Below are 72,089 nucleotides of genomic sequence, written 5' to 3' on the forward strand. Positions count from 1 at the left end.
TGTCCGTCTATTCAAGAGGCACTGAAATGAAGGAAGATCCCTGGTGTAAACTCGGTGGCCATCTTGGACTTAGTGAATACATTCACAGCGCTGTACCAAAGCCATTGCTAACTACCAATCAACTGTTGTTCATAAACGAAAAGGGAATTAGTATGCTGCTGGATATTGTGAAATGTATACATGTAAATATACATATCGAGTCATCCTAACCGAACCCTAGCACATACTAAGGTGTTAGAGAATTCCAAGGAATTTCATCATTTAGACCTTCCTTATGGGTCTTACCCCTTCTTTCAACCTCGCCCTATGCTACTCTATGTGCCTTTTTTAGGCCGCGGCCAGGGCAGAGGAAGAGGAAGAAGGAGAGGCAGAGGCAGACGGGTCCATTGGAACAGAGAAGAACCACAAATGGTCACTTTGGCAAGAACCCCCCACCGAGGACTTAGTGGTCAATCTATCCGATAGACGACTTTCAGTATATGAATCAACAGCCTTGAACAAAGGCCTGGGTTTTGTTCCGACACCGCCTGAGGATCCTTTCCGCCTTAACTGTGAACTCGCCCAGTTCTTTAGGAAAATACGCCTTCACTTTTTCTTTCTGGACCGTCCGGTGACATCTGGAAGTGATGACACTGGTCTAAGAAAACCTTCCACCTTTGTTCCTCCATCACACTCTGTTACTATTGAGGTTCTGACATTCGAGAAAGCTGTGATGGCGGATCTTGACTCTATCCGCCCCAAGAGACCATTTATGAATTTACCCTCCACAGAGAGAAAGGCCCTGAAAGATCTATCTTTGTATCAATCTATAATAATCAAGCCAGCTGATAAGGGAGGCGCTATTGTAATTATGAACACCTCAGACTATAGGCAGGAGTGCTTACGGCTTCTGAGCGACACGATTCACTATGCCCCTCTCGCCTGTGATCCTACTGACGATCTGCAAACAACAATCAGGAGTATGATTGAAGAAGCCCGGAGTAATTCATGGATCTACCCTAAGGAAGCAGAGATCCTCGACACGACACACCCTTGGATTCCGTATTTCTACTGCCTGCCCAAGATACATAAAGGGACCCTTCCACCTCCCGGGAGTCCCATTGTATCAGGCATTGGCTCAGTGTTAGAACCTCTCTCTGTTTTCTGTGATTTCTTTCTCCAACCCTTGGTGAAAGAATCAAGTACATTCCTCAAGGACACTACACATGTTTTGAATCTGATTGAGAATATCAATTCAAACACCGAAGTACAAGCCCTCATCACGCTTGATATGGAGGCCTTATATACCAATATTCCACAGGAGGCTACTCTACAAGTGTTGGAATCTGCCCTCCTTGCAAGTTCATGGTCATCTCCCACTCCGGTCCACTTCGTGATGCAATGTGCAACATTAGCTATGAAAAGGAATTTCTTCCAATTTGAAGATTCCTTATTCCATCAGATCCAAGGGACATCTATGGGTAGCACGTTTGCACCTAGTTTGGCCTGTTTGTATATGTATAACTTTGAGAGACTATTTATATTACAAACATCCAATCCTTTTCACGACAACATTACTCTGTGGAGGAGATACATTGATGATATCCTCATTATTTGGAATGGTCCATACGAGGAAATAGACAATTTTACTAACTGGGTCAACACCTTAGACCCATTTTTGAGATTCACTGCCCACTCTTCTTCGACACAAGTCTCTTTCCTGGACCTTGTGATTAAGATAGACAATGGCAAACTCACCACTAACACCTTTCACAAAAGTACTGACCGCAACAGTTTGCTTCTGTATGACAGCCATCATCCTAAAGCCTTGCGGGACAACTTACCCTTTGGTCAATTTCTAAGGTTACGTCATAACTGTAGTTCAATCCAAACTTTTGACATTCAATCTCTTGATCTCAAACAGAAACTCATTAATCAACGTTATCCCAAAAAGATCATTAACCCTGCCTACAAAAGAGCTCGAAATAACCACAGAGATGCTCTATTGGCACCTGTGCCTAGAGAATCTGAAAATCGACTGACATGTGTTTCCACGTATACTCCACTGTCCAACTCTATTAGGAAACTCATTAACAAATGGTGGAATATCCTACAGAGTGGCGGGACTCGGATTCCAAGACCCTTGTTCGCTTTCAAAAGATCTGCCAATATACGAGACCTAATCATCTATACCCGCCCTCGCCCATCTAGTGACTCACGTAAACAAACCACTCTGTGGAACTTGCCCCCGGTCAAAGGACATCATCCGTGTGGTTCTTGTAACATCTGTCCTCTCACTAAACACATAGACAGTATAGACCTTGATCACTTCGGGACGTGGTATTTGAATAAGCACACTAATTGTAACACACGCCAATGTATTTACTTGATCTCCTGTCCGTGTGACTTGAAATATGTTGGGATGACAACTCGCCCGGTAAAACAACGTATCAAGGAACACCGGAGCAACATTAGATGCTCTCGCATCACTACGAAGCTTAGCTCACATTTTCTAGAAGCCAAACATGGCCCTGATGACATGTGGTGGATTGTTTTACAGGTACCGAGACACGACAGTAACGATTTCAATTTTTTATTTAAAATTGAACAAAGATGGGTCTTTCAACTTAAGACCCATAAGGAAGGTCTAAATGATGAAATTCCTTGGAATTCTCTAACACCTTAGTATGTGCTAGGGTTCGGTTAGGATGACTCGATATGTATATTTACATGTATACATTTCACACTATCCAGCACCATACTAATTCCCTTTTCGTTTCTGAACAACAATTGATTGGTAGTTAGCATGACTAACATGAATATTTTTTGGATGTATGCTTTTTTATTTGAACCCAGTTTTGCCGACATTGTTCTAGATACAACCACTTCCAGCAAGATGGCTACCACTATAACACTATTGGTCCTCTGTGCCCCCTTCACCAGTTTTCATTACATGTATACAAACTTTCCATTTTGTTATAATAAATATTATAGCATATATAATCCTTTTTTCCTGATTGACCATGTTCCCAACAGCACATCTCAATATTATTATTTTGCCCTGATTGACCATGTTTCCACTGGCTCCAAATACTTAGCAATGGCTTTGGTACAGCGCTGTGAATGTATTCACTAAGTCCAAGATGGCCACCGAGTTTACACAAAGGACCTTCCTTCATTTCAGTGCCTCTTGAATAGACGGACATAGACGCTTCCGTCTATTCTAAGATGGTCGACGGACCTGAAACAGGGTCCTTTCTTTATTTCGATGATCCAGAGCAATCGGTCAGTTGCTTCCGGTGGAAGACGCGAATTGGAGCGTCCTCCAAACCACATTCAAACCACCTGAGAACACTTCTCCGGTGTCTACAGGTGCGCGATGCAGGGTAGGTGTTCCCGCTATACCAAGGATCAAACAAGTAAGCACGGGGCTGCGGGAGCTTAGTTTCCGCCCCCTTATTTTTCTTTAATCATACGGCAGCATTTTCCCCAAGTCTCGACTACTGGCTAGGGACTTTAATGCTTTTGGCAATTGGCCTGTTCATTGTACATGTATATTTTCACCATTACCTTGTATCTTTTCTGTCTGGAGAGTATCCTCCGCTAGACACAGAGACCTGAGCATCTCCCTGGATCCCAATATCTGTATTTTAGGTTGAGACTATATCCATTTAGGAATTAGACTTTCCTCAAGACACAGTTTATGATGGCTAAGACTGACTATCATACATTATTCATCCAACTATTTGAATTAAGTGACCATCTCTATTTGATGTTTCGGGCACCTCTCACATGACCTATTACTTTGTACAATTTTTTTGATGTGCAAATATTTGTTATATTGTTTTTATACTTAGCACTACCTCCTTGGTTGATGCGAGCGCAGACCTAGGAAGCTCAATCTCTAATACTGGATGGTAAGCCTTGAGTCATTTTTATATATGACACGTTGGGGGTGTTTTTCACTGTGATTGCATCTTGTTCAATGCCTGTTCACACGCTGGCACTAATTGTTACCTGTTTTTCGATTTAATGCAGGGCGACTGATTGACCAACTAACTTTGACAACATTTTTCTTCCATTTGTAAGTGACATTCCAGCACTTAACAATTCTTGTTGAATAGGAGAAGTAGTTTTCTGGGTCCTGAAGAAGCGTCACGGGATCATTTAGTGACCAAGTAAAGACGCAAAACATGTTGACCATTAGACAGGATTAGGCATACTACCCTTCCTTCGCCATAGAGTGTAGCAGGACATTATTCCCACCAACACTCCCTATATTCATTTTTAATCTTGGCCTGAACCTTGTTTCTGATTCATTAAAGTGATGGTTTAGGTTCAGAGCTAATTTTATTTCACTCTTACTCTCCTTCACTCACTCACCCTTCTCTTCTTTTTCAGTCAGTTCTCGTTTCAGACCTCCATTTGGCGATTGGCCTACGGTTAAGTACCACCCTGATTTCTGGGTGGTCCGCCACACATTGCAGCACCGGTCTGACGAGGAGATAGCCCAATGATGAAATCTGTCACCCTATTGGGTGCTTGAGGGCTCTCCTGAAATCAAGCACAACTTTGCCCTTATTTTCCTATATAATTAATAGGTTCCTTGTCCCTTTGGAACAGTGCACTTTTTTCTATATAACAAGTTAATTTGGGAGACCGTGCACTGGACCAGCAATCTCCCTGTCCCTATTTTGTATTTAGGAGTCCTTTAGGCAGCCAGGCAGCTCTTCTTGTCAGGGTGCAGGTTCTGGTTCAGGTTTCTTCTCCAGCAAGTGTCTGAGGTGGTAGGGCAGAGGCCCTGTTTTATATCCAAATGTGCCTTTGAGGTGGGGGAGACTTCAAAGAGTGGCTTAGAAGTGCACCAGGTCCCCTTTCAGTTCAATCCTGTCTGCCAGGGTCACAGTAGGGGGTGTGGCAGTCCTCTATGTGATAGTAGGCCCTCCACCCTCCCAGCCCAGGAGACCCATTCAAAATGCAGATGTATGCAAGTGAGGATGAGTACCCTGTGTTTGGGGTGTGTCTGAGTGAATGCACAAGGAGCTGTCAACTAAACCCAGCCAGACGTGGATTGTAAGGCACAGAAAGATTGAAGTGCAAAGAAATGCTCACTTTCTAAAAGTGGCATTTCTAGAATACTAAATATGACCTTCCTACTCCTTTTAGATCAGCAGCTACCACTTCAACAATGTATGAGGGCAGCCCCAATGTTAGCCTATGAAGGGAGCAGGCCTCACAGTAGTGTAAAAACGAATTTAGGAGTTTTACACTACCAGGACATGTAACCTACACATGTACATGTCCTGCCTTTTACCCACACAGCACCCTGCTCTAGGGGTTACCTAGGGCACACATTAGGGGTGACCTATATGTAGAAAAAGGGGAGTTTTAGGCTTGGCAAGTACTTTTAAATGCCAAGTCGAGGTGACAGTGAAACTGCACACACAGGCCTTGCAATGGCAGGCCTGAGACAAGGTAAAGGGGCTACTAAAGTGGGTGGCACAACCAGTGCTGCAGGCCCACTAGTATCATTTAATCTACAGGCCCTGGGCACATATAGTGCACTCTACTAGGGACTTACTAGTAAATCAAATAGACCAATTTGGTGTGATCCAAGGTTACCATGTTTAAAGGGAGAGAGCATATGCACTTTAGCACTGGTTAGCAGTGGTAAAGTGCGCAGAGTCTAAAAGCCAGCAAAAACAGTGTCCAAAAAGTGGAGGGAGGCAGGCAAAAAGTTAGGGGTGACCACCCTAAGGCTGTCAGGTCTAACATGTGTCCCCCCCAGCTGAAAGTGGGGAGAGCTACCCAACCTCCTGGGAGCTCTCATCGCTAAGGCGGAAGTATCTGTAGAGACCATCAGCATTGGCGTGGTCAACCCCTGGGCGATGCTCCACCGTAAAGTCCATCCCCTGTAAGGAAATGGACCACCTCAAGAGCTTTGGATTTTCACCCCTCATCTGCATGAGCCATCTGAGGGGTCTGTGGTCTGTCTGAACCGGGAAGTGAGTCCCAAGCAGGTATGGTCTCAGCTTCTTCAGTGCCCAGACCACAGCAAAAGTTTCTCTTTCAATAGCACTCCACCTCTGTTCCCGTGGTAATAGTCTTCTGCTAATAAAGACTACTGGTTGGTCTAGGCCCTCCTCGTTTAGCTGTGCTAGGACCGCCCCTATGCCATGCTCTGAAGCATCTGTCTGCACAATAAATTCCTTGGAGTAGTCAGGGGCCTTGAGCACAGAGGCCGTGCACATGGCTTCCTTCAGGGAGTCAAAGGCTTTCTGACAAGCCTCTGTCCAATTCACTAACCTAGATTGTTTCTTGGAAGTGAGTTCTGTCAAGGGTGACACAATGGTACCATAGCCCTTGACGAATCTGCGGTAGTATCCGGTGAGGACTAAAAGGGCTCTCGCCTCAGTCTGTGTTCTAGGTGGTTGCCAGGCCTTGATAGTTTCAATCTTGGCCTGGAGTGGCTGCACCTTGCCACCACCTACTAGGTGTCCCAAGTACACCACGGAACCCTGCCCAATCTGGCACTTACTAGCCTTGATGGTCAGGCATGCCTGTTGCAGATCCTGAAGTACCTCCTTGAGGTGGAGCTGGTGTTCCTCCCAGCTGGAACTGTAGACAGCTATTTCGTCCAGGTAGGCTGCACAGTAGGCATCTTTCCCAGCTAGGACCCCGTTAACCAACCGTTGGAAGGTAGCGGGGGCATTTTTCAACCCAAATGGCATCACCCGGAACTGGTAATGGCCATCATGTGTGGAAAATGCTGATCTCTCTTTAGCCCCCTCAGTCAGGGCGATCAGCCAGTACCATGAAGTAAGATCAAACGTACTCAGGAACTTGGCAGCGCCCAGTCTGTCAACGAGCTCATCAGTTCGGGGGATGGGGTGAGCATCAGTCCGTGGAACTGAGTTGAGAGCCCGGTAGTCCACACAGAACCTGAGTTCTGGCTTCACACCTGGGGCAGTAGCCTTAGGAACCAACACCACAGGGCTGGCCCAGGGACTACTGGACTTCTCAATAACCCCTAAAGCCAACATCTTGGAGATCTCCTCCTTGATACTGCCCTTCACCTTATCCGATAACTTGTAAATTTTGTTCTTCACAGGGGGGCTGTCACCTGTGTCAATGTCATGAACACAGAGGTGGGTCAGTCCAGGAGTAAGGGAGAACAGGGGGGAGAACTGCTCCAACAGCTCATAGCAGTCTCCTCTCTGGTTTAGAGTCAGGGAGTCAGAGAGAATGACACCTCCCACTGACCCATCACCTTCTTGGGCAGAGAGGAGGTCGGGGAGAGGTTCACTCTCCTCTTCCATGCCTTCATCTGTGACCAGAAGCATGTTGACTTCAGACCTCTCAAAATGAGGCTTCAGTCGGTTGACATGGAGCACCCTTAGGGGGTTCCTAGGGGATTGGAGGTCCACTAGGTAAGTGGCCTCCCCTTTCCGCTCCTTCACTTCAAATGGGCCAGACCAGCGGTCCTGGAGAGCTCTAGGCTCTACTGGCTCCATTACCCACACTTTGTCTCCAGGTTGAAACTCTACCAGGGTGGCCTTCTGGTCGTACCAGCTTTCATTACCTCTTGACTGGCCTCAAGGTTACTTTTGGCCTCTTTCCAGAAGCGGTTCATCTGGTTGCTGAGGGCCAGCATGTAGCTGACCACATCCTAAGGGGGTGCCTTTGGAGCTTTCCCCAACCCCTCCTTGGCAATGCTTAAGGGTCCCCTGACAGGGTACCCATAGAGGAGCTCAAAGGGACTGAACCCTACCCCCTTCTGGGGTACCTCCTTAAGCAAAGAGAAGGCATGGTAAGAGGACGTCCCACTCACGCCTCAGGGCCTCAGGGAGGCCAAAGATCATGCCTTTCAAGGTCTTGTTGAATCTCTCCACAAGACCATTAGATTGGGGGTGATAGGGTGTGGTGAGCTTGTAGGTTACACCACACGCATCCCACATAGACTTAATGTATGCAGACATGAAGTTAGTGCCTCTGTCAGACACTATCTCCTTTGGGAATCCCACATGGGTAAATATCCCCATCAGAGTTCTGGTCACCACCAGTGCAGTTACGGTCCTCAGAGGGATTGCCTCTGGGTAACGGGTGGCATGGTGCACGAAAACCAGGATGAACCTGTTGCCTAGGGCAGTTTTGGGGTCCGATGGACCAACAATGTCGATGCCCATCCTTTCAAAGGGGGTGCCAACGTCAGGAATTGGAATCAGGGGGGCCTTAACCCTTTTTCCTGTTTTACCACTGGCCTGGCAGGTGGGACAGGATCTACAGAACGTATCTGAGTTTGTCCTCATTCTGGGCCAATAGAAGTGGGTGACAAGCCTGGCAAAGGTCTTGTCTTGCCCCAAATGTCCTGCCAGGGGAATGTCATGAGCCAGTCCCAGTAGGAAGGTTCGGTAACACTGGGGTACCACCAGCGCACGCACTGCCCCAATGGCCGGAACCTTAGGCTCACTGTAGAGGAGATAATTCTCCCAATATATGTGGTGCTCGCCAGAGGCTTCACCTGCTGCCTCATGCCCTCTAGAGTGGGACATTCTTTCTGCGCCTTGCAAAATTCCTCCCTGGTAGGCCCACCCTCAACTTGCCAGCCAGCAAGCTCAGGTAGGTCACCTAGGGCGGCTATGTCTTCACCAGTTGGCTCGGGGGCTTCCTCCTCAGGAACCCTGTCAACCACTACAGGAACTTCTGGGACCGGTTTCCCACGCCCCTTACCCCTCCTCTTGGCAGTTGTCTGGGCCATTGTTCCAGGCTCCAGACACCCTTGACTTCCCTCTGGGTCAGCCATGGACTGTGTGGTCATGCAGACCTACTCAGGCAATCCTAACATTTCCAAGTGAGACCTTAGTTCTACCTCCTTCCAGGTAGTGTGCTTAAGGTCGTTGCCTAAAAGACAATCTACAGGCATGGCAGGACTTACAACTACTTTTAGAGTACCAGAGACCCCCCCACTCAAAGGGAACCAGAGCTACTGGTAGGTGGCTCTCACGATTGTCGGCGACTATGATCTGGTGGAATGTATTTGGGATGACCTGCTCTGCTGACACCAGCTGACCCTTGACAGTAGTCATGCTGGCTCCTGTGTCCCGCAGGGCCTCCACCATTTGCCCATTGATGGTGACCCACTGTCTATACTTGGAAGTATTGGCAGGCATGTGGGCTTTTGGCACCATCTCTGTATTCCCCAGGGACACTAGGGTTACCTCTATCTGCTCCCCAAAACTGACTGGGACAATCTCCTCCACGAGCGCTACGCTAGCCAACCCAGGTGTCTGCCCTCTTTTGGGGGGCTGTGCCCTCTTGGGACACTTGGAGTCGCCCTCAGAGTGCCCATACTTGTTGCACTCTGCACAATGGGGAATATACCTCCCTGTCTTATGGTCAGTAAAACCTTTCTTTTGAGAATCAGACCGGGACTGGTTACCACTACTCCCTTGGGAACTATTTTGGGGGCCTTTTGAGAACTCCTTGTTTTTAAGTTTTTCTCCCCCCTCTTTCTTCTGATGGGAACCCTGACCACCTTTGTGGATGTCCCCCCCCCAGATACCATTTTGGACACTCTGGTACTAGTCCAGAGGTCCGCCTCCTCAGCAAGCTTCCTGGGATCAGTCAGTTTACTGTCTACTAGGTGCTGGTGCAACTCTGTAAAACAAATACTTAGCATATGCTCTCCTAGAATCAAATTATACAATCCTGTGTAATCATCTACTTTGCAGCCCCGCACCCATCCATTCAGTGCCTTACTGGAAAAGTCAAAGAAATCTACCCATGATTGTGTGGATAGTTTGGTGCTGTCCCTAAACCTCTGACGGTATTTCTCAGGGGTCAGTCCAAACTTGGCAAGGAAAATGGCTTTCTGACATGGATATGTGTTTTGATCTGGTTTGTCCAATGTGAGAAGGGTGTCCCTCCCCAAAGGTGGCACATAACTCCACATAGCTGTACCCTATTGCCCTTCAGGGACCTCATGAGCCCTTAGTGCAACTTCATATGCAGCTAACCATTTATCTATGTCATCTCCCACCACAAAACTGGGCACCACATTTTTGGGTATATGAACCTTCTTTTCTCCAGCAGGTCCTGTCTGTATGCTGCCACCATTACTGCTGGAATCAGACTGTCTTGCCTTAAGGTCCAGCTCCTTGAGACTCAGTTTGTGAGCCAACAAAAGTTTCATCTCAGCCAAGGCTCTCTCAGCTGCAGCTTCAGCTCTTTCAGCTTCAATCTGTTTGGCTGCTCTTTCAGCATCAGCTTGCTTGGCTTCTCTCAATGCCCTTCTTTCCTCCTGTTGAGCCTCAATTTTCAGTCTTGCCATTTGCAATTGGAACTCCCACTCTTCTCTCCTTTCCGCTGCGGTCAGGCCTTCAGAGACACTTCTCCCTGGTCTGGAAGGGGGCACAATTGCAGTGGTAACATCACCCACTGATGGCAAAAAATCCTCTGAGGGGCCATTTTCTGGCTCCTCTTCCTCATCATCCTCCTCTAAATGGGCTTCTGCCCAGGCTCTTAGCGCCACTTGAAAGTCCTCCTTTCTGGAGGCCCCTTGGGTGGGTACACTCATCTCCCTGCAGAACCCTTTTAGCTGTTTGACAGTATATGTCTCCAACAGGGCTAGGTCAAAATCTCCTGCTTGAGACCCAGCCAGAGACATGTTGAGTGAGGATTTAGGTTTAGAAAACTGTCAGGAAAAAAAACAAATTTGCAAAATAGATAAAAATCAAGTTGACCTTCAACTGTGGGTAGGTAGTGAAATACTTAGCTACTGTATGTCACTGCACAAATACAAGTCCTATCCTCACCGCTGATCACCAATGTTAGAAATGGGGTCTTTGGTTGGCAGTCAGGTTACCCCCTGTCCAAGCAAGGACCCTCACTCTAGTCAGGGTAAGTCACACACAATCCAAATTATCCTGTGCCCACCCTCTGGTATCTTGGCACTGAGCAGTCAGGCTTAACTTAGAAGGTAATGTGTAAAGTATTTGTGCAATAAATCATACAATAACACTATATAGCACCACAAAAATACACCACACAGTGTTTAGAAAAATATATAATATTTATCTGGATATTTGCAGGTCAAAACGATCAAAGATGCAATATGAAAATGTAAAGATATCACTGGAAAGTGATATAAAGTGTCTGAAGTCTTTAAAAAGCAAACAAAGTCTCTTTCAAGCACAAAGTACCTGGTTTGGAGTGAAAAATCTCCGCAAAGGGGCCGCAGAGGAGGAGATGCGTGGAAAAATGGTGTGTGTGTCGGTTTCGCCCCTTCACACACGGACTTGCGCCGTTATTTTTTTCATGCGGGGAAGACATTGCGTCGATTTCTGGCACGCGGACAGTCTCCTCGGTGGGTCGCGGGGTTTTCAGAGGCCCCCAGGGTCTGTGTGTGGAATCCTGGGCTTGTTGTACGGCTGCGCGTCATTCCGGTGGGCTATGCGTGGAATTTTCTCCTTCACGGCAGGCGCTGCATTGATTTCCTCTCTGGAAGTCGGACGTGCGTCGATGTTCCGGTCGCACCTCAGGCGTCGCGTCGATCTTTTCCTTGCGGGGTCGAGCGGCGTCTTTCCAGTTCGCCGTGCAGTGAATTTTTCACCGCAGAGCAAGCTGTGCGTCGTTTATTTCGGCACACAAGGAGTCCAGTTGAAAGATAGAAGTCTTTTTGGTCCTGAGACTTCAGGGAACAGGAGGCAAGCTCTATCCAAGCCCTTGGCGAGCACTTCTGCAGCAGGGCAAGAGTTCAGCAAGGCAGCAGGGCAACAGCAAGGCAGCAGTCCTCTGTGGAAAGCAGTCAGGTGAGTCCTTTAGGCAGCAAGGCAGCTCTTCTTGTCAGGGTGCAGGTTCTGCTTCAGGTTTCTTCTCCAGCAAGTGTCTGAGGTGGTAGGGCAGAGGCCCTGTTTTATATCCAAATGTGCCTTTGAAGTGGGGGAGACTTTAAAGAATGGCTTAGAAGTTCACCAGGTCCCCTTTCAGTTCAATCCTGTCTGCCAGGGTCCCAGTCGGGGGTGTGGCAGTCCTTTGTGTGAGAGCAGGCCCTCCACCCTCCCAGCCCAGGAAGACCCATTCAAAATGCAGATGTATGCAAGTGAGGCTGAGTACCCTGTGTTTGGGGTGTGTCTGGGTGCATGCACAAGGAGCTGTCAACTATACGCAGCCAGACGTGGATTGTAGGACACAGAAAGATTTAAGTGCAAAGAAATGCTCACTTCTTAAAAGTGGCATTTCTAGAATAGTAATGTTAAATCCAACTTCACCAGTCAGCAGAATTTTGTATTTTGAATTTTGTATTACCATTCTGGCCATACTAAATATGACCTTCCTCCTCCTTTCAGATCAGTAGCTACCACTTCAACTATGTTTGAGGGCAGCCCCAATGTTAGCCTATGAAGGGAGTGGGCCTCACAGTAGTGTTAACACGAATTTAGGAGTTTTACACAACCAGGACATGTAAACTACACAGGTACATGTCCTGCCTTTTACCCACACATCACCCTGCTCTAGGGGTTACCTAGGGAACACATTAGGGGTGACTTATATGTAGAAAAAGGGGAGTTTTAGGCTTGGCAAGTACTTTTAAATGCCAAGTCAAGATGACAGTGAAACTGCACACACAGGCCTTGCAATGGCAGGCCTGAGACAAGGTAAAGGGGCTACTAAAGTGGGTGGCACAACCAGTGCTACAGGCCCACTAGTATAATTTAATCTACAGGCCCTGGGCACATATAGTACACTCTACTAGGGACTTACTAGTAAATCAAATAGTCCAATTTGGTGTGATCCAAGGTTACAATGTTTAAAGGGAGAGAGCATATGCACTTTAGCACTGCCAGCAAAAACAGTGTCCAAAAAGTGGAGGGAGGCAGGCAAAAAGTTTGGGGTGACCACCCTAAGGCTGTCAGGTCTAACATGTGTCATCTGCAAAGTTGTAGCATGTGCGATGAAAATCACCAATCATTTCTGGCAATGACATCATGTAGATGCTGAGAAGCAAAGGTGAGATGATTGATCCTTGGGGGACCCCTGCTTTTTTGAGGTAGGGTTTGCACAAGAAGGGGGGAGAATACATTATAATTGTTCTTTTTTGAAGGTAGGATGTAATCTAGTCTAGAGCAGTCCCTTCTATGCTGGCTTCGTGGAGTCTTTGAATTAGGGTGTCATGGGCAACCATATTAAAGGCAGCCAAGAGGTCTGAAAGAAGTTGTACAGCAACCCCACTGTGGTTGACCGTGTCCCCTAGATCATCCCACTTTGCCATGAGTGCCGTCCCAGTGCCCCTCCCTGGGTGGAATCCAGCCTGGCAGTCAGAAAGCATAGAATTGTCTTCAATGAATTGTGACATCCGGGCGAATGCCGTTCCCTCCACCAGCCCGCCCAGGAAAGGTCCACCTGTGACCAGTCCTCAGCCGCTGGGGTTCCCCGGGTCCAGGCCTGCTCTCTTAAACAACGGTTGTATGTATGCCTCCTTCAGGTCCACAGGAAAAGTTCCTGCACTAAAAGAGTTGTTGAAGATTCCTCCCACAGGTGTAGCAGCAGAAGAAGACAAAAAAATATTCCTAAAGATGCGTGGCAGGCAAGGGCCAGAAGGGCAACCGGAAGGCCCGCCCGCTTCGACCTAATCCACAAAATCACCCTGTGACACCCGCCTGAAGGACTGCAGAGGCTGGGCTCGTCCATCCTTAGAGGGGACTCCAGGAAAGGAGTCGGCGCTGATGGTCCTCTTCAGTTCCAAACAGGAGTCCAATGTGTCCACGCCGGCCGTGCAACGAGCCGCCAGCCTGCCTGCGATATCCCGAGCAGCAGCATGACTTCCCTCCATGCATGTAGGCCCTTGAAATTAATTGAGAATTCTAAATAAGTATTTGGATGCAGACCCAGCATCATGAACTCTGTCTGAGCAGCACTCTCTCCTAGCCCTTTCGATTGATGACCTGCACACTCCGCCAAAGCCTGTGTAGCTGCAGCCCGTTCCGACCGCTGCCTGCCCCAAGCCAGGTCCACTGCAACCCCCAGACCACTGCATCATCTGCCCAAGTTCTGCACCTCTCCAAGGTGCTGGCCCTCCCCTGTCCTGCCCAGTTCCTGCAAGTGGAACTAGGACATCAAAAGCCTCCCACAGCCACTCACAAAGTCCTGGAACAGAACCAACTTTATACAGATCTGTGCCGGATGCCAGCCGGACCTCCAAGTTATTCAAATTGAGTTTTCTCCAAGGGCGACAGGTGCATGCATGCAAGTAGTTGTGGGGTGTGTTGACTCGTGGAACTCCACGTCGGAAAGCCACCAAATGGTGGTCCGACCACGTGACCGGCGCGATGCCACAAATGGCAACCAGTTCAGGCCCAGTAAAAAATGAAATCTAGGATGTGTCCAGCAACATGAGTGGGACTGCATACAATCCGATGCAGGCCCAATGCAACAAGGCCAGCGATGACAGCCCCTGGATGGGGCATATTGGGCCCACCAAACCAAACGTCCAGCCCCCCAAGAATGCATAGCCTTGAGTATAATGTAATAAGGTTTGAGACTGTGTCTAGAAAAGCATCTGTGAATGTTGAGTTGTTAGGTAGAGGTCTGTAAAGGAGGAGAAAGTTACAGAAGGAAGTTGGAGTAGGGTGGCATCTGGTGATGTTGTCTGTTTTACTGAGATTTAATGCCTGTTTGAATATAATAGCTAGTCCTACAGGTATTTGCATATCGTTATGCCTCTCCGACATACAGAGGACTAATGTCTTCTCTTAGTGTAATCAGATTATGTAAGGGGTACTTGACATTAGTGGTGATTTCCATGGGGCTTGCTGATTCATTGTGTTGTAATGTTTAGAGACATATATCCGTTACAATTTGCACATGATGTCTACAATGTATATTTCTGTGCCAAATGTGTGGCTGCTTATCAGAGTAGCATTAGTACTACCTCCATGACTCAATTGGGACATATTTCACTTGATGAAGTATGCGCTGTGCATATTTTCTAGTGTGACATGAGTATTTCCATGTCATCTTATCCAGGCTACTGTACTATTGTCAGCAACATGTCATGTTCTGGGAGCATTATTTCTTATAATTGTGGTATTGTGTATGTGACAAATAAATGTCTGCCTGACCTTGTGGGGGATCTGAGGGAATGGAGATCGCATTGGCCTGGTATTATATGTCAACAGGTAAGTGATGTATGCTCCATGAGCAAAGCATTGAAGCCAATGTGGTCTCCTATTTGTTCAATGGTTACTGTTATTGCACAACTGCATCTATGCAATTGTAGTTGTCTGAGATCCTGATATTGGATTGGGCAACTGTTGACAGTTCAGATGGCAGTCATGCATATGGTATGGTAAATGTATGGACCACTTAAGTTGAGTTTGTTGCAGGGGCCAACTTGACATCATGGTAATGTTTGCTTTGCTGATTAGAGCTGTTGTTCAAGTGTGATCAGGGACCCTGTTTCTCTTTGTATTTTAAGCATCAGCCCAGGCTAGTGAAGGAGACAAGGTACATTCAAGTGGGGAAGCATCTTGCCATGGGAATTCAGGTCAAAACATCACTGACACAGAGGGACCCCTTGGCCCGGTGGGTAAGGCGAGTGCCACAGAGGAGACCAAATCTACATCATTATAATCTGATTCCTCCTCCAGTGGCCACTCACTAGTGGTGGCAGATCCATCGGGACATAGTACAGCACCATCTTGGTCGCCACCCTCCCTGTTGCTCCCCACCGAGTTGGCCTTGCCCGCTCATCCAAGAGGGTGGATGTCTTGTCTCCTTTGCTGCAGGCACCTATCCCAGCCCCTGCTGCCCCTGCTGCCCTGAGTGAGGAGGCTTTTGACCTCCTAAGGAGTATTTCTATGGGTCAGACTGCCATTGCGAACCCCATCAAGGGATTGGCCTGCCAGCGTCAGCAGACCAGTTCTTTCCTGGAAGGCATTCACAGTGCCATGTCTAGCCTAAGGAGATCTTTTCGGGCTCTGGCCTCCTCACTGATGGTAGCCAGTCACCCTCCATCTTCCACCCCCCTTCCACCTCCCTCTTCCCAATTCAAATCCCATATTCCCCAACCTATCCCAAGCATATGCAGATCCAGATGCACCCCCTCAACACACAAATGCCGCACACATAAACACAAATACCTCAAAACACATAGGAGGTCATTACAATCCTGGCGGACGGTGTTAAAGCGGCGGTAAGACCGCCAACAGGCCGGCGGTAAAAATTTAGGAATTACGACCGTGGCGGAAACCGACCACAAAGACAGCCACTTTAACACTCCGACCGCCACGGTGGTCCAAACAAACAGCGCGGCGGTCACCGCCAACAGACAGAGGGAGGACAATGTACTGCCCACACTATTATGACAGGCCAATCCGCCACCTTTTCCGGGGCAGATTCACCACGGATAAAAACACGGCGAAACAGGAATTTCGAAGGAAAAACGCTCACCTCTACACACTCCATGAGGAAGAAGGACACCATGGAGCCGGAACTCCATATTCTTCCTGCGATAGTCTTCCTGCTCCTGTACCAGGAACACCAACGCCAGCGGCGAAGACCACGGTGAGTACTGCACCTACGACACAGGGGGGAGACAAAAAACTGGGACACACACACGCAACACCCCCACCCCCACCCTCACCCACTACAACACACACACCAATGCATATCTAAACATTACAGTTACGCCCCCCCACCCCCCTGGAAGAATGCAAAGACAAAAGGAAATGAGTGTAACCATTGTAATATATCAAAATTTAGTAAGTAAATATATACATATATACACTATTAACAAAATATAAACCAAGATTAGTAGTCCAGGTATTGCACCATTCATAGTCCGTGGACCACTGTGGCCAAAATGAATGGGCGAGGCCCACACACGATACCAGATCAAAACAGAGAGAACACTGCAGGGGCATCAGATAGAAATACAACAGGCACCTCAGGGGGAAGGGAAGGGGGGGCACCTCAGCCGGATGAGTGACAACATCAGATCCATGAGGGGGCTCCATGCCCATTGATGTATCCTGGGGAGTGCAAAGCCACAGTCTCTCAAGTCTCTACAGTGGGTGGTTTGCCCACTGTTCAATCCTGGGGAGTGCAAAGCCACAGGCTCTCAAAGTCTCTCCAGTGGGTGGTTTGCCCACTGATCAATCCTGAAGAGTACAAAGCCACAGTCTCTCAAGTCTCTACAGTGGGTGGTTTGCCCACTGTTCTATCCTGGGGAGTGCAAAGCCACAGTCTCTCAAGCCACACTGGCTGTCCTGGTGGCCGGTGCACTCCACATACCTGTGACAAAAGGCACCACTGGTCCCGGAGATTTTGTGGCTGAGGTGCTACTTTGGGACCTATGAGTTGGACGGGGGTGGTGGGAAATAGGTTAAGGGTGGACAGGAAAAGTTGTTTGGAGACACTGGGACGGGTAGCTGGAGGGGGTTTGGGAGTGGAGGAAGAGGTGGTGGTTGTAGGAGGTGTAAGTTTTGTGTTTTTTGGGTGCAGGTGCATGCGCTGGAGGCTGTCGGGAGGTGGATGAATGTTGGGTGGGTGAGTGCCTGCGTTTGTGTATCTTCGGAGGGGGCGTCACAGACACCGTGGGAGAGGACACAGGGGACGTGTGAATGGTATTGGGGTGGTGACTGCACGTGAGCGGGGTGTGGTGGTGAGTGTGCTGGTGCGGGACGTAGTGGCTGTAGAGGTAGTGCATGCAGGTGTGAGTGTAGACGAGACTGGGAGGGAGGAGGGAGATGAGGAGGAGGGGACGCAGTAGAGGCAGTGGATGTTGCTGTGTCTGTATGTGTGTGATGCTTGCGTGAGTGCCTGTGGGATGTGTGGTGCTTATGTTTGCCTGAGCTTCCCTTGTGTGGTGAGGTGTGTGCAGGCTGGTCTGATGGTGTGCTTGGGATAGGCAGACGTACAGGGGATTGGGTCTGGGTGGAGGGGGAGGCTAGACACAGGGACAATGGCTGCCATCAGTGCTGAGGCCAGAGTTTGAAAGGTTCGGTGAAGGGCAGCCTGACCAGAATGAATGCCCTCCAGGAATGCATTGGTTTGTTGTAACTCCCTTTCTACACCCCGGATGGCATTCAAAATGGTAGACTGCCCAACAGTGAGGGACCTGAGGAGGTCAATGGCCTCCTCACTGAGGGCAGCAGAGGTGACAGCGGCGGTGGCTGAGGTGCCTGGGATGAAGGTGATGCCCACCCTCCTGGGTGAGCAGGCACGGGGCGAAGGCTGAGGGGCTGCTGGGAGGGCGGTGCTGGTATGGGGGTGGTGGCTGTACCTGTAGAAGTGGGGGGGACAGTTGTTGCCGCCACCACAAGGGAGCTCCCATCGGAGGACGAGTCCGTGTCGCTAGTTTCAGCTCCTGTCACCACCGTGGTGCTCCCCTCGCCCTCCGTCCCACTGGTGTATTCAGAGTCAGTAGTGTGGCCCTCCATAACCATGTGGGAAGCAGCTCCCTCGTGCTCCGGTGCCACTGCTTCTCCGCATGATGATGCTAATGCACACAAGAACAGGGAGACCGCAAAAAAGGGGGGGGGAACAGAAGAAAGATATATTGAGTGCATGGCTTGCTGCTACAGTTGGCGGACAAGACAGACACAGAAGCCCCCTGCACTACGTCGCGCTGTTGGGCTCTACAGTGCAATTCCTGGGAAATGGCCTACAAGGCTATGGACGACATATGCACACATAGATGACACAGGTCTATGAATAGCTGTAGTTGGCACTCTACAGAGGTGGGGAGGGGGGCCACAGGGCCATGCCTTACAAAGGGGCCTAGCCTACGGAACTCGCCCTGGCCTAGGGAAACCCACAGCCCTCCTCCCCCACCCAGACCCCACCACTGTGCGCAAAGCCAGCTGAATGAGAGTGTACTCACCTCCTTGTGTCTGCTGTGATGCCCTCAAGTGCCCATCCATCTCCGGGTAGGCCACCGCCAGGATCCGGAACATCAGAGGGGTATTGGTTTGACGGGCACCCCTCACACGCTGGGAGGCCATCCCCAGCTGAGCCTCCGCCGTCTTCTTGCTCCAGCGGCGAATGTCCTCCCATCTTTTCCGGCAGTGGGTGCTCCATCTGTGGTGGACCCCCAGGGTCCGGACGTCCTTGGCAATGGCACACCAAATAGCCTTCTTCTGGTGGGCGCTGACCTACATGAAATGTACAGGGGAAAAAGAGAAGTTATTACCAACTGCACCGTCAAACTGATTGGCCCCCATCCCTACCCTTGCCATGTGGCACATGCATTCACCGTCTTTCATGCATGCAACACTCTCCCCTATTCATTCTTACATCCAGCCCTCTCCACACAGGCATACCCCATAAAACATGCTCCCTGTGTACTTACCTGTTTGTCTGGAGGACCGTAGAGTAGCGTGTACTGGGGGAGGACCCCATCCACAAGTTTCTCTAACTCCTCTGATGTGAAGGCAGGGGCCCTTTCCCCAGACACTCGAGCCATTGTCTCTTCCAGACCGAGGTCACAGCAGCAATTGAGGTGTAGGTTCTCTCCTGTCGAAGATCAGGTATCGAGTGATTGAATAGATAGAAAATGGCGGTCACGTCCGCGGCGGTGCATACCGTCACCGCTGGCGTACATCGTCATTGGCTCCTGGGACCCATAGGGTCCAATGTTAACCAATGCAGCATTGCGCTGCAGTCTTCGACCGCCTACCGCAAAAGTGTCCGACGCCAGCGCAGTTACCTCACATCCCATTGTCCAACTTTAGAGGTCAGGCAGCCACCATTTCAGGGGCCCACATGGCTTCATTTTCAATTGCGTCACACATACCTAGGCCTAGAGTCAACACACATACGGGCCACCTTTTGTGCATGAATGGTGTTCTGTGTAAATTGTGGGTACGTACCTCTGAGTTGTTTGACTCTGTGCTCACTGTTGTCCTTCATAGGCACTGTCTGCTGGGACATGTGAGGAGATGGCGGCATCCTCCGGTGTACCGGCCGTTGGTGGACCTGTCGAAAATGGAGGAGCAACATGTGATTATCACCTACAGGCTTGACCGTGCCACAATCCAGTAATTGTGTACCCAGTTGGAGCCAGACATGATGTCAGCAATCCGCCATCCCACAGGAATCCCCCTCAAGTGAAGGTGCTGTCAGTGCTCCATTTCCTTGCAAGTGGGTCTTTTCAAACAACAGTGGCCATAGCATCAGGGATGTCCCAGCCTATTTTTTCCAACGTATTGTCCGGAGTGTTGTCTGCCCTTCTGAAACACATGTGAGCTACATCGTTTTTCCTCAGGTGGAGGATTTGCCTACAGTGAAAGGTGATTTCTATGCCCTGGGACACATCCCCAACATCATAGGTGCCATTGATGGGACCCATGTGGCGTTGGTCCCCCCCACAGGAGTGAACAGGTGTACAGAAACCGGAAGAGTTATCATTCGATGAATGCACAGATGGTATGTTTGGCAGACCAGTACATCTCCCATGTGAATGCCATGTTCCCTGGCTCAGTGCATGACGCCTACATCCTGCGGAATAGCAGCATCCCTTATGTGATGGGTCAACTCCAGAGGCACCATGTGTGGCTATTAAGTGAGCACCTGGAAGCAAGACAGTGGGAATGGTTGTCTGGGTCTGGGGATATCCCTCCAGGTTAGTGTGTGTCTAACAGTTGTCCCTCTATCTTTGCAGGTGACTCCGGTTACCCCAACCTGTCATGGCTACTGACCCCAGTGAGGAATCCCAGGACAAGGGGAGAGGAACGCTACAATGAGGCCCATGGGTGAACTAGGAGGGTGATCGAGCGGCCCTTCGGCCTCCTGAAGGCCAGGTTCCGGTGCCTCCATATGACAGGTGAATCCCTATTCTACTCACCAAAGAAGGTGTGCCAGATCATCGTGGCCTGCTGTATGCTTCACAACTTGGCTTTGCGATGACAGGTGCCTTTTCTGCAGGAGGATGGTCCAGATGGCGGTGTTGTGGCAGCTGTGGAGCCTGTGGACAGTGAAGACAAGGAAGCAGAGGAAGAAGACATGAACAACAGGGACTCAGTGATCCAGCAATATTTACAGTGAGACACAGGTAAGAGTATAGACCTGCCTACTACATGTACTTTCACACTACTACCTCTCTACTGTCTGTCGTTTTCACCCAGTGTATGGTCACTGATTTGTCACTTTCCATTACGATTTCACAGATGTGGGTCCCACTGTGTGACATCTGCTTGGATTCCTCATGGACTAGAGCTGTGTGACATAGGTATGTTGACATTACAATTGAAAGAGCATTTTGTCACTGTAATTGCTAATACACTATTTCGAAAGCACAGACAGACTCCAGATTATGTTGTGCTTTAAGTGTGTTTATTTAAGTACTCAATATTGGAGGGGGTAGAAAAATGGTGAGGGGTGATGGCCGAGGAATTTCCATTGCAGAGTCCAGTCTATTAGTCTCACAGGTGCATTGCCCATATGGGCATAGGAAGTGGAGCTGGGGCAGTTTAAGTATGGACAGGGTGACAAAGTGGGACAGTAGGATGACAATCAGGGTGGTCTCATTTCTTGGTGGGGGTCTTGGCATCGAGCTCTGTCTTGTTCCTGGATCTCAGGGACTGTTTGCGGGGTGGTTCTCCCTCTGCAGGGGGTGGGGTGCTAGTGTGGTGGTCCTGTGGCGGGGCGTCCTGTCCACTAGCGCCGGCGGAGGTGATGGGCAGTTCATCGTCCATGCCAGTGTCAGGGGCCCCTTGTAGTGCCACAGTGTCCCTCCTGGTGTTGACGAGTTCCTTCAGCACCCCTACAATGGTGCCAGGGTGGAGCTGATGGTTCTGAGTTCCTCCCTGAAGGCCATATACTGTTCCTCCTGCAGGCGCTGGGTCTCTTGAAACTTGGCCAGTACCGTTGCCATCGTCTCCTGGGAGTGGTGGTAGGCTCCCATGATGGAGGAGAGGGCCTTGTGGAGAGTGGGTTCCCTTGGCCCGTCCGCCCCCTGTCGCACAGCAGCCCTCCCAGTTCCCCCATGTTCCTGGGCCTCCGTCCCCTGGACCGTGTGCCCAGTACCACTGCCCCCAGGTCCCTGTTGTTATTGGGGTGGTGGGTTAGCCTGGGTTCCCTGTAGTGGTGGACACACAGCTGATTGACGTGCCTTGGGGACGGTGTTTTCAGAGGGGGGAAGGTCTGTGGTGGCCTATGACTGGGTGACTGTCCAGATGTCCCCAATGGGCTGGGCTGGTCATCTAGAGCCAGTTGGACAGAGCTGCTGTCATCACTGTGGTCCTCTTCTGCTGGTGGTGTGGACATGTGTGGACCCTCCTGTCCGGTGACGTTGGGTAGGGGTCCTGCAGGGGTATAAAAGGATGGTTATTACATCTGTGTTTGTCATGGTGTGCAATGGGTGGGTGACTGTGTAACCCACTGCTTGCATTCCTGTGTTGGACCTTGTGTGATGATGGTTTAGTGGGTTGTATGGATATGTGCAGTGGGCATGCTTTAGTGATGGGTGTCCATTCTTTGTTGTTGCATGCAGGGCTTGGTGTTGGGATGGGTGGTTTGTGATGTTGGGACATATGTGAGGAGTTGGAGTGCTGGGGGTGAGGGTGAGGGTAGGGGTATGTGCTGGTATGCAGGTAGGGTGGGGGATGTAATAGTTAAGATTTGTCTTACCATAGTCCATTCCTCCACCTACTCCTGCAAGGCCCTCAGGATGCAGAATCACCAAGACCTGCTCCTCCCATGTTGTTAGGTGTGGGGGAGGAGGTGGGGGTCCACCGCCAGTCCGCTGAACCGCCAGGTGGTGTCTGGAGACCACGGAACGCACCTTCCCCCGTAGGTCGTTCCACCTCTTCCTGATGTCCTCCCCGATTTCTTGGGTGCTGTCCCACTGCGTTGACACTGACCACTATTCTTCGCCATAGCTCCATCTTCCTTGCAATTGAGGTGTGCTGCACCTGTGATCCGAATAGCTGTGGCTCTACCCAGGCGATTTCCTCCACCATGACCCTAAGCTCCTCCTCCGAGGACCTGGGGTGTATTTGCCGTGACATGGGGTGGTGTAGGTGATGTGTGGGGTGGAGTGTGTGGTGATAAGTGTGCTGATATGTAGTGGTGTGTTGTGTGAGGTGTGTGGAAGTTCTGTGGGTGATGGTGTTGTGTGCCTGTGGATGCTGTTGTTCTTGCTGGTGCTGTCTCTCTCTGGCCTTCTTTCGGAATTTTTGGTAGTAGGGGTTTGTGGGTGATGTGGGTGTGTGATTTATATTGTAATGGGTGTGTGGAAGTGGTGTGTGTATGTGTATCAGGTGTGTGTATTTTGAATTGTCCAATTTGGTTGTGTTTTGTAAGAGTGTGTGTATTTTGAGCGCAGCGGTGTGTACCGCCAATGGAATACCGCAGTTGAAAGACCACCGCGTGGATTCGTGTGTCGTGATAGTGTGGGCATATTTCTATTGGCGTGACGGTGGAGGTTTTGTTTTCGCCAGTTTATCACTGACCTTTGGTGTGGCGGACCTGTGTGGGTGTCTGAATTTTGGCGGATTCCGAAATGTGAGTCATAATAGCTGTGGCGGAATTCCGCAGCGGTGTGTTGGCGGTCTTCTGCACAGCGGTGAGCGGCTTTTACTGCCAATGTTGTAATGAGGGCCTAAATATGCTGACATTGGCCAACACTAGATGTAATTCTTACAATAACAAACAGGACACAATGCAATGACACCCCAATTGGATTCCCATCCACATATACATTCATTGAATATCTACCTTTCTCATATGTGTCACCAGCACTGTCCACAAAGTCAGATATTGCAAACAACAGCAAAGGATCAGCAATCAGGAATAAACACACACAACTGTAGGCATACAACACAAGTTACTCAGGAACAACATAAAGATTGAAAAGTAATTACAGGACAAATGTGTACCCAACAAAACAACAACTTGGGTTTATTCAATTCAAAGGTCGTTGGCCAGTCCATATTACTTCATACACCTTACTGTACCCACACATGACTCTAATCACTGCCAGGGAACCTCCACAGGAAGGGGCATCAAGTGGGCAGGCAGGCATCTCAGGGATCATCCTTGGGTGGGGAGTCGGATTTGGGAAAGGCACATTTGGGGTTCTGCTGGGGAGACGGGGTCTTTTTCTTTGAAGGGGTGGGCTTCTTCTTGGGGGGAGGTGTATGAATGCTTGCAGGGGGACAGGTGTGATAGGGGAGGACGTGGATGTGGAAAGGTTGTTTTGAGATATGGGAAGAGGCCTCAGGTTTAGGAGGGGGCTTGAAGGTAACACTGAAAAGGACAAGCTTGAAAAGGAAATTCTTTTTGGTAAAATGGGTAGGGTCATCAGAAAAGTTTCAGTAGTAGGAGGTTAAGGAGCAGTCATCTTGTGTGTGGGTGTAGATGCCTAGGGCGTGTGCATGTGTGACATATGCTTGTGTTTGGATGGTGTCTGTTGAGTGTGTGAGTGAGGGTGTTTCTGTGTCTTCAGGGCTGGGAGGTGGAGGTGCTGGCTGATGTAACAGTGGTGTGTGTGTGTGTCTATTGGGGTGGTGCCTGCATGCTGGCGTGTCTTGTGTGGTTTCTGTCAACGTGTGCTGCTTGTGTGTGTTGAGGTGGGTGTGTGAGGATATGTCTGTGTACTTGAAACAGGTAGAGGAATAGGACATTTGGATTGGGAAGAGAGAGGTGGAAGGGGACGGAATGTGGGGGGTGGCTGACTGCCGTCAGTGAGGATGCCAGAGCCTGAAAAGGTCTCTCTAGTCTAGGCATGGCACCATGAATTCCTTCCAGGAAAGCATTGGTCTGCTTAAGGTGGCTGGCCAACCCCTGAATGGCATTTAGAATGATGGTCTGCCGCACAGAGCTACTCATCATTTGGTCAATAGCCTCCTCATTCAGGGCAACTGGGTGAAGAAGGGCTGGGACTGAGATGCCTGCATCATAGGAGATACCCACCCACTTGGGTGAGCAGGCATGGCCAACTGAGTGGGAAGGAACAGGAAAGGTGGTAATAGAACTGTGGGTCGGGGACAAAGAAAGTACAGGAGCAGGTCCTGATGGGTCTGCCACCACTAGTGAGTGGCCACTGGTGGTAGAATACGATGATGATGAGGTTGATCCTGTCTCCTCTGTGGCACCCCTCTCACTCTCCAGGCCACTGGGTCCCTCCTTGTCAGTGGTGTCATGTCTGGAGGTAGCATGGCCAGATGCTTCACCACTTGGTTGTACCCTGTCTCCTTCACCTGCCTGGCATGATGTTGCAAATACAAGGAGAAAAAGGGTCACCACATGCTCCTGATGACACTTGAACAAAAGCTGTGATTAGCAAACATTACCATGACGTAAAGTAGGCCCTAGCGACAAACTACATCAAAGTGGCCCCTAAATGTACCATACCATATAGGTGCATGCCATCTGGACTGTCAACAGTTACCCACAGGAAAATCAGGATCTCAGACAACTCCTGCTGCAGACTGAAGTTGTGCAATCACAGTAACCATCAAAAGGTAGGAGACCACATCACCTTCAATGCTTTGCCTCATGGAGCACACGTCAGTTACCTGTTGTAATACAATAGTAGGCCAATGCCAAGTTAATTCCCACATATACCACACACAGTCATGCAAACATCTATTTGTCACATATTGCACTAGAAGCCATTAGTCCTTTGTAGGTTGGAGAGGCCCAGAGATTTACAAGTACTTGTAGAAGGCCCTCAACATGATGCCCAATGGGAAGCTACATCACTGTCTCGATTTAGGTCCTGCAAGCCCAGATGTCTGTCGATAACTGGTTATACCCAACCACATGTGATTCCAACATAATTGCAAGTCACTCCATGATCCATGCCAGCAGTTATGTAACAAACATTCCCCATTACACATTTGCAGTGCACAATTACGCATGATGCCACATCAATGGCATCGAAATTCAAATTGTGTTTAAAAACCCTAGTACTACCTGGCATGTCCCTCATTGCTACTGCATTAGTGCATGTCAAATGACATGCAATGATGGTTGAGGGTATGTGTCAGCTCACAATCAACGTTGACAGACTCCTGTCTGTGGCACCACATGAAATGTAGCCCCATTGCATTTGTCCAATTCCAAACACAGGTTTGCTTGCACATATATGTGAGGGAAAACAGAAATCATTCAATGAACACAGGCAGACCGTGCATGAAACAGAGGTGTATGCATTTTGCCAAAAGAGAAAGGGACACATGCTAACATGCAGGCACAAGGAATGTTGGCAACAGTGATGGCACATACATCATGTCAATGGACATTTCCCATTTACCAAGGGAAAGTTTTGATCTGTAGCTGCACTAAAAGAACAATGTATTCTTTGTCAAATGTATGATGGGCACCTTCACATGACAGACAATAGTGAGCCACCAGCACTCATCACACACTACAGACAAGTGCGCTTCTGAGGGGAAGATGCCAATTCACTCACATGCATGGCTGAGGACACTGATCCATCACTTCTCTTTCTTTGTTCTGTAATGGAAGCGGTGGTCTGTAGCATAGGATTTACACCCACTACAGCAATAAAGATTACTTGATTAATCAATGTACACAGTTATGTCCTAGGTCCCTGGGCTAACAGCAAGGCACATCAGTATCCACCACATAACATATCTACACAGTTACTCATATAGTGTGTCATACACGACCCATACCTAATCATCAGGGGGAGATATCAGAACCTAACAAATCAACTTGGCTATGTGACGGGCAGGAATATGCCCTGTGCTCTCCCCCTTGTGGCTGCTGTGTTCCCCTCAAATGCCCATCAAGGTCCTTGTACATCACCACCAAAATGCAGGATATTAGAGGGGTCATGGTCCAAGTGTTTAGAGGACATCGTCAGCTAGACCTCCACAATCTTTTGGGCCCAGCGTCTTGGGTCTTCCCACCTCTTACAACAGTGGGCGCTCCACAGACTGTGGACTCCCAGGGTCCACACCTTCCAGGCGATGGCTCTCCAAATCTCCTTTTGATGGGTGTTTACCTGTAGTGATGCAAGAGACAAATCAAGTGATTACAATCACATGTTTTTGCCCAAATGGTTGTGCAACACACATGTCAGAAACACCAAGAAAAAAATTATCAATTTGTTAACAAACCACAAGTGTAAAGCACTCATGCCAATAAGTACAGAGACATTACTGCACACATTTTATTCATCTGCAAACTCACCCACTAACCCCCTCAGAGCCCACAATGACTAAGCAAGCCTACTGACATCAAGTTGCCCATGCTCCAACAACAAGTACTGTGATGTTAGCCACATTGAAACACTAAATACCAATGTGTCTTCTGAAGGATAAACTCCTTGGGCCTGACTTGACAAACACATTTATACTCTGCAAGATTGACTCTCTGCATGCAGTCCCTACAGGCAACTACCATAGTACAAACTTTAGCCATTCACTTCAATGACAATGAAGGGGCTGGCATAGCGGGTACGGAAAGTATCTTCCCTGCGCATGTGTGGACATGTGACCTACCAAATACAGACGTATGCCACTTCAGGGAGGGTTTCCTTGGTATGTACTCTTACCACAGAACACTCCTCTTGACATATGTGTCTTAACTACAGAGATCACATCCAACATACAAAGGTAAGCATTGTACAATTTCTGCTATGTAACCAAGCTACTGAGTCATATGTCATAGTATATCGGGACTCTACACACTTTGTGCACTGTAGGACTGTCATTTGTGCAATAAGCCTGTACAGGGCAAATATGACTTCTGTGAAGGTGACAATTAAGCTGTGGGAGGAAGGGACCTGCCATGAGTCAAAGGCACACATTGATAATGATGAAAAATGCACATATGGACTAATTCTGGGATTTACCTCAGTACCCATTCCTAATCTAGTCACTGGACTGAGGCACTCAGGGAAAGGATTGCAACTAGACCCTCATATTGGCCATATGACAGGATTTGTAGGTCTACAGGGAGTAGGCATAGTGCCACAGTTGCATTGTGTAGGAAAGTACCATCTTTCTTGGCATGTTACCCCATTGTTACCGGTATGTCAGTATGTTTTTGCCTGTCTCACTGGGATCCTGCTTGTCAGGACCCCAGTGCTCATAATTTATGGCCTAAAGTCTGTGTTGTGGATAATGCTTAACTGTGTCACTGAGGCTCTGCTAATCAGAACCTCAGTGCTTATGCTCTCTCTGCTTTTAAATTTGTCACTATAGGCTAGTGACTTAATTTACCAATTTCAATTGGCACACTGGACCACCCTTAAAAGTCCCTAGTATATGGTACCTAGGTACCCAGGGCATTAGGGTTCCAGGAGATCCTTATGGGTTGCAGCATTTCTTTTGTCACCCATAAGGAGCTCAGACAAACCCTTCCACAGGCCTGCCATTGCAGCCTGCGTGAAATAGTGCACACACTATTTCACAGACATTTTCACTGTACTTTAGTAACTTATAAGTCACCTTTATGCTTGACCTTCATTTAATAAAGGCTAGGTACAGTTACTAAGGGGCATATTTATACTCTGTTTGCACCGAATTAGCATCATTTTTTTTTACTCTAATTCGGTGCAAAACTAACTCCCTATTTATACTTTGGTGCTAGACCCGTCTAGCGGCAAATTTATGGAGTTAAAGTCATTTTTTGGAAGTGGAGACCTACCTTGCCTTAATGAGATTCAAGGTAGGTGTTCCCGTGCAAAAAATGACTCTATGCCCACATTTCACTAATAAGGAATAACTGGACCTGGTGTAAGTACCCAAGGTACTCACTGCAAACCAGGCCAGCCTCCTACATTTGCCACTGTCACTTTCCCATAGCTTGGAGTATATCCATACCAGGAGATACATGTGATACATGTGACATGCCATGATCTCTGCAGGCTGTGCATACAGAACCTACATGACACTCACATTTTCATTACTTCTATGCATGACAGTTCATCATATGGCCATCAGCAATGTGGCTTGTGGCTTATCTGGCAACCTGAAGGGCACAGTGAGTCATGATATGTCTTCCAGTCCACAGTTTGGCAAGTCCAGATGTGGGGTGAAATATCTGTGGCATAATACACATTGCTTAAAAGGTCCTCAAATGACTCAGACAAGAGGCATACACAGCTCATGCTGTCATGCTGTCATACACATACATGTTGTCTAACATTTACAACCATCGTAAAGAAAGAAATGTAACTGGAAGGCAGTCAAGTCTCTTTGACAAGTTATGTACACCCAACACAAGGAGGATTTAGGACCACAAAAAACATCACACAACACAATGTGAAGGACTGCAACATACAGCACTGTTCACAAATACTTACACTGTGTACATCGCATTGATACCCAAAGACAGCAACAACAGGCACACAAGTAGTCTAACTAGCACACAGGGGCACATTGTATCCAGTGAGGAGGAGAAGAAAGGGGTTGAACAGAGTCAAATGCGCCAATGAAGTACTTACCTGTTCCTCTGGTGAGCCATAGAGCTGTCCATACTGGGGAAGAACCTCACTTACAAGCCTCTTCAGATCTTCTTGAGGGAAGACAGGGGCCCTTTCCCCTTCTGGATATGGCATGATTGTTCCCAGAGGTGGCACACAGCAGCTGAAGTGGTGGAAGTATTTCTGGCAGCAATGTCAGGAGTCAAGTCATTGATTTGGCACAACATGGTATACATGTATGCGACATACACAGCCGTCACTGCTGAGGGACATAGCTATTAGGCTGGGACCACTATAGGCAACAATGTTAGCCTATGGCTGTGCCTGCCATGGTTTGAACCGCCTACTGCCCGGATTACTTCCAATGGACACAGGCCTTGATGTGCACTGGGTGTCATGTCTATCAAGTCATGACTGCTGTGTCACATGATATAATTGGCATGCATCATGTATGTAGCTGTGAACACAGGAACTAATGTTACAAATCATGTCTTCTCACACATAGGTACCCTGGGAGAGGGATTTTGCAACAACCTCCTGACTATCGTCCATTACCAGACTTTCATGCCATTAAGGAATGCTGCATACCATCTGAAAAGGCAAACAATAGTGGATGTCTGCCATCAGTCGGAGCCAGATCTGATGCCAGCTTACAATAATCCATACTGCACACCACCCATTGTACAAGTCATGCCAATATTGCACTACTGGCCACAGCGTCCTTTCAACATACAGTGGACATCTCTGGTTGTATGTCCCAATTTATGTTCAGTCTGGTGTTAAATGATTTCTTCTCAGCAATGTTGAAACACATTGACAGCTATATCAAGTTCCCCCTACCTGAGGATTTAGTCAATATGAAGGATGAATTGTATAGTTTTGCTTACCTCCCACATGTGGTGGGGGCTATTGATGCCACACATGTTGGCTTGGTGAACCACAGGCCACTGAACAAGTCTATTGCAACCGAAAAAACGTTACTTCCATCAACGTGCAAGTTGTCTGTTTGACTGATCTCTACATCTCAAATATTTGTGCCCGTTATCCAGGATCAGCACATAATTTCTTCATAATATGGAACAGCACCATTCCCCAGCTGACTGTGTGTGAGTAATGTCATGAAGTGTGTGAATCATTCTTGCACTTATGTCCCATTCCTTAAGAGGAGACTCAGCATATCCAAAAAGGCATTGGTTATTCATGCTGATGAGAAATCCATCTGCCACCAGGTGAGAATCCTGAAATGCTAACTGAAGATGACAGTGGTGAAGGAGAAGCAGATAACTTGCGAGAAGATCTCATCAACAGCTACTTCTCATGAGTGTAAGTATGTCATGTGATGCCATGACTGTGACTGTGCAATGAATTATAGTTGTGAGAATGTGTGGAGGATGGTGTTTTCCGAACAGCTAGGGAGCTGATACATTGCAAAACTCAGCCAAAAACTGATTGATCAGATAGCTTTTGACACTTCCCCACCTTGATGATGGTGCTTTGTTTGTATCAGAATTATGGCATTGTACTTTGTTTTCCAGCTGTTTGCTATGTGTCTTGTGTCTTGTGTCATATGTAGGTTTTCAAGCTTGTACTCCTTGCTTTGTTCATCAGCATGTATGTGATGCTGTTCTTACATGTGAAGTGGACATGCATTTTTCAAGGGAATGTAGGTCACATAGTTTGGGTGTATGAGACCTGTGCCTAGACAGCTTGCAAAATGTTTGGATGGAAGTTGTTTTGTGTCCTGTTGTGGGCCTGATGCATCTTGTGTGCCATCCTGTAGTCATAAATATGTAGTCCTAGCTTACAACCAAGTCATTTTCCATTCGCATTGGGTAAACACTCTTTTTGTATGACCTACATATACCTGCAGATGTGTTTCATCATTGCAGGCCACAGTGCCGGGACAGAACACTGACATATATTTGTGTAATACCACCTGATGCATGAGCATTGGATTATATTGGCCCTGTAGTCAGAAACTGTTGTACTGCCCTCTGTCTGAATCTTTGATAATGTGATGTTGGATTACTTTGGTGTTGCAAGTGATAAGGCTCAAGCAGATGATGTCAACCACTTCAGTGCTTGCATATTCTATGGGACAATGTGTGACAAGTCCCTTCTTTCTCCGGTCTGGAGGTCGGTACCTGTAAATATGTTCATTTACTCTGTATGAAACAATTATTTAAGTTTCCAATAGTTCAGACATATTGACGGCCTGTGTGCTGAACACTGTAATAATTATTTCAGTTTTACCAGACACTAATATGTATGTGTATGTGTGGGATGGTTGTAATCCTGAGGTGGAAACTGTGTACATGTAACATATCCCATCTTGAAAAGTACCTTAGATCATCATTGCATGGTTCACCAGTCTGACATATCTATGTGGCTCAATATGAAAGCAAAATCAGCAGACAATGAGTCAGTGCTAGATGATTTTATTGTGAAGTTAAGAATAACAAAAAATATACATGTCATGAATCAACCAAAGAAATATGTGAAGATTTAAACCATGGTAAATTACCTCATTGGAGTAGATGCCACACCATTGGAAGTCCAAAGTCATGAGTACTCCTCCAATTGAAACTGTAATGTGGTTCAGGATCAATCCACAGAGTGAATGTGTGGCACACAAAGGAGGACATTAAAGAAGAGTGTTATTTCTGGCAGTAGTGGGTATCTCACCATATGCAACTCCTGTATTCTTTACTGGATGTCCCCGCTTGTGGAGGTGGGTGATCAGCTGCTACAGAGGCAGCGGTGCCTGTGGCTGTTTCTTCATCTGGCAGGGCCTCCTTTCCTGTGGCTGGTGCCGATATTGATTGACCTGCTGTTGATAAGCCAAAGGAAGGGGTAAACTGGTTTGCAAAAGTCCTGCTCAGGTTAATATGTATATCCAAAACACTCCTGTTAGTGTCCCCCATCTGTTCAGGCATGTCCCTATGCATGTCCTTCTGCAGCTGATTGATTTCCCCGAGTTTGGTCACCACCTGGCCCATCACGCCTTGGGCTCCTGATGGGCCCTTCAAGATATGGCTGATGGTGTCCTGGCCAAAGGTAGCCCTAGTGGCTTCACCCTGCTGGCCCACAGTATCCCTCCCATGCACCTTACCCACGCAGGCCTCTGCCCTTGTCACAGGGTGTCCTCTCCAATTTGTTTCTGGACCATCAGTGTCTGAAGTGTTGACCAGCACCTCAGGATCCAAGACTGGGGGAACAAGATGTTGGACACTGTGCTAGGGACACTGGTTAGGAGCAAATGGTTTCCTGTGGTGCTGATGGAAGAGGGCTGGGAGGTGACGTTGTGGTCACAGTGAGACTAACTGTTGACATTTGACCAGGTTGCCCAGATGGGCTAGAACTGTCCTCCATGCCTAGAAGTCTAAGAGTGTCATTGTCACGGAGGGCTTCCTCCATGGGGGATGTGGTAGTTTGTTCCGTGGCCTCCGTGTGCCAGTGGCAGCTCAACCTGTTGATAAAAACATTTATTGTTACTGGTTGAATTGTGAAATCTACCTCTGAAGGTTTTTTGTTACAGTAAGCAGAGACCTTAGACAAAGTTAAGTTGTAGTTAATCTAATTGTGCCAAGTAACCATGGCATTGGGTGTTTTGATATGACATGTGTGAAGCATGCCAATCCAATTTGACTCAAGCAGCTGATAAGGTGTGCAGATCGGTTGCACTTTGTAAGATGCCCTGAAAATGAAATTTTACCACCAGCGCAGGCTACACAGTGGAGAAGCAAGATATGGCTTTGACTGTTTGGAGGCCTAATTGAATAGGATGCAGGCATGTCCAGGTCTTTGTTGTATATGTGACTGGAGTCATCATGTGCACAATGCTGTGTGAAGGGGCTGCTCCTGATACCAATCTGCTGATGTAGCTTGAGGCCTTAGGATTACTTGTTGTACACATTGGGTAAGGTGTCATTCCTATTCTTAATAGTTCCATCTTGGGTTAGCAAGTCAGGATGGAGCTAGGTAGACAAACACGTCCTTAAGATGTGCATGATCTGTATCTTAATCCATCCCAGATGAGTACACTTAAATTGAGAGTTGAGAGACAAGAGTATTTGGGCAAGTTAACACTGGACTGGTGGTTGGTGGTTAGAGTGATAGAAACAGGGCCTCTGGGATTTGTTGTCAGGTCACTCTCTCTATTTCAGACACTTGACAAATAGTATCCTTCCAGGTAAATAGCACTTGAGAGTTAACAAACATGTGTCTTTGGGCAAGTTACTCCTGGGTTGGTGTTTGGAGTTACAGACACAAGGCCTCCTGGAAGTTGCAGTCATGTCACTCTCTGTACTACACACACTATATACATGATTTCCTCCCAGATCAGACCACTTCAACTGAGAGATTACAAACAGGAGCATTTGGACAAGTGAACACAGGGCTGATGATTGGAGTTAGAGAAACAGTGCCCCTGGTAGTTGCAGTCCTGACACTCCCTCCACTATACAAACTATACACATGGTATCGTCCCAGGTGACAGCACTTCCATTTAGAGATTACAGACAGGAGTATTTAGACAAGTGAACATTGGGCTGGGGTTTGGAGTTAGTGACACTATGCCTGCTGGGAGTTGTAGTCACATCATTCTCTCTCTTTCTCTCTGCTACCCCCACTATACACATGGTATCCTCCCAGGTGGAAACACTTTAATTTAGAAACTACAAACAGGAGTATGTGGACAAACAAACTCTGGACTGGTGTTTGGAGTTATTAAGACAGTGACTCCTGGTAGTTGCAGTCACATCACTCCCTCTGCTACACACACTATACACATGGTATTCTCCCAGGTGAGAACACTTCAATAGAGATATTACAAACATGAGTACATGGACCAGTGAACACTGGGCTGGTGTTGGGAGTTAGCGGAACAGTGCCTCCTGGGAGTTGCAGTCATGTCAATCCCTCTACCACACACACTCTACACATGGTATCCTCCCAAGTGAGAACACTTTAATTGACAGATTACATACAGGAGTATTTGGACAAGTGAATACTGGGTTGGTGTTTGGAGGTAGTGACACAGCGCCTCCTGGGAGTCGCAGTCATGTCACTCCCTCTACTACACACACTAAACACATGGCATCCTCCCAGGTGAATGCACTTCAATTAAGAGTTGAAGAACAGGAGTATTTGGACAATTAAACACTAGCCTTGTCTTTGTCTTTACAGACAGAAAGTCTCCTGGGAGTTCCAGCCATGTCACTCTCTCTACTACACACACTGCACACATGGTATTATCTCAGGTGAGTACACTTCAATTGAGAGAATAAAAAAGGGTATTTTAGCAAGTGAACACTGTGCTGGTGGTTGGAGTTAGCGAAACAGGGCCTCCTTGGAGTTGCAGCTGGCACCTCTCTCCACCACACACACTAGATAAATTTGGGCATACATTTATGTGTTGAGATATACCATGAATCCTAGGATGATTTTTTTATACTTTAAGATTTACAGGCATCATTTGGACATGTGGACCTATGGCATGTGGTGGGCTACGGTAACTGTGATGTTGGGTCCAACTTTACAGATTGACATTGATAACACTTAAATAATCTAGGTATTGAAATTTGGGGAAGTACTTGAACAGGACAGTGGCAAACTGAGCTTGGAGCATGCAGGACATTGCCTTTTTGTGATAACTTTTGTGTTGTGACTTGCCAGTCTCCACTCTCCCATGCATTCCTGTCATGCCCTCAGGATGTAAGGTGGCCAAAATATTCTCCTCCCAAGCAAATAGTATTAATTGGGCACTGGGAGGTCCACCACCAGTCTTCTTGGCATGCAGCTGGTGCCTGGAGACAAGGGAACGCACCTTGCCACGCAGGTTGTTCCATTTCTTCCTGATGTCTTTCTTTGTGCCCGTATGTTGCTCACAGCATTCACTCTGTCAACGATCCTGTCCCACATTTCCATTTTCCTACTGAGAGGAGTGTGCTGGACTTGGTTTGAAAACAATTGTGGCTATACTCTTCTATTTCATCCACCATAACTCTCAACTCATCCTCTGAAAAATCTGTATTTTTGGGCCATGCCTGACAACTAAAGGGGATGACAGTGATTAACTAAGCAAGACAAGTGAATATGGGGAAAAATATATGATATTTGTGAAGGGAGTAAAATGTGATGGTAAAAAAAGGGCTGCCTTATACAAAATAGAGAGGACAAGATTATGGTCTGTCTTGCAGTAGAAATGCAAAGGATTGTGATCTGTGGAGTGGTGTGTTTTATAGTGTGCTTTGTAGGGGAGTTCACTTGGCAAATGTGTGCCAGCTGTATTGTATTTGAATTTAGACAATTTGCACTTGTCTGTTACCTAGGTAGATGGGGACCACAGTGTTCAAACGCCATTGGCTGACTGCTATGCAGAGACTGCCATTTCAATTGGGTTTTTGTAATAGACTTGGTGGTTTGCCGTTGCATTGTTGGTGCTGGAGGTCGGACAACCTAGTTACAAGCCCCTGGCGATCTGCCTTTTTGCTTGTCAGATGGCAGTCCTGCCTGTATAACTTGTAATATGGCAGCCTTGGACCAAATGCCAAACTCGTAATCAGGACCTAAGACTCTATTCTGTGTGTTTGCAGGTCTTAGACTTAGCCAGCAATTCTCTTTGACTTGAAAAACAAACTAGAGAAACTCAACGTGTCTGTGCTTAACATCCAATTACTCTGTGGGAAAGCATTTTCAAGCTAAAACTGCACAATTATTTGGTGAGGCTCATTTCTGCAGAACTTTCCTCTCACACTTCCTTCATCTCTGTATATTCATATTCGCATTCCACATTTTCAGAATAACTGGATTGTAATCATTAATGTACTAAGAGGCCTCCGTTCTTCTCAGGTTACATGTGATTTTTGGGAGACTTTTGTGTCTGTGTATGTCTGTCAGCAGATAAAAAGCTACTAACTCTTTCTTCTGAATAGACAGGTAGAGGGAATCCAGTGTAAAATTTCCCTTTGCATTTGTATTTTCGATGACAGTATTTGTCACATCTATGAGTTTGAATCCAAATAACTTGTTGTCTTAGCCCTCTCTCAGTACTGTCTTTTGAAATGGCACGTGTTACATGCTCTTCTATGAACAACAGGAGAGACTCATCACTGTTTGTTCTAAATGTTGGCACATTTTTTATCCATGAGAGCATGTGAATATGAGGAGCACCTCTTGCTTGGTAATCTTCACACAAAAATAAATTACTTATTTCATCAACAGGAGCATTTGTTTTGTTGCAGATGAAAGACATAATTGCATCTGCAATCATTAGCAGGATCTAAGGAACAAAGTTCTCTAGCTCTCTTCAGATTTATGTCTTTAATGTGTGAGTTTGCTTCTTACAAAAATGCAAGGAGGTCATCCCATTCATATTCTGCACAACTTAGTGTCAGAAACTTAGGCCCATATTTATACTTTTTAGTGCCGCATTTGCGTCATTTTGTATTTTGTAAGTTTGCGCTGTTTTTGCGTCAAACTGCAACGTAAATGCGGCACTAAAAAAGTATAAATATGGGCCCTATTATGTGCATCTTGGTTTCTCAACATGCACTTAAGCTCACCATGATGACAATACCCATACTCGCTGGTACCAAGTTGGCATGCCATTAAAATTAATTAAGTTGTATTCCAGGTTTTTATCCTTTCCTTCAACTTTTTTAATAAATTCCCTTACAGAGATATTTTGCAGATTTACTCGGTCATTAAAATGTGATTTACTGCATAAGACAGTCCTGACAAGTCACTCTCAAACATATATATATGGAATACACAGTTGAAATCTAGGGTCCTTTTAATATGATCTAGTTGATATGTACTTGCCTGCTGGTATTTGTATAGGCCGGTCATTATAACAACCGCCTACTCCAGTAAGAAATAGATGTAGAAAATAGTGAGCTAAGCTTTTCTCCGTCACACTCATAGGAGCTCCTTTTGCTTTTTCCATTTGAAAGAGATCAATAGTATCACCAACAATCTCTTTAGAATGCAGAGGATGGATAACATTCTGAAATGATGAAAGCTGCTTCGGCACACTTTCATCGATAGACATAATAGTGAGTGTCTCAGCAAATGTATGTACGTTTTTACTCTGCATTGATCTAATCCTTGAAATATACCTATTTTTTCTTTCTGACTTTTGCAAGGAAATAAATGAAGGAACGTTCTCAGTATATCAATTCATTCCTGCAGCACTCCGCAAATACTGCTACAGTTCCACTTGTATACAGGGGCTTGGCTATGTCTTCCCTGTATCCCTTCAGCTACCATTTGTTCAAACATTCTAGGTACCAGCTCCTCTTTTGGAATAACACTACCATCATTCATCTCATAACATTGTCCAGATTGTACAACTGCATGCAGTATGTTGCTCTCTTGTAATTAGCTTGCTTCATTAAAGAAAGGCTCAGTGGAGGAAGTATGTTTCCATTCACCATTAAAAATTAGCAATACTTACTTCTATTTACAAGTCTTTTCGTCTTTTCTTTTGGCTTCTTTTCCTTTAAAGACCACACTATTTTATCCAATGTTCTCATTATATTTAGTATCAGAATAAATACCTTCTTCTCACAACAAAGGCCTTATCGACTACAGGCTCAACACGTTCCTTTTGTCTCACTGTTTTTCGTCCCCTCTTATACTTCTACATAGTTCTTCGAAGATTCTGGATTACCCTACTACAGCACATTATAACACTGATTTCCTTAAACTGCCTTTGTCTTCTGGTTAAACACTGTCCTTCATTGTATGATGTTTTACTGTTCATGTCATGTAATGTTTCTCCTTTCTTAGCAGGTTTGAATGTTTGTTTGTTTTTTACTTGATTTTGCTCACATTGAGGTTTTCTGCATACTTTTTAAAGACTTTTCTCTGTGTTCTTACTAGCAGATCTTTCCTCTTCATATTCTCTGCATGCATTTTGCCTCTTTGGTTTGTCAATTCTAACAAGAGCAATCTGAGCACCAACTCCTGTTCTGTAATGAAGGTTGTCTGAAGCAACTAGTGTTTACTACTTTTCTACAAAAGTAGGGCATTTTCTGTCTCCAAGAAACCCGGTGTACAAGCCCATTGCATTTAATTTTTTAACCAGAAATGTGCACTTTAGCAATACAATAGAGCAACATTGGCCTACCTTCAGGTGGTCTGGCTGTATATGTTTCAACAGCTTTTATGGTGAATGTAAATTTGCTGAATCTATTGTGTATCTTCGATTAAGCAGAAGTTGTGGGCACGTTGTGGATGCACAGCAAGCTGCATAGTATTCTAATAATCAATGTCTACCTAAATAAATATAATAGTGTTCAGTTTGTCATAGTTCAAAACGTTTGTGAGGATTTAGAACCTAATCTACTCACTCTGCTGCTTTTTATTTAATCTTGGTAAACAACCTTTAATCTTGAAAGTAAAAATCAGAGATATCATCACATCTCTGCTCTGAGTGGAATGCGTTGTCTGAATTGCCAGATGCTGCATTTGAAAAACATGATTCATTAGGAAAATAAATAGATAAACATACCGTCACAGTGGCTATCAACCGTCCACCAAAATATGACCATAGCCTGAAGGCGGAATTCTGGCTATGGTCATGTCGGCAGATGGCGGTAAGGTGGCGCTGCTACCAGCAGCAGTGCCACACCAGCAAAACGCCACTGACCGTATCATGAGCCACGATACGGCATTGCAGTGTTCTCCTGGCAGACGCTGCTGCTGGCAGCCTCACCACGTCCCGTCTCCTGCCAGAGGACCACCTGCAAGAAGGTAAGTTGGGTTCTCCATCAGGGGAGGGGGTGTTTTGTGTGTGTGTGTGACACCAAGAAACAATACTTATTGCTCAAATGGAAGATGGGAAGTTCTAGATTGCTCATATGTTTCATAGCTTCTCATTTCACAATGGGTTGACTTTTCGGTTCTTCAAAGAATTAAAATGATAGCTTTCTGAAACCAATTGCATCTGAATAGTTTTTATTACAAAAATGAATGCTGAACTCTTAGATGGAATTATTACAGACTGGGTCAAATGAAAAGGATAAGACGTGAACATTGAAAAACTAAAAGAACAACAATGTGCAGAACGAAATGAGACATTTACACACTTTCAAACTACACTGTTCCATCCCATCCCTTAATAATTTGGCCATAGGTTATCAATGCATTAGAGGATACATTGATGCAGGTTAACACTCATTCTAGTAACTGTGCCCTGACACATATCCACAATAGAGGATGGGGTATGCAATGGGCATATCTATGGCAAAAACACGCAGCTCAGCACAGTAAGTCACCTTGCTGCACTGCATGACACGGAAAAGGCAGGGATGTGCCATTTTTAACAGAATACGAGGCATTCCTGCCTTTGTCCATACACTAGTGCCATTTAAGCTGCCTGGCACCAGTACAGGTACCCTTGCACTATGGTGTAAGGATGTCTGCATTTGAGGATTGTTTTGTGCAGGAAGTGGTACCTTCCTGCACAAAAGCAATCCCTTGAGGCATTTACGTCTTGCCATAAACATATTTCTCCATGTTAATCCTCACCTGGGAAGGCATAGCACATTGGTGCATTCCCAGGTCTATCACTTCTAGTAAATAGGGAATGCGTCAACATCCACTGAAGTTGTGTGGGAACACCTATGCAACAACCATGGAATGCCTCTCTGGGACAGAGTAACACAACATACAGATTTGCGCTGTGTTGCATTGCTCCAGATTTATCACGCCATTCAGGGCCACTCAAGGTAACCTTGTGTGGCACGATAATTAGCATTTTGGGCATATGTCGTGCATGCACCACATTGTGTAGTGCAAGAGCAAGCCAACTCCACTCATAAATATGCCTGTTAATGTAAAGCTTTTCAAAGTGAACAAAGATCAGAGCAAGAAAAGACTATGGATAAAATAAGAAAGTGTTTTAGACATCAGTGGGAAGCTTTCTTCTAAATATCAAAACCCAGAGGTCGAAGAAAGTTTTGGAACTACACCAGTACATTAGATGACACTACTGCTGCACAAATGAAAAGTTAAAGACACTTGCACACAGCCTGAAAAAAACTTAGGGAATGCATATGATAATAAAAAGACTCCCTGCTGGTGCATGCTGACAGGACACCATTGACCAAGTATCTGTTCTAGAGGGTACTTGATGGGGCCCATAGTGTGACAGGGTACAACCTTATTGAATTTGTGTCTCACTCTTTTAGGGTTGGTGTGTCCACCCCTGCAGCTACAATGGGGCTTATGGACTCGTTGGTGCAAATAATTGGTAGATGGTCCTCTGATTGCTAGAAGTACTACATTCAATTGCACTTGTTATAGAAACTACAGCTAACCACCATCTTCTCTCCCCTTTTCTCTCCTGTGGATGCAGGTGAAAGGCGCAAGGTTATGAGTTAGCCGCTGGAATTTTTGGCAACCCCTGTGAACTTAAAGACAGCAGAGATTATGGAAGTGTAGGTACTAGGTCATTTTTAGGTGCATGTGCTAAGGATGTTTATTTTACAGGTGGTTTCATGGATATGGCCCAGCGGGCAGGTTACCACCTCTCCTTTTTTGGACAAGAAGGGCAGTGTTTTGCCCACTTGAGAGCTTCACAATACAAAATACTGACCAAGGGGTACCCATCCCCGGGGTCATTATAGTAGATCTTGGTGGCAACAAATTAGTGCACTTTGGCAGGAAGAATTTTTTTGAACTGTTGATCTCTGAGATGGGCTGGTTCGCAAATTTGTTTTCTCAGTCTGTGCTTGCATGGTCCAACATCAAACCACAGTTGCAATGGAGGGGTACTAAATCATTTAGGGTGCTCAATGACTCGGTGAAGAGGGTAAATAATAGACTGGTAAGCTGTTCAGGTCACCAAGGCTGCTGTCCAATTCTCATAACAGCATAAATTGGGACTGTTTTTCCTACATGATGGGTTCATTTGTCAACAATTTGTAATTATATGTTCCTTGAGAACCTGCTGGCCTGGTTAAATCATTGCCCCTGCTAGCATGGTCAGTCTGCCGGGAGGCTAGATAGTAGATGAACTGTGCTGATCTGTGGCATTTGACGTCATGATTGGAGGAACAGTACAGGCCCATATAAGTCATTCTTTTCCTTTTAGATAAACAGAACAGTTGTGTCACAAGGCATTCCAAGACATGCTTTCAGTGTGTCAAATAGATGTTGCAGAGATGTCGTGGTTGGGAGTGATTGCTGGCATCTACTTCTTCTGACCAACCATCCGTACAGGTGCAAGGGGCGCAAAGCTGGCACAGGCCGTTAGGGGAGCTAATGATGGGTCTGGTGGCTGCCGAAGTAGGTATCCGGGTGGGCAGATGGGCCCCTGCACAAGCGTACCCCAGAAGATACCCATTCAGGTACATTGTGTTGGGAAAGGGAAGTTCTGGAGCAGGAGACACCACTGGAACCTGTTACGGTCTCACTCGAAGGCCCATTTTGTGAGTATGCAGGAACAAGACTAAATATGGACAGGAAAATTAATGTCTTGGCACCTCTGTTAAGACTAGGCCTCGACACATGTATGTAAAGCAGTAAATACAATGGGTTACATTGTATGATCATGAAAATGATGTGTGTTTGTAGCTGTGAATTGCTTGTGTCTTAAATAAATACAGCTGGGGGTTCACAACTCCTAACCCAAAAGAAGAATAGGGTTGTAGTGTCTATCTATGACAGGATGGGATGGGTCCATTGTAGGGTGGGTCTAGTGTCAATTTGTTGGGAGGCCTCCGTGATACCAGGCCATATAGGTATTAATGATAAAGCTTATGTCAGAGTAAATGAACTAGAATCACTGGCTGAGGAAAACTCAATTTTTGTTTTCAAACAGGTTTTAGACAGAATTGCGACATAGTCCATCAGCATTATTTTTTGCCATTTCTTACTCATCAGGTGTTTACTCAGAAAGACTGTCCTCTCTTTGCTTGCAGTTTTTAATGGAGTAAGATTGGGGCCTCCTTACTCACCGTTTGAGAACATAATGTAATGTTACCCTTATACTCAGGTGAGAATCAAGGTCTCATTTCTACCTTTCTGGTATGGTTTGTCCTTAGATTGAAATGGAGCAAGATTCTCCTGGATCAAGTCACCTATCCTTTGTTTGGGGTTTGTAGGGAAGAGGTCACTTTGTGTGTGGAGAAGGTCACTTCTGATAAAACCATATTATACGCCTTTCAGAGAATTTGTCAACAGGTAGCTTTTACCTTAATAAAGCCGCAAGTCAAAGGTCAGTTGGGTGGGGAACGGTGGTTTCTTTGTAAGTGCACAGAAGTGCAGCAAAGGTTGATTTCAGCACTTAAGCAAATAACTCATGACAAGAGCAAAATAGCGAGGAGAAGGAAAATCTACAAATCAGTGCAAGTAGCTCCAAAAAAAGGAATTAAGGAGAATGTCTTGAATGATTTATTGCGTCCAGATGTTCTAAAAAATAGTGCCATGTTTAGGGAGATTATTAATCATGCTTTTTTTGCAGGGGCTGTTAATTCTCCTATAAATTCCAACACATTTGCAGATACAATGGTTTCTCATTTCCAGGGCATGCATGGGAAACCCCTAAAACAGTCCCAAGTGTCAAAACAGGTACTCCAGGGCAATAATGATCTGTCTTTTTCTAGTGACAGAGGCTATTATGGTCATGTCAAAGGATAAAGCGCTGGGGCCGGATAGTAGGCTGGCAGATCTATACAAGTCAAATCCATCCCTGTGTGCAAAGATTCTTAGCAACACCCCAAAACCGGTCCCCGAAACCGGTCCCAGGATACTTGTTTCCAGTCTAGGGAGGATCTGGCTTGGCAGTTCAGGCTGGACAGGGCTGGACTGTTCTCATGAGGAGCAGGGTCAAGACTGATTTGCATATGGCTGGGTCCAAACTGGGGTGATGTAGCAAGCAAAATAACAATGGATTAAACCCAGATCTGTGGCTGGGGTGAGAGTTTGAAAAGTTTCAACACTCCATTTTTAGTTCTATTTTGTGATGTTGCTCTGCAAACATTCTTACCCATGTCTTTAACACTGCATCCAAAGTGGGGGCATCCAAAGTGGGGGTGCCATCCTCCCAATCTTTTATCTTACTAGTTTTTAAGAAAGGGGCACCTACTGATTCAATTTGCTACAGACCTATATCCTTCATTGACTCACTGGTTAAATTCCTAGGGAGAGTTATTTAAAGGACTGTCTTTCCTTAGATCATGTCAATAGTATTCCCTGTTTGTGCCACATCAGGACCTTGGCACGGCATTGGGCCGTCCAGATTCGTTCCCTTCCCCTGAGAATCTTACCAAGAGCAACCATTTCTGGGTGAAAAAAACAATTTTTATCTTTTATGTCTGCAGAGTGAGAAGTAGGGGGCTTTCTAAATCCATTGTAAGGGTATACATCTTGTTAAAAACTTGTCCGTCGACAGAACCATTTTTATTTGAGACCTCATTACCTTACCAGTGCTTCATGTTAACTAGGTTCAAATTAAGGCCCTCGCCGTGGCGGTCTTACCACCGCGTACCCGGCAGTAAAGACCGCCACATCACAAGTTGTGGAGTTTGGCAGAAGCCAATCATCAATAACGCTGCCTGGCCTGCCGACGTGGCCGGTGGTGAGCACCTCCAACCCGGCGGCAGGCCACAGTCTGGTTTACGAGGCTGCAGACCGCCAGGCTTTCTGTTGTGGTCACCCCACCATTAAAATTCAAAACAGAGACCAAGGCACACGTGATTCACAAATGTAAAGTCAGTATTTCATGAGTGTAGAGATAGCAAAACAATAACAGTATTCAAATAAGACATATAAGAAGACAAGATTTCAAAGGAGTCTATTAGATGGAATATTCATCTTTAATATGACACAAAACAGCCAACATGTGTTTCGTCCTGGGAGGGAATACTCCCTGTGACTTCATCAGGGCTGCAAAATGTATGAGAAATAACATGAATACATCCATAATACATACACATATCAGTACAAACATTAAACATAATAAAAATACTCAAGTACAGACATAACAATGAAAAAAAAACAACATTTGTTAAAAGTACCACTTGTGTCATTCCAATAGAGTCAAGTAGCAAATACCATGTATTCTAGTCATACCCGAAGAAACCCCAAGGTAATTACATCCAATTTGGAGAAGAAAACGAGAAACCAGGACAACAAATGAGTGGGGAGAAAAAACATAAACTGAAACGGGAAGAACAGGATTATATGAGGGGTAGAGTGTTTACATTCTCACGGAAGCATGATCATTTAATCAAGGGAGCGGATTGTCTTCAAACACGACATAATAGTTCTCAATCATCACTTAGCAACATCTCAGTCAGTAATAGTGACTCTAGTGATGTTTCCAATAGTTCAAAACAGGATGTCACGAACCAACAGGGTACCCTATCTTTTTTAGCCGAGGTTCAGAGGATCAGGCAAGGACAGTGGGAGTCAAACAGACGTATGGAAGACCCCGTAAAACAAGGAGGAGTAAGAGAGGGGGATCACATAGAAACAAAAACAGGAATGCAAACCAGGTCCTGGCACAAACGTAAATGAAGGATAGTAGTGGTGAGTCAATCGCCATTGTTAATCTTTCTCACTTAGAGTTTACAACACATGGTAAAACACTATTGAGTAAGGGCCTGGGTTTTTGCCCAGGTAACTATGGAGATATCCAAAAAACTAAAATTGACTTCTTCAAATACATCAGACGACTCAAACTTAAAAAATTCTTTAGTATCCATACTGATACTCGGGATAGAGATATCCTATCTGCTTGTAGCAAGGATTACCATCCCCTTTCTATCAAAGATATTCATGATACAGCTACACTCTTATCAATCACTAACTTTGAACAGGATCCCACCTCAATCTCCGAGATTTTGGAAGATATTGTCTCGGATACCGTGGCAAGTGGTTTGAAATCCAAATCTAGATGGATACCTACTCTCAGTGGGGGCAATTGCATAGATACTTTCTTTAAACTGGTATGCCATGACCTTATTGAACTAGAGAATAAAGACAAAGGTCACCGTCGGCTGTGGTGTAATAACTTGAGTTATGAGGAATTGGAGTACCTTAAATATTTACGCACATGCAATGAGGTCACCATCAGAGAAGCAGATAAGGGTGGGAATATTGTAATCATGAACACTCAGGATTATGAATTGGAGATCACTAGACAATTAGGGGATCCTGCTTGCTACGAGAAGATTGATTCCAACCCAATACCAGATCTTACCAGTAGGATTAACAAGTTTCTGAAACACTGTTTTGATCAACGATTGTTGAGGGAGGATGAATACTTGTACCTATGGGTGTTTAGACCCAGATACCCATGTCTGTACAACTTACCCAAGATCCACAAAGACTCTCTTTCACCGCCTGGCAGACCAATTGTTTCAGGTATGGGTGGTCCAACTGAGAGACTGTCAGAGTACGTTGTTATCTTCTTACAACCATTTGTAACTAACCTTCCCTCTTTCATAAAGGATACCAAACATATTCTCAGTATCCTTGCTGATATGACCTGGGAACAAGGCATGCTACTGGTGACTCTTGATGTGACTTCTCTATATACTAGTATAGATCATGCTTGCCCTACGTCACTTTCTATATAGTCAATCAGCCAGTTTGCATGGACATACAAATATGATACTGGATATGGTTAGAATGATTTTGGATAACAACTTCTTTCTTTTTAAGAAAGAGTGGTATCGACAAAAAAGGGGTGTGGCTATGGGGTCTCGCTTCTCACCAACATATGCGAACCTCTTCATGGGGTTTCTAGAACAGAGGGTGATTTGGGGTCATGAAGGTAAACCTTGGAATTCGGATATACTTTTTTGGGGATGATACATCGACGATTGTATTATGATTTGGACAGGACACATCACCAAATTGAATGAATTCATTGATTATTTGAATTCCAATGATCTGAACATCAAATTCACGTGGGAATTTAGCGAGACCAGTATTACCTTCTTGGATGTAGAACTTTTCATTCATAGGGATAAAATTGAAAGTCGCCTTTATAGAAAGAGCACAGCTTGTAACTCTAACTTACACGTGAAAAGCTCACATCCTAGACATCAAATCAATTCAATTCCATTTGGGGAAATGGTTCGAGCCAGGAGAAATTGTAGCTTAGAGGTGGATTTCAGAGACAACATTGAGGACATGGAAGTGAGATTCAAAGCACAGGGTTATTCGTCAGCTATTTTAGATAGAGCACGTAACAGGATTATGCGCTTAACTAGGGAGGATACCCTGAAACATAGGAATAAAACTACTGACTCCAATTTAAGATGTATAGTCAATTATACTGTTGCTTCAGCGGCTCTACGTAAGTGCATGAATAAACATTGGCACGTATTAAAAGCAGACACAACCCTAAAGGGTTTTTTATTAGACTCACCCACTTTCACCTATCGTAGGGGAAGAACCCTCAATAATATTTTATGTACCAGCTATCCGACTATATACCATCAGGATAACTGGCTTACGAATCGCAGTAAGGGGTTCCATAAATGTGGGCGATGTGGGATGTGCAAATGGAGTCGATCAGGGATCTCCACTTTTAAGAGCCGGAAGGGTGGTCAATGTCATATTATTTTGAACATTACGTGTGACAGTAAGTTTGTCATATGTATGATTGTATGTAAATGTGGGCTCTACTATGTGGGTAGTACTATTAGATCACTCAGAATAAGAATAAGTGAACATTATAGAGCTCTCAGACAGCGGGACGAACGGTATCCCATAGTTGTGCATATGTATCAATGTCCAAAACAGGGTCACACCCAGGTCTTCGAATTCTTTGGTTTTGAGACTGTACAGACCAACCCATGAGGAGGTAACAGGGAGTTATCATTGAGGCAGAGGGAATGTTTCTGGATTCTCAAACTGAGAGCAGTGGAGATGGGCCTTAATACCAATTACGAGATGGAGTATTTTTTGGACTAATACTGTAGCTGTGGGACACTCTAATTCCTCATTAAATTTACTGCTCAGTCATCGTGTCTTTGGTATGATTTGATGGTGGTAAGATCTATAAATCTGTTATAGTACAATATGCAATGGCAATATTCTCTCTCTTAGGAACCTCGGACTCAAGGTTGAACTCTTCTCTTTTACTGTAACACTACTAAAGCTATATTGCAGTGCTAATATGACATGAGGATATTCTTAATCTCTGATGATGTAGGGATTCCAACAACATTGGGATATGAACACATATATTGTTTATGATAACTAAATGTTATATTATCGGTATCTTTTTCTGTTTGTGTCTTCTATCTTGTATCATATGTGGGAAGATTTGGAAATATGTCTTTTATTGTTGTTTGAATGTATCATGCAACTGGGAGTTGAAATTGTTGGACCACGACATCAACGTGGGGTAGACTTTTTATTTTTTCATGAGGGACAGGGGTTGGTTTTGTAGCGGTTCTTGGTGTTTACTTAATATATGGGCTTATTCATGTGGTTGTAGATTTTTCTTTTAGAATTCGTTTTTTACACAGGTGTTTGTTATACAATTACATTGACTTAGGATCTTAAATATGGGGCGGGTGTAATATATTGAAATAGATGCATGATGTAATCTGGATCAGAAGTGTTGCCATATATGGCTTTCTGTTTTGACTTTGGTTCTTTTTTATATTAAGGCGATTGGGAATTAGAAATGATTGGATGTGTTTCTTTGCTTATTCAAAGATGGCGCCCGACTTCCCTGAACGTTTATAGATGCTCGGGAAGGCCGGATATGCGTCATATAATGTGTAATCCCGTGAGATTATAGTTCTTTCCCCCGTTTACTAAGGGATGTCGGGGAAATGGAAACTGAAATAGATGTAGATATAATTTGGATTTGAAGTGTTGCCATATATGGCTGTTTGTTTTTGACTTTGGCTCTGTTGTATATTATTGTGTTAGGGAATTGGATAGGATTATACGCATTTCTTTGTCTATTCAAAGATGGCGCCCGACTTCCCTGAACGTTTATAGGCGATCAGGAGGGCCGGATACGCGTCATAAAATATGCGGTCCCGCGAGATTGGAGTTTTTCTCCCGTGTATTAAGAGATGGCGGGGAAGTGGGCATTTTTAACAAAAGCTGATTAGAGCCTTTGGCATTAGGCTCCGAAACAATTTCCCATTACTTTGAATAAAGGAGGTAAGTGGGGGGGTCTGAATTTGTTTTATGCGCTGAGTGCGCTAATAAGGCTTTATAATTTACTTTGGTGGTAATGTGGTGATCTTGTAACAACATTTTTGTTATTAACAGCATTATAGGTGTTACACCATACACCATAAACTTCATATGGACTGATGTACACAGAGCCATTCGTTGGTAGGTGCCTTGGTTATAATGTTGTTGGTTCACACGAGGTGTGATATGTATACTTTCTTCATTTCTTCTGTATTTTGGGTATTAATATACAATTATCTCTTCACAGTCCTTATCTTTCAGATGGTTTCTCTGATTTGAGACCTCTGATATCATGGTGTTTGTGCGCTATACTTTTTCAGGTATGTTGTCTTTGTATTAAGATCACTATGGTTAACACTTTGGCCCGTATTTATACTCCGTTTGCGCCGAATTAGCGTCGTTTTTTTCGACGCAAATTCGTCGCAAAACCAACGCCATATTTATACTTTGGCGTTAGACGCGTCTAGCGCCAAAGTATGGGCAAATATCGTCATTTTTTGCGTGAACGCCTTCCTTGCGTTAATGAGATGCAAGGAAGGCGTTCCCGTCTAAAAAAATGACGGCGACGCAAATGCGTCGTATTTATACTCCCGGGCAAAAATCACGCCCGGGAGGTGGCGGGTCAAAAAACCCTGCATTTGCGCCACTATTTAACGCCTGGGTCAGGGTAGGCGTTAAGGGGCCTGTGGGCTCAAATGAGCCCACAGGTGCCCTCCCCTGCCCCCAGGGACCCCCCCTGCCACCCCTGCCCACCCCAGGAGGACACCCAAGGATGGAGTGACCCACCCCAGGGACATTCAGGTAAGTTCAGGTAAGTATAATTTTTTATATTTTTTAATTTTTTTGGGGTGGCATAGGGGGGCCTTATTTGTGCCCCCCTACATGCCACTATGCCCATAAGTCCCCTGGGCATGGCCATTGGGCAAGGGGGCATGACTCCTGTCTTTACTAAGACAGGAGTCATTTAAATGGCGTCTGGGCGTCGAAAATAATGGCGCAAATCGGGTTGAGGCGATTTTTTTGCCTCAACCTGACTTGCCCCATTTTAAGACGCCCTAACGCCATTTTCCCCCTACGCCGGCGCTTCCTGGTCTACGTGGCTTTTTTCCACGCACACCAGGCAGCGCCGGTCTGCTAGCGCCGGCTAACGCCATTCCATAAATACGGCGCCCGCATGGCGCTTCAGAATGGCGTTAGACGGCGCTAAATTTTTTGACGCTAAACTGCGTTAGCGCAGTTTAGCGTCAAAAAGTATAAATATGGGCCTTTATGTTTTTCTGGCTATGTGGTGTTTAGCTTGATATTTCTCTCTGTGGTTGATTCACACCAGTTTGTGTTTGGATTTCTTCACTGAGATTGGATTTTACTTTGGTCTCTTTAAACTGTAGGGTTTCTTTCATTTCCCCTTTTTCTATTTTTTTCTCCCCACGCATTTGTTGTCCTGGTTTCTCGTTTTCTTCTCCAAATTGGATGTAATTACCTTGGGGTTTCTTTGGGTATGACTAGAATACATGGAATTTGCTACTTGACTCTACTGGAATGACACAAGTGGTACTTTTTTCAAATTTTGGGTTTTTTCATTGTTATGTCTGTACTTGAGTCTTTTTGTTATGTTTAATGTTTGTACTGATATGTGTATGTATTATGGATGTATTCATGTTATTTCTCATACATTTTGCAGCCCTGATGAAGTCACGGGGAGTATTCCCTCCCAGGACGAAACACGTGTTGGCTGTTTTGTGTCATATTAAAAATGAATATTCCATCTAATGGACTCCTTCGAAATCTTGTCTTCATATATGTCTTATTTGAATACTGTTATTGTTTTGCTATCTTTACACTCATGAAATACTGACTTTACATTTGTGAATCACGTGTGCCTTGGTCTCTGTTTTGAATTGTCTGTGTATTTGTGACACATCCTTGGAGGATAGGGAAGATCCTCCTGTACCTGGAGCATCGTGCCTGTAATTGTTTACATTTATCATTACTAAGGAGGGGGACTTTGGAAGCGCTTCTTTTTCTCTTAAAGGGCCGTATTTATACTCCGTTTGCGCCGAATTTGCGTCGTTTTTTTCGACGCAAATTCGACGCTAAACTAACGCCAACTAACGCCATATTTATACTATGGCGTTAGAGGCGTATAGCGCCAAAGTTCCCGGAATGTGCGTCATTTTTTAGCGTGAACCCCTTCCTTGCGTTAATGATATGCAAGGGAGGCGTTCCCGTCTAAAAAATGACTCCCAGGCCTTTACGTGGTATTTATACTCCCGGGCAAAAGAGACGCCCGGGAGTGGGCGTGGCTAAAAACGGCGCATTTGCGCCGCTTTTTAACGCCTGGGTCAGGCATGGCGTTAAGGGACAAGTGGGCTCAAAATGAGCCCAGAGTGCCCTCCCCTGCCCCCAGGGACCCCCCCTGCCACCCTTGCCCACCCCAGGAGGACACCCAAGGCTGGAGGGACCCACCCCAGGGACATTCAGGTAAGTTCAGGTAAGTATTTTTTTTTTTTTTTTAATAATTTTTTTTGGCATAGGGGGGCCTGATTTGTGCCCCCCTACATGCCACTATGCCCAATGACCATGCCCAGGGGACAGAAGTCCCCTGGGCATGGCCATTGGGCAAGGGGGCATGACTCCTATCTTTACAATGATAGGAGTCATGTTGATGGGGGATGGGCGTCGTTAAAAAATGGCGCAAGTCGGGTTAAGACGATTTTTTTGCCTCAACCTGACTTGCCCCATTTTAAGACGCCCTAACGTCATTTTTGCCCAACGCCGGCGCTGCCTGGTCTACGTGGTTTTTTTCCACGCACACCAGGCAGCGCCGGTCTGCTTGCGCCGGCTAACGCCATTCCATAAATACGGCGCCCGCATGGCGCTTCAGAATGGCGTTAGACGGCGCAAAATTTTTTGACGCTAAACTGCGTTAGCGCAGTTTAGCGTCAAAAAGTATAAATATGGGCCAAAATCTCTTCCCACCATTAAAACCCTGGAGCTAATGCACCCGGCGACAGGAAGCCCCACAACCCCACTCGCTCACAAACATGCAGACACACACCCCCCTTGCTCGCTAACAGGCACTGAGACCCCCCATTCATGTGCACACACACACAATTACATTTAATTGTGTACACGCTCGCATTCACCACTCCCCCCCTCCGCATACTCGCACTCACACACAAAGACATACTCCCACCCCTCGCAAAAACAACAAGTGATGGACGGAATGCTGAACATTGTCAAACATTCACCCCCAGTCACAGATCTGGGTTTAATCCATCGTTTTTTTGCTGCCCATGCCATTCCAGTTTGGACCCAGCCATATGCAAATCAGTCTTGACCCTGTTCCCCATGGGAACAGTCCAGCCCGAACTGCTTGGCCAGGTCTTTCCTGGACTGGAAACAAGCATCCTGGGACCGGTTTCGGGGTTTCACCCCTCATCAGCCAGGCTAGCTTGAATCCAGTGGCATGGGAAGCACGGGACCCACGTCTGGGCATACCCTTCCCACTTAGGGCGACAAATGCAAAAACAACAAGTGATGGACGGAATGCTGAACATTGTCAAACATTCACCCCCAGTCACAGATCTGGGTTTAATCCATCGTTTTTTTGCTGCCCATGCCATTCCAGTTTGGACCCAGCCATATGCAAATCAGTCTTGACCCTGTTCCCCATGGGAACAGTCCAGCCCGAACTGCTTGGCCAGGTCTTTCCTGGACTGGAAACATGCATCCTGGGACCGGTTTCGGGGTTTCACCCCTCATCAGCCAGGCTAGCTTGAATCCAGTGGCATGGGAAGCACGGGACCCACGTCTGGGCATACCCTTCCCACTTAGGGCGACAAATGCAAAAACAACAAGTGATGGACGGAATGCTGAACATTGTCAAACATTCACCCCCAGTCACAGATCTGGGTTTAATCCATCGTTTTTTTGCTGCCCATGCCATTCCAGTTTGGACCAAGCCATATGCAAATCAGTCTTGACCCTGTTCCCCATGGGAACAGTCCAGCCCGAACTGCTTGGCCAGGTCTTTCCTGGACTGGAAACAAGCATCCTGGGACCGGTTTCGGGGTTTCACCCCTCATCAGCCAGGCTAGCTTGAATCCAGTGGCATGGGAAGCACGGGACCCACGTCTGGGCATACCCTTCCCACTTAGGGCGACAAATGCAAAAACAACAAGTGATGGACGGAATGCTGAACATTGTCAAACATTCACCCCCAGTCACAGATCTGGGTTTAATCCATCGTTTTTTTGCTGCCCATGCCATTCCAGTTTGGACCCAGCCATATGCAAATCAGTCTTGACCCTGTTCCCCATGGGAACAGTCCAGCCCGAACTGCTTGGCCAGGTCTTTCCTGGACTGGAAACAAGCATCCTGGGACCGGTTTCGGGGTTTCACCCCTCATCAGCCAGGCTAGCTTGAATCCAGTGGCATGGGAAGCACGGGACCCACGTCTGGGCATACCCTTCCCACTTAGGGCGACAAATGCAAAAACAACAAGTGATGGACGGAATGCTGAACATTGTCAAACATTCACCCCCAGTCACAGATCTGGGTTTAATCCATCGTTTTTTTGCTGCCCATGCCATTCCAGTTTGGACCCAGCCATATGGAAATCAGTCTTGACCCTGTTCCCCATGGGAACAGTCCAGCCCGAACTGCTTGGCCAGGTCTTTCCTGGACTGGAAACAAGCATCCTGGGACCGGTTTCGGGGTTTCACCCTTCATCAGCCAGGCTAGCTTGAATCCAGTGGCATGGGAAGCACGGGACCCACGTCTGGGCATACCCTTCTCACTTAGGGCGACAAATGCAAAAACAACAAGTGATGGACGGAATGCTGAACATTGTCAAACATTCACCCCCAGTCACAGATCTGGGTTTAATCAATCGTTTTTTTGCTGCCCATGCCATTCCAGTTTGGACCCAGCCATATGCAAATCAGTCTTGACCCTGTTCCCCATGGGAACAGTCCAGCCCGAACTGCTTGGCCAGGTCTTTCCTGGACTGGAAACAAGCATCCTGGGACCGGTTTCGGGGTTTCACCCCTCATCAGCCAGGCTAGCTTGAATCCAGTGGCATGGGAAGCACGGGACCCACGTCTGGGCATACCCTTCCCACTTAGGGCGACAAATGCAAAAACAACAAGTGATGGACGGAATGCTGAACATTGTCAAACATTCACCCCCAGTCACAGATCTGGGTTTAATCCATCATTTTTTTGCTGCCCATGCCATTCCAGTTTGGACCCAGCCATATGCAAATCAGTCTTGACCCTGTTCCCCATGGGAACAGTCCAGCCCGAACTGCTTGGCCAGGTCTTTCCTGGACTGGAAACAAGCATCCTGGGACCAGTTTCGGGGTTTCACCCCTCATCAGCCAGGCTAGCTTGAATCCAGTGGCATGGGAAGCACGGGACCCACGTCTGGGCATACACTTCCCACTTAGGGCGACAAATGCAAAAACAACAAGTGATGGGCGGAATGCTGAACATTGTCAAACATTCACCCCCAGTCACAGATCTGGGTTTAATCCATCGTTTTTTTGCTGCCCATGCCATTCCAGTTTGGACCCAGCCATATGCAAATCAGTCTTGACCCTGTTCCCCATGGGAACAGTCCAGCCCGAACTGCTTGGCCAGGTCTTTCCTGGACTGGAAACAAGCATCCTGGGACCGGTTTCGGGGTTTCACCCCTCATCAGCCAGGCTAGCTTGAATCCAGTGGCATGGGAAGCACGGGACCCACGTCTGGGCATACCCTTCCCACTTAGGGCGACAAATGCAAAAACAACAAGTGATGGACGGAATGCTGAACATTGTCAAACATTCACCCCCAGTCACAGATCTGGGTTTAATCCATCGTTTTTTTGCTGCCCATGCCATTCCAGTTTGGACCCAGCCATATGCAAATCAGTCTTGACCCTGTTCCCCATGGGAACAGTCCAGCCCGAACTGCTTGGCCAGGTCTTTCCTGGACTGGAAACAAGCATCCTGGGACCGGTTTCGGGGTTTCACCCCTCATCAGCCAGCCTAGCTTGAATCCAGTGGCATGGGAAGCACGGGACCCACGTCTGGGCATACCCTTCCCACTTAGGGCGACAAATGCAAAAACAACAAGTGATGGACGGAATGCTGAACATTGTCAAACATTCACCCCCAGTCACAGATCTGGGTTTAATCCATCGTTTTTTGCTGCCCATGCCATTCCAGTTTGGACCCAGCCATATGCAAATCAGTCTTGACCCTGTTCCCCATGGGAACAGTCCAGCCCGAACTGCTTGGCCAGGTCTTTCCTGGACTGGAAACAAGCATCCTGGGACCGGTTTCGGGGTTTCACCCCTCATCAGCCAGGCTAGCTTGAATCCAGTGGCATGGGAAGCACGGGACCCACGTCTGGGCATACACTTCCCACTTAGGGCGACAAATGCAAAAACAACAAGTGATGGACGGAATGCTGAACATTGTCAAACATTCACCCCCAGTCACAGATCTGGGTTTAATCCATCGTTTTTTTGCTGCCCATGCCATTCCAGTTTGGACCCAGCCATATGCAAATCAGTCTTGACCCTGTTCCCCATGGGAACAGTCCAGCCCGAACTGCTTGGCCAGGTCTTTCCAGGACTGGAAACAAGCATCCTGGGACCGGTTTCGGGGTTTCACCCCTCATCAGCCAGGCTAGCTTGAATCCAGTGGCATGGGAAGCACGGGACCCACGTCTGGGCATACCCTTCCCACTTAGGGCGACAAATGCAAAAACAACAAGTGATGGACGGAATGCTGAACATTGTCAAACATTCACCCCCAGTCACAGATCTGGGTTTAATCCATCGTTTTTTTGCTGCCCATGCCATTCCAGTTTGGACCCAGCCATATGCAAATCAGTCTTGACCCTGTTCCCCATGGGAACAGTCCAGCCCGAACTGCTTGGCCAGGTCTTTCCTGGACTGGAAACAAGCATCCTGGGACTGGTTTCGGGGTTTCACCCCTCATCAGCCAGGCTAGCTTGAATCCAGTGGCATGGGAAGCACGGGACCCACGTCTGGGCATACCCTTCCCACTTAGGGCGACAAATGCAAAAACAACAAGTGATGGACGGAATGCTGAACATTGTCAAACATTCACCCCCAGTCACAGATCTGGGTTTAATCCATCGTTTTTTTGCTGCCCATGCCATTCCAGTTTGGACCCAGCCATATGCAAATCAGTCTTGACCCTGTTCCCCATGGGAACAGTCGAGCCCGAACTGCTTGGCCAGGTCTTTCCTGGACTGGAAACAAGCATCCTGGGACCGGTTTCGGGGTTTCACCCCTCATCAGCCAGGCTAGCTTGAATCCAGTGGCATGGGAAGCACGGGACCCACGTCTGGGCATACCCTTCCCACTTAGGGCGACAAATGCAAAAACAACAAGTGATGGACGGAATGCTGAACTTTACATTTGTGAATCACGTGTGCCTTGGTCTCTGTTTTGAATTGTCTGTGTATTTGTGACACATCCTTGGAGGATAGGGAAGATCCTCCTGTACCTGGAGCATCGTGCCTGTAATTGTTTATATTTATCATTACTAAGGAGGGGGACTTTGGAAGCGCTTCTTTTTCTCTTAAAATCTCTTCCCACCATTAAAAACCCTGGAGCTAATGCACCCGGCGACAGGAAGCCCCACAACCCCACTCGCTCACAAACATGCAGACACACACCCCCCTTGCTCGCTAACAGGCACTGAGACCCCCCATTCATGTGCACACACACACAATTGTGTACATGCTCGCATTCACCACTCCCCCCCTCCGCATACTCGCACTCACACACAAAGACATACTCCCACCCCTCCCCTGCGTCGGATGATCAAATTACGTTTTCCGGGGAGCTGGTCATTCGGGAGGGGATGGGTCTAGGCGGTTTTGCATTGCCAGCACCACCAAGCCAACATGACTCCGGCATGGTGGTAATAGGGTGGCGGTGTCTTACTGGTATGCAGTACTGACAAGGCAACCACCTCTTCGGAATCGGACTTCCGTCCACAAATGGGTTGAAGTCCTCCAATGACTCCTAATATGGCAGTTAGCAGATCTCCAGCGCTGGCGGTCTGCTGGCTGCAGCGGCTTTGACGGTCTTGCAAAAAGACTGCTAAAGTCGTAATGAGACCCTAAATCTGGTTCATAGGCAAAATAAAGACAAAGGGTTGAGAACTTGCTTCCCTGCACCTGCAATAACTTTTCTACCCAAGACTGTCTCCATTTTGTGTTTTTCTGTGATAATTTTTGTTTACCATGACAGCACTTTATTCTGCTACTTCTAAAAGGGAAGGTTTTTTACAGGTTAAACTGGCCCTGATGTATCTTCAGATGCTAACTAGTACCTTGGAGCACTTTTTTGTTGCAAGCATTTTGGTGGCTGGTATTAGATCTAGGAAAAGGTGTGGGTGGTAGGATTATCACCACAGTTTAGGTAGTAGTAGATATACATGTTATACTGTTTTTTGTGATTCTGCTTGTTATTTGTGTTCTTGACTATTTCAATTATTTGCAGTTGTTTGAATGTGTTTCAATTAAGTAACTGACTAAAGTAATTTCTGACCTTAATCTCATGCAATAAACTTTCTTACCACTTCACCCTAACCCTAAATCAGTGATCTCATTTCAACGGTGGGCAAGGAAGCCATTCTGTGTAATTGAAATCTCATAAGACATATTAAAAGTACATAGACATCTTTCTAATAAACCAAATCCTCACTTCCCCATACACCATCACAGGAGTAGTAAACTTCATTCCAAGTGATATCTCCACGTCCCTCCTTCTTACACTTCCAATCTGTAAGAAATTGGGTTAGTGGCTGAGGGGGGGTGAAACCCTGCTCAGTCAGCAACCACAGTCCGTGTCAGGGTAAGGCACAACAAAACCCCAAATTAACCTGTGCTCAACCCACTGGGAGCTTGGCAGAGAGCAGTCAGGCTTAAGTTAGAGGCAATATGTAAAGTACTTAAGCAACACTTCCAGCAGCAACAAAGTGGAAACAGCCCACAAAAGGGATCCCACACATTGTTAGAACAATAGAGTCAATTTTAATAACTAAAAGAAGACTGAAGTGACAAAATCCTATCAGTAGAACAGGATGTATGCAATTTTAGATATATAAGTGAAAATCACGCCGTAAAGCACAGAGCACCTAGTGCGGATATCTGATTGTGCCGGACTGAGACAAAGTCACAAGGTCAGGCTGACAGTGATGGAGCGCAGGTCAGCTACAGGGACTCAGTTAGACCCACTGAATGAAAATACTTTAAATCCTGGTTGCAGAGTGTTTGAGGTCCTTCGTCGGGGGGTTGTGCAGCCATGGGGATCCGTCAGAACCAAGGAACTTTGAGGCTGTGATGCAAGGTCCTGCCTCATAATTGAGGCCCCCATTGATGAGGGCTTGTGATGCGAAGTCTGGCCTTGGGAATTCATTTTGCAGAAATAAAAACATTTCTCCTTGTCACACCAGTCTTAGGTAAGTGCACCAGTTTGGTGCAAACTCATGTTTACTGACTAAAGTAAATATGGTTTGCATCAAAATATAAGGGTGTATGCAGAGGAAAGCCATGCTCCACTCATGTAACACCTAATTGACACAAGGTAATGCAAGGCAGTGATAGGGACAGTGTTGCATTACTTTTGGGTTAACATCCCATGCAAAGCCATGCAAATCTGGATTTGTGCGGCTTGATAAATCATAATTTGGAATATACAATGGACTACAAAGCTGTCGCAACTCTGATGTAAAGTCGTAGTAATTCTGGGACTTGGCCTACAACCTCAACCCCCCATAGTAGTGCGCAAGCTGGGTGATGTGATCAACAGAAAACTATTTAAACATTCCCCAGGATGTCGTAATCGTAGCCCTGTGAAAGTATGTACTGCCCTCCATTTCATTTGATGGTGAAGAACTCAAAACAAAAGATTAGAGACTTTTCTCTTTTAGATAGCAATTATCTAATCACTTTTGAGTGCACAGAGAACAATTCATTGCTGATATGAGAAAAAAAACAGATTTATCTCTCACATATTCACAGCATACATTTCTTCTAACCTATAAATTAATGGTATCAAACAACGTTAAATCAATGAGCAGTGATTGCCACTCTTGGTTTCCGATCTGCAAAATCTGCAGAGCATGCACAAATTCGAAAGAACGCCATGTTAATTCTGTGTTGTTAAGAAAACGCATTTTACATGCGCATGGCTGTGCTCTGTACAATGCAGGCTTTCATGACACGATCACTTGTTACTTTGCTGTGCTCGTGTACCCTCACTATTAGGCAAGTCTTGCCCCTTGCAAAAACTTTTTCTCTTTTTCCAAAGAACTTTTCTGGAGTTCAGTGTCTCATTCTAGAGAACATCGATATCACAGAAAGTTAATCGATTTGTTTCCACATCAAACAACCTGTGAAGACACAAAAAAAAAAAAAAAGATCGTATCATATTTAATTGTAAGTACATGGAAAGCATTATAGCCCCATTTGCTCTCTCTGAGTGACTATACCCTACTGGACTAGAGAAATGGTGATCTCTTCCTGAATCTTGGGACTTTTCAGTTGACCCACAACAACCTCCCTCAGAAGAATCACTGTGGTATTAGGGAGCATGGAGGGATCTCCATGCTCACAAATATCCATTTTCACTGTATGCATGTTGAAATCTCACTCGCTGCATAATCAGAACATGCAGGTTTTGGAAAGTCCGTACACAATAAAGTCTCACATTGCCTAAACCGAATGCACAGGCTCCCACACCTCTTTATTTGTTACCCATCCTTAATGCACAAGTTCAGGGATGTACTAATGGCAATTTCAAAATGATGCTTGATTAAATAAGGATACAATTATGGTGTTTTATAATTATTCTGTTTTCCCAAAAATATATGTCATCTACTTTTGTTTAATAAATAACGATGGCCAGCCACACATCAAAGGTTTAAGCGCTAGAAATAAAATAGATCAAAACTCAAAAGAAAATGCATATTATGGATTGGGGACAAAATGTAGTGCTTAACTGGAGATGCTTAACATTAGCAATGTAAGTGAAAGCAGGAAATCATTTATATAGAACAAACAAGTTTAAGCCCAGAAGCTATGTAGTGTAACCCCTAAGGGTGGCTCAAGGGACACCACTAGTTGGACTGTGAGTGTCATAAGTAAATAATTGACAGCTTTCAGCTATTTTGGAAGCATCAGACTTTCTGTTCCAAACTTCGTTTGTGTGAAATGTAGTTGGTTATTATTTCCTGATCAACTTTATCATTCAAACTCAACCGAAGCGATCCCTAGATTTTGCAAAATATATCCAGATATAAGAGAAGAACGAAAGCAGTCTAAGATCAAATTCAACTAAAGCTATTACTTGGGTCATGGAAATTTATGTGAAACGAAGTCAACCTGGAATACAAACTGGGGGCCTCATTTACCAAAATGTCACCAGCCACAAGGAAAGGGCAGGAATGCAACGTACCTAACAATTAACCATACATTCCTGTCTTTCCCCAGCGCTGGCGCACAATGTGCTGCCTAGCACCAACACAGGCAGTCTTGCACCTTGATGCAGTTTTTGTGTAGGAAGGGGCACCTTCCTGCACAAAAACAAACCCTTGAGGATGTTTCCTCTTTATATGTGTGCTGCAGAATGCATCACACATAGAAAGAGGGAAAATGAGGAGAAATAAAAAAATTTTCTCCTTCTTACACCTCAGCTGGGGAGGCATTGCAGTTTTGGAGCGTTCCCAGGTCTACCACTTATGGTAAATCTGGGATAGCATCAACATTCAAGGGTGTTGAGTAGGAACACCCCCACACCACCTATTGAAGGATTCCCTGGGGCTGAGTAACGCAATGCAGAAATTTGCACTGCATTGCATTACTTTGGATTATCAAGTCACTCAGGGTCACGCAAGGTGGACTTGCATGACTTGATAAATCACTGCATGGTGAAAAAGTGGCACAACCCTTTAATAAATCTGCACCTGGTGTTTTTTTCTTGTGTGTAACAGAAGCACTACAGTTTTGGCTGTCATGATGGTCAATCTAATTACATTTCATTGAATGATACTTTGAAGAAATGTGATATGGTGCTTTTTTTCTGCAAATAAATATTGCAAAGCCTTAGTTTGCATACTGTCTGCAGTATATTTGTTGTGCATTATGGTCTTATGTGTTTCCTGGAAATTATGGGGCCTAATCACAAATTGCATGTTGTAGTAACACATTACAAGATGCAGTTCACAAACCTATGTGTGGAAGTCTCCTAATCGCCTATCTTTTATGTGTGGAGGCTACTTCAGCCTTGACTTCACAGATCTGCACACATGTAGGTGGTATACGTTTTATTAGCAAATGAGGGAGGGAGTGAAATATTTCAAAACCTCCATTTTCAATCGCTCTGCTGTACATTTGTTATATGGAATAGTCCCCAGTATGTTTTTTTAACATTATGTGGCCTATTCATATAAGGTATTTTATAGGTCGTTTAATAGTATTAGAATAGTACTACTAACCCGCTACACAATGCAATAAACATACTTAAGTATGGAAGGCTCTGAATCTCTTATCTTTTATGTGCGTAGGCCACTATAGCCATGAGCTCAGAGATATCTGGAAATGTAAGTGGCATACGATTTAGTACTAAATGAGGGAGGGACGGGTGGAGTGACTGGAAAATTGGGAATATTGATGAATAAACAAGATAGGTTCTGCTGGCGGGCTCACTGACTGCGGTGCTGGTGGTGGTGTCAGGAGTGGCTTTTGATGGTGGCGGGATCACTGACTGCGGTGCTGGTGAAGGGCTCAGTGTCTGCGTTGCTGGTGGTGGTGCCTGTAGCGGCAGTGCAGGTGGCGGTGCCGGTGGCTGTCTTGTCCGCCGTGCAGGTTGGCGTCGACGTGGACCTGCCTTTGATATTTTGGCCCTTCCCCACCTTGGATGGTGGTGCACCTGTCTTCCCACTTTCCACTTTTGTTTTGCCTGAACCCTTGGCGGCAGGTGTTTTTTTGCTTTCTCCCTCTGGGATGTTGCAACTTTTTCTGTTTTGGAGGTGGGGGAATGTCCTTGCCCTCGCTCCTTGAGACACTGGCAGCCCTGTTGCTTGGTGCACTCCAAAATCCCGCTATTGCTGGCACCACTGTGCCCGGTGATGTGGTGGCTGAGGTGCTGGGTTGGGACCTAGAAAGGCGGGCCCTAGGGGACGGACGGGGGGGAGGTGTAGGGAAGAAGTCAACATTTGATAGGAAAAGCTTTTTAGACACACTGGGACGGGTAGATGGAGGGGTTTTAGGAGTGGAAGAAGAGATAGTGGATGTAGGAGGTGTACATTTGTTGACTTTGGTTGAAGGTGCATGGGCTGGAGGCTGTTGTGAGGTGGATGGCTGTTGGGTGGGTGTGTGACTGTGCTTGTGTACTTTGGGAGGAGGGCTCACAGACACACTGGGAGAGGACACAGGGCATGCGTGAATGGTAGTGGGGGTGGTGAGTGCACGTGAGCGGTGTGTGGTGTTGGACGTGCTGGTGATGGAGGTAGTGGCTGATGATGTGGTGCATCCAGGTGTGAGTGGAGACGAGACAGGGAGGGAGGAAGGAGACATGGAGGAGGGGGACACAGTGGAGGCAGTGGATGCTGATATGTCTGCATGGGTATGGTGCTTGTGTAAGTGCCTGTGGGATGTGTGGTGCTTATGTTTGCCTGAGCCACCCTTGTGTGTTGAGGTGTGTGCATGCTGGTCTGATGGTGTACTTGGGATAGGCTGAGGTGCAGGGGATTGGGTCTGGGTGGAGGAGGTTGGAGGGTTAGGCTGGACACAAGGACAATGGCTGCCATCAGTGCAGAGGCCAGAGCCCGAAATGCTCGCTGTTGGGCTGCCTGGCCAGAATGAATGCCCTCCAGGTATGCATTTGTTTGTTGCAAATGCCTCTCTAAACCCTGGATGGCATTCAGAACGGTAGACTGCCCAACAGTGAGGGATCTCAGGAGGTCAATAGCCTCCTTACTGAGGGCAGCAGGGCTGACTGGGGAAGGGCCTGAGGTGCCTGGGGCAAAGGAGATGCCCACCCTCCTGGGTGAGCGGGCACGGGAAACAGGCTGAGAGGTTGCTGGGAGGGCGGTGCTGGTACGGGGGTGGCGGCTGTACCTTTTGTTGGGGTGGGCACAGAGGTGTCCGCTACCACCAGGGAGCTTCCATCGGAGGAGGAGTCGCTGTCAGTAGTGTCCCCTCCTGTCTCTGTCCTGGTGCTCCCATCGAACTCCATACCGATGGTGCCCTCACCGTCTGTGGATTTGGCCTCCAGGCCCATGTGGGATGTAGCTCCCTCCATTGCCAGTGCCTCTGCTCCTCCGCCAGATGATGCTAATGCACAGAAGGACAGGGTGACAAAACAAAATGGGGGGAGGGACAGAGGATACACTTGGTCAATGCCAACAACAACACTACCGTTGGCGTACACAACACATAGGGAGCTGCCCTATGCACTAGGCCATGCACTACCAGTTACAATGCTAGTCACCAGCCCATGGGGGACATAGCATAAAGTCATCAGCTGCACACCTGAAACCCACAGGACCCTGCCCAGTAGTATATGCACACTAACACCATTGGGTTTGGAGTGCTTCAGAGCCTGCACACAAGGGACCTACCCTGCCATGATTGCCCTATTCTAGGGGCACCCACAGCCCACATACCCCACTAAGCTAGCTCCTAAAGTGTGCAAAGTCAGGATTCAGAATCTATACTCACCCCTTCGTGGCAGCTGTGATGCCCTCAAGTGCCCATCCAACTCCGGATAGGCCACCGGTCATGGAGCAACAGGCAGCCCTTCCATGTTGGGAGGCCAGACCCAGCTGGGCCTCTGCCATTTTCTTGGTCCAGCAATGCAGGTCCTCCCATCTCTTGCAGCAGTGGGTGCTCCGCCTGTGACAGACCCCCAGGGTCCCACCTCCTTGGCAATGGCACGCCAAATACCCTTTTTCTGGTGGGCGCTGACCTAGAGGGAAAATACAGCAGAAAAGGAAATTACTCACCTGTCCAGACCGGCATACTCCTTGCCCCCCAGTTCCCACCCATGCCCTGACGCACATACACTGACCGCCCCCCATACAGCACTCAGGCCAGGACGCATCAGCACCCCCTAACATGTGGCTTACATCCACACCACTCCAAACATGCATTGCCCACGCATCATGATAACAGTGTACTCACCTGTTTGTCTAGAGGACCGTAGAGTAATGTGTACTGGGGTAGGACCCCTTCCAATAGTTTCTCCAACTCCTCCGCAGTGAAGGCAGGGGCCCTTTTCCCAGACACTGTAGCCATTGTCACTTCCAGACTCAGGTCACAGCAGCACTTGCAGTGTAGGTCCTCTCCTGTTGACGGTCAGGTAGCAAGTGAGTGAATAGTTAGAAAATGGCAGTGACGTCCATTGGCTCTTGGAACCCATAGGGCCCAATGATAACCAATGCAAAATTGCGCGGCGGTCATCGACCGCCTACCGATATGGCGCACAAAGCCAGAGCACTTACCTCATTTCCACTTGTCCCTCCTCACAGGTCAGGCAGCCGACATTTCAGGGGGGCACATGGCATGGCACCTAACTGCGTCACAGCAGACATTGGCCCATTAACTGACTCCCAACTTCACATACTACTTGTGTGACCTAAATTCAGCAACAGTTGTGCATTCTATGTGGAAATATGACATTCTGCTCACAGTTCTCCTCCACAGGCTACAACCGCTGATGCAGATGATAAGATGGCGGCATCCTCCGGTGTACAGACCCCTGGTGGACCTATCGACAATGGAGGACAGACACATTATCATCAAATACAGACTTGATCGTGCCACAATCCAAGAACTGTGTGCCCAATTGGAGCCAGACCTGATGTCAGCTATCCGCCAGCCCACAGGAATACCCCCTCTAGTTTAGGTTCTGTCAGTGCTGCATTTCCTGGCAAGTGGTTTCTTTCAAACTACAGTGGCCATGGCATCAGATCTGTCTCAGCTAATGTACTCCAATGTGTTGTCCAGAGTGTTGTCTGCCCTGCTGAAACACATGCGCAGCTACATCATATTTCCCCAGGTGGATGATTTGGCCACAGTGAAAGCTGACTTCTATGTCCTGGGACAAATCCCCAATGTCATTAGTGCTATTGATGGTACACATGTGGCATTTGTTCCCCCCTGGAGAAATGAACAGGTTTACAGGAATAGAAAAAGCTATCACTCGATGAATTTGCAGATGGTGTGTTTGGCGGACCAGTACATCTCCCATGTGAATGCTAAATACCCTGGATCTGTACATGACGCCTATATCTTGAGGAATAGCAGCATCCCTTATGTGATGGATCAACTCCAGAGGCACCGGGTTCTCTGCCTAAGGTTCTCACCCACTATAAGTAGGTGTCTGGGTATAGGGTTGCTCCTAAGGGTTAGTGTGTGTCTAACAGTTGTCCCTGGATATTTACAGGTGACTCTGGTTATTCCAACCTCTCATGGCTACTGATCCCAGTGAGGAATCCCAGGGCAAGGGCAGCAAGACGTTACAATGAGGCACATGGGCGTACAAGGAGGATTACTGAGAGAACCTTCGGCCTCTCGAAGGCCAGGTTCCGGTGCCTCAATCTGACAGGTGGATCCCTGTACTACTCACCGAAGAAGGTGGGGCAGATCATTGTGGCATGCTGTATGTTGCACAACCTGGCCTTGAGACGTCAGGTGCCTTTTCTGCAGGAGGATGAGTCTGGAGATGGTCTTGTGGCAGTGGTGGAGCTTGTGGACAGTGAGGAAGAGGAGGCAGATGAAGAAGATGTGGACAACAGAACAAACATTATACAGCAGTACTTCCAGTGACAAACAAGTATGAGACTGTAACTCAACTTTACTTTTCAGTACTCTTTTGTACATTGTACATGGCAGCCTCTTACCCTCTGTCTATGGACACTGACTGTACCCTTTGGATTCTCTATTTTCAGATCTGCTATATGTACTGCTGCCCACCAAAGGTCATCATGTAGTATATTTCACTGAACATATATGTTGCAATGCTTTGATAATGTTGTATTAATACATTTTTCGACACTGACTCCAGTATGGTATTTGTTTCAAGGGTGTTTATTTTTGTGCCAATAAGTATGGGGGTATGTGCAAGGGGTTGGGGTGATGGTGGAGGAATGTCCAGTTAGAGTCCAGTCTATTGGTATCACAGGTGCGTTGTCCATGGGGACATAGGAAGTGGAGCAATGGCAGTTCAAGGTGGACAGGGTGACATGGTGGGACAGAAGGGTGACAATCAGGAGGGTCTTATTTCTTGGTGGGGGTCTTGGCAATGTTCTCTGTCTTCTGCCTGGATCGCAAGGACATTTGCGGGGTGGTTCCCCTTCTGCAGGTGGTGGGACGCTGGTGGCCTGTTGGTTCTGTGGTGGGGCATCCTGTCCACTAGCTCCGGCAGAGGTGGAAAGCTGTTCCTTGGTTTGGCTAGTGTCAGGCGCCCTTTGTTATGCCACTGCCTCCCTCATGGTCTTGCCCATGTCAGCCAGCACCCCTGCAATGGTGACCAGCATGGTATATATGTTGGAAAGTGGGTTATTGGTAAGGGCAGGTAGGTACCTACACTTAGCAATAGGCCACTAACCTCCACTAAGGTCCAGTTAGGTCTCAGTAAATTAAACCCAGCTCAACCCTTGGTAGCTTGGCAACGAGCATTGAGGCTTAACTTAGGAGACAGAGTGTAAAGCATTCAAATATCACAAAACAGTAATTAAATAAAACACAGGAAACAGTTTAAAAATCCAAAACCAATTTATAAAAATAGATTATATTTTTATCCTTAAAATGACACCAAAACGAATAAAGTCGGATAAGGGGAACCGGAGATATGAATTTTTAAAGAATTATTATTTTCTTAGCGCCTAGAAACAAAAAGCGCCAATCGGTCATCTGGTTGCATCTCGACCGGGGCAAAGTCAAAGTTTAAGGCCGACCGCGATGGAGCTCTGCTCGGCTACAGGCCGCGGGAGGCCTCGGTTAAAAGTTTACCTTCACACTTAGGGGGTGATTCCAACCTAGGCGGGAACTGCCAAGCGGCCGCCATGCGGCCAAAATAACGCTGCCCCCATTCCAACATTCCCGATGGGCCGTCGGCCCATGGTTAGCGCCCGCGGGCCCAGCGGGAATGAGGCCGCAACACAGATGCCGTCGCGCTTTTCACTGTCTGCCATGCAGACAGTGAAAAGCAGGCCGGGGCCCTGTTAGGGGGCCCCTGCACTGCCCATGCCAGTGGCATGGGCAGTGCAGGGGCCCCCAGGGGCCCCAAGACACCCCTTGCCGCCAGCCTCTTCCTGGCGGTGAAAACCGCCAGAAACAGGATGGCGGTAAGGGGTTCATAATCCCCAGGGCAGCGCTGCAAGCAGCACTGCCCTGGCGGATTATAGCCGCCGGGTCAGAAATGGCGGGAAACCGCCGGCCCCGGCGGTCCGACCGCGGCTTTACCGCTGCGGTCGGAATGGGACACGAAAGCACCACCAGCCTGTTGCCGGTGCTTTGGTCTTTTTCAACCTGGCGGAGACCGCCAGTGTCAGAATGACCCCCTTAGTCTTTTTTTTCGAAGATTTTCTTCAGCGGGACGAACCTGCCAGTCCAATCTGACCTCCTGGAGCCCTTCTCCGGATACGCGATGCTGGAATCCTCGGTGGAGATTTTTACCCACGGACTTAGTCGTTTTTTCGAGGTGAAAATCCTTCGACCGGGGTAAACCTGGATCTTGGAACATGATCCGACGTCCATGGAGCCCTCCTCGGATACGCTGGCTGGAATGTCCCGGTCAACTTTTTACCTTCGGACTTAGGCGGTCATTCCTACATTGGCGGGCGGCGGTCGCCGCCTGCCAAGCGGGAACCGTTCTGGCTTTCCCGCCAGAAGGCCGCCCGCCGGCCCAGCGGGAAACCCCCTTGTACGAGGATGCCGGCTCCGAATGGAGCCGGCGGAGTCGAAGGGGTGCGACGGGTGCAGTGACACCCATCGCGATTTTCAGTGTCTGCTTTGCAGACACTGAAAATCTTAGTGGGGCCCTGTTAGGGGGCCCCACGACACCCGTTACCGCCATCCTGTTCCTGGCAGTGAAAACCGCCAGGAACAGGATGGCGGTAAGGGGGTCGGAATCCCCATGGCAGCGCTGCAAGCAGCGCCGGCATGGAGGATTCCCTGGGCCAGGGGTAAACCGGCGGGAAACCACCAGGGGTAAACCGGCGGGAAACAGCCGGTTGCCCTTTTCTGACCGCGGCTTTACCGCCGCGGTCAGAATGGCCAAGGAAGCACCGCCAGCCTGTTGGCGGTGCTTCCGTCATTTTAGACCTGGCGGTCGCCGACCACCAGGGTTAGAATGACCCCCTTAGTCTCTTTTTCTGAGATTTTCTTTACTGGGATGAACCAGCAAATCAGGCCGGGTCGCGGTTGAGGCAAGCCGGCTAGAGTTGCTGCGGCGTGTCGGTCCCTCTATGGAGCTTTTTAACAAAAATTCTCCAAACTTCTCCAAACTTCTGGGGCTTCTCCCAGATTTCCTTTTAAGGTTCTTTTGAGGTCCACAGCTCACCCCAAGGGTCCAGAAGTTCTGAGATGGTCCTTGGGGAGTGCGGACTACAACTCCCAGAATGCACCTGGCGCAAACTCCTTTTTAGCCACTGGACAGTGGTCAGCTGGTCGCTTTCTTCAGGAGTTGGTGCAGGGGACTCTGGTTAGCAATTTTTCATCTGTAGCAAACAGGGAGTCCCTCCTTGAACCAGTTGAAGCCAGGCAAAGTCCTTCTTGTGGTGAAGCCCAAGTGTGCAGCTAGTGCAGTCCTTCTGAGTGCAGGTTCCAGGTGCAGGCCAGGGGTCCAGCAGGGCAGTCCTTCTTCTTCTGTTGTTCTTCCTTGTTGGATGTGGCAAGGAACTGAGGTGTGGGTGCAGGTCTGCCAGTTTTATCCACGCTCCTGGGTGAAAAGCAGGGGGGTCCTTGTTCTCCAATCAGGTGCAGGATCCTTCCCCCTGTGATGACCACTTCCTGGGAAGTGTGGCAAAAATCAATCCCAGGAGGCAACATTCTCTAAAAATCCATCATGGCTGAATCTGATTTTTGGAGGTTACATCTGGCTGAGCCCACCCACTGGTGTGGCTAAATATCATAAACACACCCCTCTCCTGCCCTCTCCTAATCCAATCAAGGGGGCACCTAGTTGTCTGGGGTTGCAGGATGTGGGGGTGTTGCTGGTTGCTCCAAATGTCCTTCTCTGCCTTTGAAGACCAGTTTGGCAGCCCTCCCCCTTCCTGCCTCACCATCTGCTGAGTGGAGATTCCTTCCCACAGGCACATTCCTTTGTGTGAAGCCAGGCCACTTTACACCTCATCAAGGCAGCTTGGCCAAGCTGCTCGAGGCTGGCCAATCAAAGCACAGCAGCAAAAACAATGCAGGGCTGAAATTGGCAACTTTTCAGGTAAAGTTTAAAACTCTTTACCTGAACAAGTTATATTAAATCTCACAACTGGAAGTTGTGGGATTTATTACAACAATTAATTTGATACCAAACTCTTGGTATGCATCATTTAAGGAGACTTTAAAAATTAAAATAAAGTCTCCCCATTCTAGCCTATGAAGGCCATTTACTACAATGAGGGAAAAACAAATTTGGCTGTTTTTACCTCACCAGGGCTTATGCAACTATTATTATAAAGTCCCTGCTTATAGTTACATGTCACCCAGCCCTAGGGGCACATAGGGCACACCTCAGGGGTGACTTATATGTAATAATAAGGTAGTTTAAGACTTTGGAACTACTTTTAATTCCAAAGTCGAATTTGCATATAACTTTAATTTAAAAGCAGCCAGCAAGGCAGGCCTGCCTTTAAAATGACACTGGGCACCTCAGCAGTGCACCTATGGGTGCACCACCTATGCTGTGGTCCCTAAACCTACATGCCCTTCCATATACTAGGGACTTATAGGTAGGTTAGCTTAGCCAATTATAATTAGCCTAATTTGCATATCCATTTTACACAGAGCACAGGCCCTGGGACTGGTTAGCAGTACCCAGGGCACCATCAGAGTCAGGAAAACACCAGCAAAAAGTGGAAAATGGGGGCAAAAAGTTAGGGGGCCTCTGCAATCAGCCCTGTTTAGTCACAATATATTTTTGTTATGTCCTCCCTGATCCCCAGGTACTGTCCCTCCTGCAGCCGTTGGGTCTCCTGTAACTTGGCCAGTACCTGGTCCATGGTCTCCTGAGAATGGTGGTATGCTCCCATGATGTTTGAGAGTGCCTTGTGGAGGGTCGCTTCCTTGGGCCTGTCCTCCCCCTGTCGCACAGCAGTCCTCCCAGCTTCACTGCTGCCCTGTGCCTCTGTCCCCTGAACCGTGTGCCCACTGCCACTGACCCCAGGTCCCTGATTGTCCTGTGTCTGTGGGGTTGCCTGGGGTCTCGGTAGTGGTAGACACACTGCTGATTGACATGTCCTGGGGACAGTGGCATGGGCCTGCTGGGTGGGTGCTGTGCTGTGCTGTGGGGGAGGCTCTGTGGTGGTTTGGGACTGTGGCAGCGTAACTGACTGTCTGGAGGTCCCTGATGGGCCAGGTTGGTCATCGTGATCCAGGCATGCAGAGCTGCTGTCATCACTGTGGGCTTCTTCTGGGGGGGGGTGGGTGGCTGGGCTGGATGTGTCTGGCACCTCCTCTCCAGGGACATTGGGTAAGGGTCCTGTTGGGATGCAAATGCATTGTCAATGTATCTGCGTGTGCCATCTTGTGCATGGCTGTGTTTCACTCTATGAATGTGATTTCCCTGTTGGCTTGGCCTTGTGTGAGTGGTGATTTTGTGGGCTGGGAGAGTCTCTCTGTTGGGCATGCTGGGGTGATGGGTACCCATGCAGGTCTGTGATGGGTGTCCATGCATTGGGGGTCCATGCAGGGCTTGGTATTGGGATCGGTGGGTTGAGATAGTGGGGTATATGAGAGTTGGTGGAGTGATGGGGTTGGGGATACAAATTTGTGATGGCATGCAGGTAGGGGGGATAATGTAGTAAAGCTTTGACTTACCAGAGTCCAGTCCTCCTCATACTCCTGCGAGGCCGTCAGGATGCATGATCGCCAAGACTTGCCCCTCCCATGTTGTTGGTTGTGGGGGAGGAGGTGGGGGTCCACTGCCAGTGCTCTGTACAGCAATCTGGTGTCTTCCCCCGTAGGTTGTTCCACCTCTTCCTCATGTCATCCCTTGTTCTTGGATGCTGTCCCATGGCATTGACCCTGTCCACCATTCTCCGCCATAGCTCCATCTTCCTTGCAATGGATGTCTGCTGCACCTGTGATCTGAATAGCTGTGGCTCTACCCGGATGATTTCCTCCACCATGACCCTTAGTTCCTCCTCAGAAAACCTGGGGTATCTTTGAGGTGCCATTGATGTGGTGTGAGTGATATGTGTGAGGATGTGTGGAGTGATGTGTGGGGTGCTGTGCTGTGGTGTGTGCTGTGAGGTGCGTGGATGGTGTATGGGTGATGGTGTTCTGTGGCTCAAATTGAGTGGGTGCTCCTGGCTTGTCTTTCTCTCTGTTCGCAATCTTTTTTTTCTCGTAAAGGGTTGTAGGTAATGTGGGTGTATGTTTTATATTGGTGTGGGTGTGGTGTGTGTATGTGTGTCAGGTGTGTGTAGTTTGAATTGTCCAATGTGGTGGTGTCTTGTAAATGTGTGTGTATTTTGAGCGTTGATTCGTGCGCCACGGTCAAGGTATGTTGGTGGCCGTCAGCACAGCGGTAAGCGGCGTTTATCGCCAGGGTTGTAATGAGGGCCTAACTATGATGTACTCTTTGGAGGAAAGCATTCAGTTATCTTTGGTGACCTACTCCATCTTACTCTTGTAAAAGGACAACCTGTTTTCGAAACAGTTTTGAATGAAGAAACAAGAAGTTCCCTGGGACATATTCACAACATGAATATTTGGTTAAAATTTGAATACAAGAAATTAGTGAAGAACTTTAGCCACACATCTGATATGAAATACAGAGATATGCAAAACGACATTGCAGTGGGAGTCCTGATGAAACAGGGGAAATTTACTTTTAGAAACTAGCCTTATCAAGAGTCTATTCCCATCTAACATTACAGCACCAGAAATAATGTTCAATTTCACTAAAGAAGAGAATGTTATGGTTTGTTTAATGTCAACACTTTAAGAGCCCTCCAAATTTAATGAAAAATTACTGCATTGAAGAAAGAAGATATTTTAGGAATTACAGCTATTGATAGAATGGAACATCAAGGAGTTACAATACTACTGACAGATAACCTGCAAGCACAATTGGATTCTTTTGAGAAATCAGTATCCAAAACAGTAGGATTAGAAAAGCATTTGCATAGCTGCAACACTTGTCAAGTTATTTTGCGACGTCGCTTAAATGTTAAAGAAGGCTTAGTAAATGGTGCAATGGGTTAGGTTATTGATTTAGTTAATTTTCCAAACAGAGATAAAGTAGAATATTTGAC

This window comes from Pleurodeles waltl, chromosome 8, assembly GCF_031143425.1.
Source record: "Pleurodeles waltl isolate 20211129_DDA chromosome 8, aPleWal1.hap1.20221129, whole genome shotgun sequence".
NCBI classification, from domain to species: domain Eukaryota; kingdom Metazoa; phylum Chordata; class Amphibia; order Caudata; family Salamandridae; genus Pleurodeles; species Pleurodeles waltl.